Raw genomic sequence first — 72,089 nt, 5'->3', positions numbered from 1 at the left:
ATTAAAAGAATAAGTGAAGAGAAATAATGAAGTGAGATAACCTTAGCAATGACTACTGATAAAAGATGTGTGAACTGGATGCAGACTGTACTGGAGCAGTCGAGCCAAAAGAAGTTTCTACTGCAACTAAAAAGGCAAGTTAAAATCCTGTGTTATAATCAAGAATACATGCCCCCAAATTAATGGATCATAACAAAATTTGCAAGATACAGTCAGGTCTAAGATAATGAATTATACATGGTTTTGAGTCCTGTTATGCCAGTTGCTTCAAAGCAGCCCAGAAAGAGGCAGCTGGAGTCTTTTCTCTCTTATGTATCAGTCACAGAACACACCTTCACCCTCTTTAAGGAGTCTCACCACATCATTTTCACAGTAACTTGTGTAGAAAATGCATTTTCACTGGAAAGGAGAGATGTGTAAAAACTGTGACTTTTCTTGAGGATGGATAGACTGACCAAGACTAAAAACGGCATCAAGTGACTTTAGTTAATAACAATATTCGACACTCGGCTTCCCAAGATCTGCAGACTCGAGATGCAGACACCAAAGTGCCTAGAACAGAGCAGACTAGCATAAATTCACACACCAAGAACATGACAGGCTGATGAACAGAAATCCAGCCTTCTTGGATGCTGTGATCTTGTTCTGCACACTCGGCAACTGAGCTATGCACTAAAGTAAAAAATGAATAATAATGATTTCTTCCTTAGTTCTCTAACAGGAGTCATCACTGAACAGACCCAATGCTCTGCAGGCCTATGCCGGCTCTGTGCCAGCATTTGCAAAGGCAGCGTATTTTCTCTTCAAAATCTTTTCCTGCAAGGCACAGATCGTGGCTGTCAGCATCTCCATCTATGGCATATCAAATACAAGTTTTCAGTGCATAAGGACTTCATTATGCACCACAGGCTTTGGTTTTCTTCTCCCTCCGCCCTCACCCTCCACAGTGGTAGCAGAGGTTCAGACCAGATCTGTCACTGACAGGATCACCTGGACTGGAAAAGCGCCGGCAGGATTTCAACACACTCACTCCCTTGCTCACCACCCCTCCACGCCTGCTCCCCACTGGTGGGACAGGGCTTCACTACCCACGGCAGTGCCACAGCTCCCTCCTCCAGCTCCACCAAGGTTATGGCCAGTGGGAGTCAAGAGGAAACAAAACAAAGAAGAGACACCCTCCTCTAACAAAAGGGCGTCTAACAACGAACAGATCCTGTTTCAGAGCAGGTGAGAAAAAGTAAGAGGAGCTCCTTTATCAGTCAGCTCAGCCTGGAGAGGTGGAGAATGAAAGCAACTTTTGAAACAACCTCATGAGGCAGGAGGTAGAGCTCGTGGGAACACTTCTAGCACAGCTTGCACCCTCCTCCTCACCATGACATTGCTTAGAGGTGCCCTGGGATACCCGAAGCTAGATGGTCTCTACCTGACTGAGGCTTTGGCTGTCAGAGGCAGCGGGCAGGGGCATGATGAGCTCTCCGGAGAAAGGTGCAGCTCGCCCCACATTGCCTTGCTGAGCTGTACCTCTGATTTCAAGGTCATCTTGTGTGCAGAGCTTGGTCTCCCAGGTCTCCCATGCCTGCGTCTGAGAAGCAGACTGCCTCTTTCTGCTTCTTTTCCCCATTCCCTGTCAAGTGAAGCAAGTCCTCCTGACAGAAATATCCAAACCTGCCTCCAAGCAGCGGACTGGAAGGCTGCATTCCTCTATCTGCTGGGATTTTCTTTTTCTTTCCATGAGCTAACACTGTAAATCCCACAGCAAGGCATGAATAAACAAAAACTAGGAAGGATTAGGACGTACTTTTTAGCAAATCATGACTAACACAGCCCTGTCTTGCTTCCTCTGAAAGCATGCCACAAAAGTTCAACAAATATTATTGTGAAATGAACCACAAAGTCTTTACACACTTCAGAAATGGCATCTTCACCCATTTTCCCTGGCAACAAACAAGTGGATTTAGTTTCTAGTTGATGGGAAAATCTCTAAATTTAAAACACTTGATAATTGACACAAGACTGGAGTTTTTCAATTCTTTTCCTCCCTCCTACACCCTTCCTGTATGGTAAATATAATTTAGCAGAAGATTCCAAAAGTCAGAGGGTTTTAATCAAGACGAGAGGCTACTTGCTTTGTCTTTTGCTAAGAAAACACTCAGCAATGACTCCTTCCGTGAAGTGAAAGATTTAGAAATATTACTGGGACACCCGCCTTTTGTGTGCATAATTGCTATAGATGTCAGAGGGAATGGAGCGTATATAAGAAGGTGTTTTCTAGTGCACAAGAATGGGGAAAGAAGAAATACTTTCTTGTTGTAATATGACCTGTGGTGTTATGAGTGCTTGTGTGCTTATATGTGTATGATGTTCTTCTTAGACATAGACATATCTACGGTTTTAAGACACAGGCCATAAGCAAGTTTGTTTTAAATAGTAATTGTCATAGTCACTAGCCTTGGAATAGATTAAGAGACCCATTTAGAAGATGCTGGAAAGGGAGGACACAATGAGGTTCTAAAATTGCTTATTACAGCATTATTTGTAAGTGTTATAACACCATTTTAAAAACAAAATCCCCTAGACAATACAAATAGATCCTTACCCATGTACCTAAATCTAAATAAAGACAAAAGGAAAGAAAGAGCAAGCACACCTGGTATTGCCACAAATCTAATCCCTTTTAGTAATGCGGGTGCTATAATTCCATTCCCCCGGCAGCTATGGACGCTTTCGAGCTCCATGAAAATTGATCACAGGATTTTAGCATCTTAGAAAATATGTCTGTGAGTGTAATGATCTTTCAATACTGGGGAAACAGGCCTAGGAATTTTGGGTTTGCCCAGATATTGCCTACACTGCAGATGAGTATTTTTCTTTCACACATGGGATCAATTCCTTTGCGCTAACAAGGATCCACCCACTCCCATTCCTTGTTCCCTGGCTTAGCATCTCCCCTCAAATCCTCACATGCGGTTCCCTGTGGCTGCAAGAACCAGATTTTGCAGAAGATAATCCTGAAGGACGGGAAGGGAAATATTAGAAACAAGTGCTAAGAGTAGTGTAGAATAGAAGTTCTGCTTAAAGCACCCATTTTCACTGCAGTTTTAACTATTCCAAACTTCAGACCCTTACTTCAGACTTTTATTTCTTCTCCATTTCAGAAAAGTTGTTGTCCTTTCTTTCCACAAAAGGTATTCAGTAACTGTCTTCAAGCTCCATTTAACAGTAGCGCTTTTGCTGTGCTAAGGAAAGTCATCCCCTGTTCACAGCTCAAGAGATCCTGGGGACATTTTTTATCTTGATGACTCTGTTTTAAGTACAAACACAATGAAAGACTGAAGCAGATGGCAATTTATTTGTCTCTAAAGTTTGCGTGTATGTTCAACGACATTTTTATAAGACTTTAAAGATTCTTCTTTTCCTGACATCAGTAATCTGAAATAGCGTTTTCAAAGAAAATGAATCTGCTTGACTCTCAGTGATGTTGCAGTGTCAGAAGATAGCTGTCTTTTCTTCACCGTTTTGCTGTGCTAACATGACTTCTTTCTCTGTGTATTTTTTAAGACTACTATACACTTTGATATTTAAGGGTTAGACCTGCATGCAGCACTCAACATGGATTCATACAGTGGTTTAATGAAGTTTTCATTTTCCCCTCTATTCCTTGTGCCTGAAACACAGAGCGGACACTTCTGAAAAGCTGTCTGCATGCTCACTAATTACGTTGAAGAAATATTTAATATTTGAGCTGTGACTTCCATCCAGAAAAGCAGTTTTGACTCTTCCTTACTAAAACAAATCTTTCCATGTGGCTACTAATTCTAGATTTTATTAGAGTTTCCATAGTTTCCCCTATATGGAAGTGAACCTTATTGATCTATAGTTCCCCAAATCTTCCCTGACAGCTTAAAAATGGTGTCACATTTGTTGCTTTCTGTTTCTCTAGGAATGAGATTGATTTTAAGAGACAGATTACACATAACATTTTCACATTGGTATGTGCGTTCCTTCAGAAAGCCCGGGTGAACACCATCTGGTCCTTCTGATTTCCTTCTTCTCAGTTTATAAATTTTATTCAAAAATCTCTTCTGACACTGCAATTTGAAACAGCCCATCAGACTTAGCCCTCTGTAAAGAAAGGCTGTGGTGGAAACCTCCCTTACTAAGTAAAGTAAAGATTTAATTTAGTTTTTCTTTAATGGCCTTACCTTTCTGGAAAGCTTCTTTTACAGCTGAGTCTGTTAAGTCTACAGACTCTTTGCCGCGCTTCTTGCTTCTGATACATTTGAAACCTTGTTAAATTTTTTTCACTCCTGACTCTATTTCATAAGAATTCTTCGTGTTTTGAATGCTCCCATGAAACTGTAGAACTTATGCGAAGTATGCAGCGAAACATTGCATTTCTGACTGGAAAAGCTAAAAAAAGGACACACCTTGAAAAAAGAATATGCTAATGCCTTCTCTTTAAACCAATGGACTAACTCCATAGCTTTTTTAAAAATCAGTGTTAATAAGGTACAAGGTATAATATTTCTACTGAGAAACTGCTAAAAATACTGATTCTTCACAAATAAAAAATCACAAGATCTGTTTTCCTCCTGGCTAACAAAACCAAAGCATTATGGGTATCACTGTGTTTCATGCTCCGTAAATGAAACTGTTCCCTTTCCATATGCACTGCACATTACATTAGTGTGCAATCCATAGATGAGCTTTCTTGTTTGGCATTAGATCACATATACACTCAGACACGCAGGCAGAAAGCTAGAATATAAATACAGAGCTTTGCCCCTTTCCAAGTGCAAATGCTCGAGGCTCTTTCAGCATCCATTGCAGTCAGCTCCAAAAGCAAGCGTTCTGGTTCATGGAGCTCAATTTGTCATGAAATAAAATACTGGAGACTGTCATGGGTGAGTGCTGTTATGGGAAGCTAATCTGACTTGGACAGGAGAGAAACTGAATATTAGCTTTTTGGTGAGACGGAAGAAAGAAAACATACAGCTTATGTTATTCCACTGCAAGGTCTTCCCCATTAAATCTGCTTTATCACAGATGTACCTCTAGACCAGAAAGATGGACTGCCAGGAACTCTATTTGGAGGCCACATGCAGGGTCCCAGAAGGAGCTGGATCGTGGCAGCTATACACACACGCAGAGATTTATGAGCCTTCACCTCTGGTTTTATTGATTTAGCAGGTTTAGAGCCACTCTGACAATGTTACTGGCTGGGGTTCACATTTCCATCTTGCCTTGTAGCCTATAACCAGGCCTAGACTTGCTGACAATGGAGATAGATACCAAACAGAAGATTAACTGGTAAACATCAGTTTGAATACCAATCATTGTGGAATGGCTCCCAGAGGATTTTGAGATCAATAACAAAAGTAGATAAAAGCACAGATATGGGGCTGCATATTTTCTTCCTACCTTTCCTCAGATCACGAAGTTAAAAACACATAACCATGCACTGTACCTCTGTGTTCTGCTACAGCAAGGTGGCTCCACTAACAGCAAGCGTTGGTGTTTCTTAGACACGTTCTCTGCTATGTCAGCTGCGGACATCTGGATTCGGTCCTTTTTAGTTGCACAACTAAATTGCACACATAATACACACACAAAAGAAAAGCCTGGTTACCTGAGTCTTTCAATTATGCCTTTACTGAAAAATAGCTCCTGGATTTAATAAGGGCCAATGAGTAAACTACAGAATCGAAATACTCTCTCAGTACTATCTCCAGGTACTGCTAGAAAGTGAGCTGTCCTATGAAATAGGGTTAACAGCTTTTGGCATAGAACTGATTGTTCTGTTAATATCAAGGACTGATGTGGGTCGATCCAGGAAATGTCAAGTACAATAAGGTGTCTCAGCCATAGTGCTTGCATATTTAATTTCAGTTTTCCAAAAGCAGCAATGATGCTTTCTTTATGTGTGAGATGCCTACATCTCACCAATCCCACTCCCTCTGCCCCTGCCATCATTGCCCATTTCCTTCCCTCCCTCCAAACAGCCATAAATGAAACAATCCTTTCCTGTTTCAACACAAACCTTTTTTCTACCCTGGCCTTTCACATCTCATCCACCTAATCCCCCTCTGAGACAGATGTCTGAACAGGGCTTTCCTCCACGAACATTCGCTAGACAGGAGTTAGAACTCCAAAGAAAATCAAGAACTAAAGCAAAATTTTTCATATTATTTTTCATCTCTGGAAAAAATTATTTTTTGCATGACAATGGTCCAGCATTGCTTTTGCTTTCTGAGACTAATCAATTTGTGGAAAAAAAATGTTGGGTTTTTTGTTTGTAAAAGTTAAGAGTTAGAAGGAAGTTGAAAACAAACACAAAATAAGCCAGTTAATATTCAACCAGTTATCTATCTATCATAATCTCCAAACATTTTTAGTAGAATCCTTGTTGAAGATAAAGTGAGTCCTATGTTTTCCCCAATTTTTTTATTTACTTATGCTGAACAACATAACACTGATCTGAACCCTACTTACCAAATGGTCCAGGTCTGTTTCAAAGGTCTTTTCTTTCCAATATTTATATATATTTCCAGTTATTTGTGTTATTTTAGAGATTGTATAAATAATGATTTAAGGTTTTCTCCTGGCTCATTGATAAAAGCTGTTTACATTACAGGGCCATGAACTGATTTCTGTGGCCAGGGATGGCTCTTGTTATTTCCCTGCAGCAAATGAAATAAATTTTGCTGTCCACTTCTGCATGTTCACAGGAATTCAGACCTGGGGAAATTTGTTGGGTTTACCTATGCTGTAATACAGTAATGAAGATGTAAACCTATTAAAAGGTCACTTTTACATTTGGAATTGATCTAAGAAGAGCGATCTTTTCAAAATTAATGACATAATAATAACAACTTCATGCTCTGTAGGAAGAAGAGGCTTAGGGGAAGGCAGTCTAGTGATAAGTAGCCACCAAGCACTTAGAAGTCATGACCAAAACTCAGAAACCTTATTTCTACATTTATTTTAATGGGTAATGAACACGCCTCATTCTTCAAAACAAAGTCACTTGACTGGGGTCTTGGAGAAGAAAGAATTAGATTTAAAAAAAAACCCCTATGTTAACTTTGTCCTACAAATTTCTAGCAACTATTTAAGGGCAGTGTATTCTGCAAAGATGAAACCCCCAGTTGTTTACATTGTCAAAGCAATAGCAACACATAAATGCTGATCAATTATATAATATTTACTTTCCTTTTCTGTCATCCTAGGTAGATATGTAGTCTGTGACACACCAGCTTTTCTTGAAAGACCTCTGGACACTCATCTCCCCTGCATTGCTTTCTGCTTTGAAATTTCACTTGAGGGGCTATTACCCAGTAATCAGTGCATTTAACTTGACCTGTATGTTTCATTTGCTGTAGTGTCTCAATCAAAATGTCCCACAATAGTAAATCAAATATCACACCATGGAAATTATTTTAACCCTATTACCTTTATCAAAAAAACCCATAATCTTATTTTTAAAAGGAGTTTGACATAGGCTCATGGGAAAAGGCTGTATAAATAAGATTTCATTGGACAGCACCTTCTTCTAATCAAGTCCAGTATTGGTCACATCATTTTGCTTAGGACTGAAGGTAGCTTGCCAGGCCTGCAGACTACTTTGTCACCTTGTTTACCCTTTTGAGTAAGCCCATCAGATGGCACTGTTGCACATAGTCTTGTAAGTTCTCTCTCAGTCCATGTTAGCAGATTTGTAGCCCTGTAAGAAAAGGGGTTTGTTGGGTTTTTTCTTCCCCAGACCTATGCCCTCTATGGGATCCATGAGAAGCAGTCACTGCTTTTTTTTCTGGACTTTCTGCCACAAAAAGACTTTCACCAGATAGAGCTATCTGACTTTGAGAATCAGGCATAGGCTTTTGAACAGCGGTCCTTGAAAGTGGAAAGAAATTCCTGGAGTGTTGCGTAGGTGTATTATAAAACCAGTTGCATTAAGATAGGACTGGTATACTGTTGACTACAGTGTCAAGGCTGCAGAGCCATGGTGAGAAGGAAAGTCATTCTCCCTTTCCCCACTTCTTCCTCTCCTGCCTGCCATGCCGGCGGGTCTCTGCCACACCTTTCCCACTGGTCAACCTGTTCTCTCCAGCTTCTGGGGATGCGGCCTCCCTGGGTCAGGGGCGGGGTCAGGTTCTTCATTCAAGACAAATATGGAATATTAAAAGAAAGAAACATGGGAGGAAAAAGCAAAGTGCAGCTCCCGAAAAGGCCTGATTTGTTCTACATGGCTTCAGCACTTCCCTTGTCTGCCTTAAACCAACTGGCGTCACACATACATTCATTTTGCATGTGTTCTTTACACTTGCTTTGTTACTTAAGGAAAGAGGCATTAAAAGTTGATTAAAAAGTGCTGTATTAGCCACTGAGGGACCCATGTACTGCAGCAGAAATGCCCTTAACAAAACATGAAACTTCAAACAAACCAGACAAGTGAACAGCTGTATCCTTGCCTACGCTGTTCAAGAATTTTATGTTGTTGGAAATCCAGCAGAAAGTTAGTAAACATTCAATTTGACCAAGGTAATCCTATTACCTGCTAGCTACAACTCCTGCTTAGGCTAGCTGTTCTTGATTTCTTGGCCACATGAAAGCAAACAGGCTTGAATCATAGCTAACAAAGATTCCAAATGTCCTACAAATTGAGTTCCTTTCCTAATATAGTATCACATTGTTACGGTTATAGTAGAACATTCTCTGTGGCAGATACTCAGCATCTGAAGAAAAAGCCCAATCATGCAAGATCCTAAAACAAAACTGAGGAAATGATGTATGTGTGTATGTATGCGTGTGCACTGGGAGGACATAGACCATCTTTTGCCTGAAAGTTGTATTTTAAAATATCCATTATTTATTAATTCCATCATAAGGTCAGTGATTTACTTCTCTTTCATATTTATTCCTGGGAAAAATGCCATGCTAGTCAGAGAAAGTACAAGAAATAGCCCATACAGAAATGATTTATGCAGTCATTGGAGGCTCCAATATTCTTCAAGTGAAGCCCCCAACTAATTTTGATGATGAATGACAGAGAAATTAAAGTCGCAAATATTGGGCCAGACCTTCACCAAGCAGAGTCAGTGTAATTATATGAATATAAACTGAGAAAGAGCTGATTTGCAAAATATATGACATATAGCCAAAACTGGCTTAATTGAGTGCAGTGGGGCAGACAGTAATATTAGCATGGGCTTAGATAAAACACAAGTCAGACTCCTCCCAGTTCCGCTGACTTTAGCCTGACTTTAACCATCACCTTCATCCATTTGTTTCAACTGAATCAATTCTGTTTTACACCAGTGTGGCAGGAGGAACAGGTCCCTTGCTGTGGCCAGACACTTCAGCAGTGAACTCAGTGATGGATCACAGAGTTATTCTTATGCAAGAAAACATTTATAAACTATTTGTGAGCCATTTGTTTTGTCTGTAGTCTTGAATCTAAATTAATTCCGCTCCTTTATGAAACACTCATTGACCAGGAAGAGAAGTTTGAACTTTAAAATAATCCCATAGCTACCCAGTTCTACACGGGAGTTGCATTACTTGTAGATTGAGGAGAATGACTTGCTGTAGCGAATTCCTTTTTCTTGACCCCTGAGTTTAACAAAGATCTTTTCCACTTTCACAGGCCAGTGTGGATGCTCTTTTTTCATGATGCCTTCTTTGAAATAGAACCAGGTTCTGAAAAGTCCCCTTGGAAATGAGAATGTGTCCTGCCACATGCTCCATGGGGAAGGAGGAACACCAGGGCAACTGATGGAGGTTTTGTGTCTTAATGTAAAGGTACAGGCTTTCTGCAAAAGGGGACAGAGGAAGGGGCTTTCTTTTTCCATATGTGGTCTATTAGAAAAGGTTGGTTATAGCCTCACGGTAAACCTGGATTGCCTTCTTCCCACCACCCTCCTCCCACCCCTGAATCTCAAGACAGTGAATGCAGCAAATGACGCACCGCACACGCGTTAATGTTTTAGCAGTCTCACAGATGGGCCCCCGCAAGGATGTGAGCTCCGCATGGGGCAGGCACAATGTAGCCGTCTCGTAGGGTTCAGCTGAGCACATGGTATCCTGGCCCCAGTACCAATCATTTTAAACTGACTGTGACCTGAAGATACGAGATGCTCATTAGAGGCCTTAGTAGCCTAATATCATCAGTAGATTGAACAAAGCTGTTCCAGTCTTTGCCAGCACAAACATTAATAAAAGGGACCATGTCAATAAAAGTTTCCAAGATGAACCCATAGAATGAGGCACTTATAGACTATTATAAACAATTTGCCCCTTGGTGGTTGTCTGTTATCAGGCCCAGTCAAAGCCTTGATAAGCCTTGCCTCTTTAGGAATCATTAATTTCCTTGGAAATTTAAACAGCTGTCACTTGTGATATTCTTCAGGTGTACATGTGGGAAAGATTAGCTAGTGTTTATAATCCAATCTGTTCATTAAGCGCCTGCCCATGTGGAACCTCCTTTGCAGGCTGAGAGTCCGGCTTGCAAATCTCCCACAGATAATTGGAGGCAGCCATGAATTATGCGAATGAGCTGTCGACAACAGGGATTGTGAGGCCTTACTAATATCAGCTGGTCTCAGTACAACGTTTAATGATTTCTCGCAAATGGGATTCATCCTCTCTGGGCACATGTGCTTAGTCCTTATGAAGAAGGAGAGTCAGGCTGATGGCTTGCGCTTCCTGCTGGGGCTGCTGTCCTTCTGGCTTGCTCTTGCTCTTTGATGTGACATCTTTCTAGAACACAGTGAAATGCCTCATACTGGAATTAGGGCCATGTGAGGTAACTGTCAGTGCCTCGAGGGCACTGATAGGCCTTAATGGCCCCAGCTGGCCTCACCTGGGACACCCACCCACACTTCGTCTGCCCAGGGGCTCTCTGTAAGGTCAGGAATGGGCACCTGGTCCTGTCCTGAGCTATGTTATAGGCGTGCCTGTCTCCAGCCCTGCCTCTCCAATGGACCTACTCTGTAGTTAGCCTGTATCCTGGATGGACCCCTCAGTCATATGTCACAGATTATTTCCATCCCTGTCTCCAGCTCCATCTCATTTTGCTCCTGACTGGAGCCTCTGGGTGGACCCTGGCCCTGGTTATCATTTGTGTTGGGGGCTGTTGATGGTCCCTGCTACAGCCCCTGGCTCTGCCTGCTGTGCTCAGCCCCTGTGGGATAGTGTCTTGTTGGTGAGGGCACAGCCTGTGCTGGGGTCACCCTTGGCTACTGACTTGTCCTCCTTCATGGGGCAATCCTGTTCTTGCTGCTCCCTGACTGTAACCCTCTGATATGTGCAAGCTCCAGGGCCTGGCCTGGACCGCTTCATTGGGAGCACACTTCCTTTGTGTCCCTTTGGTCATGCTCTAGTATTGAAGATGCTTCTGAAGCTCCTGGTTTGATGGCCGTGGTGGCAGTCAAGGGGACAGGTGTCATTGGCTAGCAGTGTTTTCTAAACCAGTGCCATAGCTCAAGGAGTCAGGGGCTTGCACGACCATGTCCTTAAGAGCACAAGTACTTTTAAACACCTACTTTCCATTCTTGCTCATTGTGTAACTCCATTCAGGCAGCAAGATCAGTTATCATCACAATACTTGGCATATGATCATTTAGCATGAGCTAAGTGTTTCGGATGGCTCACAGTTTTGCTAAAGAAGGGGGGGAGCAGCTGACACAGTACAGTCTCTCCCACTGAAGCTACTGGGAGTGGAAGCTGTTAAATGCCTCGCAGAGGATGTTTAGTGTTTAAATAAAAAGTCATTTTCTCAGTTTACTCCTTCTTCATTATTCTAAAAAGGTAATGTTCAGTTTTTCATTCCCCAACCCTTACCCTTTCTTGAAGTTCCTAACAGTCAGCTTGAATACACTTGTCTCTATTTTCCTTCTCTTTCACAGGTTATCTTTAAACCATTGCCTTTACAATGAAAAGAGAGAGACTGTATCTCATTTCAGGGTCCACCCAAGCCTGGTTTAGGCAGACTGCAAGGACTGATGGGCCTTCAGCCAAGATCTCTCATCTAGGTCAGGGTGGAAGGTTTGGGTTTTGAGTGAGAGTTTTTGAAGGGATGGGTGGAGATGCATGTCAATACTTCTAAAAGTCACGCTCTGGCTTTGAAGTACTTTTCTGGAGATAAACAGATTCTGCATATACCACACACCTATTCTGGAATTTGTGCTACTGCCTGACCTCCTTGACTAAGAAAGATTGATCTTTGATTTTCAGATGGGCTCCATTCTTACAGCAGAAATCTGCCCTGACCCATCACATAGACCAGCAGAATAAGTCAGTGCAAACTCTGAAGGTGTGCCAAGTATCATATTGGCTCAGCAATGCTCAGTTTGATTGAACTATTTTATTATTTTCTGTGATGTTAATTTATTGTGGTCAACAGGTTCGCTACTGGAACATGAAACAGTGGACTCTGTGGTATATCTTTAAAGAGCAGCATAGGTTAACTATGTCATTACACTTACTGATTCATTTCAAACAATGGTTAGATATTTATGTTTTACAGCAAGGTCAGGATTTGACTGAAGAACAAATGAATGAATAAGGCAGACTGCGTATTGGACTACATTAAGAGGAGCATGGCTAGTTGATCAAGAGAAGTTTTAACCACCCTTTACTCGGTGCTTAAGAGGCCACACCTGGGATACAGAGTCCAGTTTTGGTCCCAGTTCAAGCGGGAGAAACTGGAGAGACTAGAAGGGCTACCAAGCTAGTTGGGAGCCCAGAACACGTCACATCTGAGGAGAGACTGAGGGAGTTGGGTTTGTTTCTTCCTGGCAAGAAGCAGCCTAAAGGGTGATCCAATAGCAGCAGAAGCACAGTTACAAAGATGACAGAGCCAAACTTATAGCTTTTGTGCCAAAGTGTATAAGAGGGGTCAATGGACACAAAATGTGGCTTGGGAGGACATTAGGAATAAACTCTTTGACTAGGAGGGTAGAGTATGGGAATCAGGTAGTGTGTTATGGGAGCCAGATGCTTCTCATTAGTGCCCAGTGAATGGACAAGAGGCAATGGGTGCAAACTGAAGTACAGGAAGCTCCATTTAAACATAGGAAAAAAACTTTTTTGTGGTAAGGATGATCACACAGTGGAACAGGTTGCCCAGAGAGGCTGTGGAAATATCCATCCTTGGATATTTTAAAATCTGACTAGGGAAGGTCCTGGACAACCTGCTCTAGCTGACCCTGCTTTGAGCAGGGGTGTGGATTAGACTATTGTGAGAAGTTATTTCCAACCTCAGCTATCCTCTGATCCCCTGAAGTTTGTCTGTTGTTGCCAGATTGGTCAGAATTTGGAACCTTGGTTTTTTTGCCCCCGAATATATGATAGATACAGTCAGCTTTTGATTATCCAAAAGTGGATTTTCAGGTTGTGCATTAACTATGAAACTTGTGCAGAGACATCAAACCTAGCTCAGTTTGAGCCAGCTCAGGTCCAGAACAGTCTCTGAGTTTGTGCAGTGCCATACATCACTAACTTGCGTTGGCACTACTTGAATGACTTTTCTTGAATGTACCCTCAAAGTACAATCTGATAGTTTGTATCAGCTGTATTTCGACACTGTCTGGGTAGTATTAGCTCTGTAATAACCTCAAGAAATTAAGATGCACCTTTATTTCAATCTGATATTGAAACAGTGGAAGTTTGGAGTTTGTTTAAAAATCAGGTTCTATTCGTGTCACACCTTATTTTCTCTCCCTACATATATCAGATTATGCTCAGTCTTTAAGAACACAGTTTATGAAGGAAGCCAGTTTTCGTAAGAGGATATAAAATGTAATCTACATGTGTCATCAACGTGGAACTCCTACCTGATTCTTCTCCCAGGTGTACCGGTACAGTCACAGGTATACAACAAGATGCTTCTGCTGAATTTTCCTGTAGCTTCTTAAACATGAAAGAAATAATCTAAGCAGTTTTACCTAGTCTTCAGGAATTATTTTTTTCTAGCTGATTTCAGTTTTAAGATGTCCAGCTCCCTTTAAAATGTACTACTTTAACATTGCACTATGCATCTGCTCAGTTTCTGAAGCTGCAGACTTGGGAAATTGTTCCTGGTGGGAAGACCTCCAGAGCCTGCAGCTAAATAGCTACACTGTTCATAGAACACAAAACACAGATCTTCAGCATACACACTGATGTCAATACATTGATATTCCACTACCTATTGGAAATTATCTGAGTAAAAAAAAAAAATTGAAATGATTGTGCAGGGTAGCCAGGAAATAGTGTGAGGATGGCCATTGCATTTGCACAGAGCAATTAATGCCAAATACGAACACCTAGGAGCTTGAGCCCTATGACTCTTTTTGACTGTGTGCAAGCGGGTGGTGAACTTTTCCTCTGCCACTGAAAACCAGTATCTTGCAGGAAAAGTAGCTTATATCAAATTGCCTTAAAGAAACAGTTGCATCCCAAGACTTTGCCTTTGACAGAAGGGGTTTTAGAAGAAAGCTTATCTTAAAACCTGTTTACTTTAACAATAGTAAACATTTTATAAGAACAAATTGGGCGAAAGAGGACCTAACCGCTTCTTCTCATACACTGATCTATCAGTGCATCCTCGCTTAGTGGCAATGTCTCTTAACACTATGCTGCAGTTACTGATGTCTTTGCTGCTCTGGGAAAAGTCTCCATCCCAGTCAGAACCCAGAGCTATGTAAGCCTCTCCTCTTGGTCTTTCTTGAAGACAAGTAATTAATCTTGTGAACTAAAGGAGGATAAAGACACTACTTGACAACTTTTTTTAATAGTGATTAGTAAGTGGTTCAAAAGGGTACTACACACTGAAGGCTTAAATCAACCCTAATATCATTTCAATGACTCAGCTGCATTACACTGACAGTTAGATGGTGAAAAATGAATGTTATTTCAAAGCCTGCACACACTGGAGGAAAGTAATAGTACAATCACAGCATGCTGTGTGCGCAGGTTCAGTCTTCATAGACCCCTGGTCTCCTTCCCTTCCTCTCACTGGAGGGGCAGTTCTGCCTAATGCCAAACTATCACGGGGTGTGAGGAACCACATCGGCAGAAATGAGTTCCTGGAAACTGGTCTGTCAGCAGAAATGAGGCTCCATGTCCTACCAGCAATGTTAGTTGTTGGACGAGATGCAGCTTCTTCTGGTACTTTTAACAGAAAGCTCACAGAGGAGTGGGGCGCTGACCCATCTTGCCCCTTTCTGGTAAAAATCATGCACATGTCTCCTACCTCACCTGCAGCGTTAGACTCCTCCAGGCCACATTGATCTTGTGCTTTTTTCTGTCCTTTGGCAGGGCCTCTAGAGGAAAGGCTGCTGCCAGCACTGGCCAGGTTTTTGGGAGTAGGTGGCCATGCTGTGCTTGTGCTGACCTCAGCGCTCCACATGTGTTGGAAGCAGGCTGTAATGGACTGCCGCTGTAGATGGACATCCTTATGTCTGGATCATGGTAGAGCATAAGCGAGAACATGCCTCACAGCTAAGGCCCTACTGTGGATGTGCAGGCACTTAGGGAGCTTTAAGACCATGAAAAGGCATAATAGAGGTACCCACTAAATTTTAGATGCCATCATGATGAGGCATGGCTGGATAATAGCTTTCTTCATCACTTTTCTTGAACCTAAGTTTTGTCTACATTGCATCCATCTTGGGTGCTCTCGATCCTTCTCAACAAATTGAAAGCAAATTTTTTTGGTATAACTGAGTTATATTTTGATACATTCAGCATAAGCATTTTAATTAAGTTTTGGAATTCTGTTTCCAGGATGAAGTTTGAAATTTTGATATATTTTCTTTTCAGTTCCTCCCTTTCCTTGGCAATCCCCTGCTAGCATTAGATTAAAGTATTTGCCTTTCTGAATTGTAGCCTAAATGGTTACAGCTGTTGAATCATCCCACGCTAATCAGGATGAATTATGGTATCTGATATTTGAATAGACTTAGCTCTCTCTTCACTTAGCTTTCTAAATCACTTTGCCTATGCCTATACAACCCTTGACACAAAACCATGCTCATGGCATGTTCCCTGACACAGCTGCCTCCCAGGCAGCTCACAGACAGCCTGTCTAGGCAAACCGGGAGGTGACATCAAGGCTGTGGGATGCCACCTGTTGGGATGGTCTCCGAGATCACCTGGGGCCAACCTTGCAGATTGGCTGCCTGTCCGTGGGAACTGCGAAGCTGGTGCGGCGGTCGGCCATAGGGTGGTTCTCCAGGCTGTGCCGGGAGCAATGAGGCCCAGTGACAGCAACCAGGGTCACCCAAGAGTCCAGATCGCCTGAAACATCCGTATCGGGGAGGCAGGTTCAAGGTCAAGCTGGGAAGTCGAGCCAGCTGGCAATGGTCAGGCTCAGACACAGCTGCAAACGTCACTCGGGCAGAAACCAAGGGTGAGGGTCTGAGCTTAAAAGCAGCTCCTGAGGAAAGAAGGGTGCAAACCTGCTTCTCACAGCTCCTTCCCCACAGCTCTCTGGCTCAGGACCATACAGTTGTCTCAAAAGCTGGCCCGAAGACCAGGCAGCCAGGCCCTGGCCAAGAGGCAGGGTGGAAAGAGGTTGAATGCAGGGCCTTGACAAGCAGTGTAGCCTTGCCCTTGGAGACAGCTGGATATAAGCTGTTGTGTAACGTGGCTCTCCCATTCTGAAAACAGCTTTGCCAATGTTTGCACTGCACTTGGAAAATTCAGCACAGCACGTATATGCTAAAGTTTCTTATCTTGCATCACGCTGTCTTTCAAAGCACAACTGGGCCTGGCCTAAGACCATGTGGCTTTGTGGGTTATAAATCTGTGTAACACAGACCATACCCAAAGACTAACAAATAACTTTAAACAAGCTTTCAATATTTGCACGTAACAAGTCATTGATACTTTCTATATGCAGCTGGATTCCTCTGAGAGCGATTCATAATTCTTACACCCTAAAAACGTCCAGAAGTCCAAGTTTTCTCAGATGGATTGCACAAGTGCTGTGTTTTTCTTCCTTACCACGTTTAACTGTGGTAATGGTATGGAAGAACTTGCATTTGAGGTAAAGGATAAAAGCATTGGCTATTTGGAGGGCACTGTTTGGACTCAGCTCAATTATCTGCTGTGCAATTATTCTGTCTACCTTGTCTAAATGTTGAGTTTTGAACTCCGAGGTGCTGGAATCGCATTGCTACATTTTTCTTTTTATTTATAGGCTACATTGATATTGCTGGGATATTCACACCAAAGAGTGCCTCCTGACCAAATGAGGTGGATTGGCCTGTTTCTGCACTGCTTAAGTCTCAGCCATTTAGAAGGATAGGTCTCGTCCTTGCTGCACATCAACAGCGTGCACTGTGCTACAACTATAACCTCTTCCTGCCTTGCACACAGACACCATTGGCCATGCTAATGAGTACCACAATCTTCACTCCTCTCAGAAGGTGTGAGCCCTGCCTCGTGCGAGATGTGGAGAGAGAAATGTGCCAAGAGAACCAGAACCTGGATGGATGATGGGCAGCCTGTCCATAAAGTCCATACCCCAGCATAGACTGGCCTCATTCGGTGCTTAGATTTTTCAGCAAAAAGAACTGTTGTTAAATACTAAAGCAGAGAATGAATGCAGACTATGCTGTATTCAGGGAGAATATGGATCTGGCATAGGGATGTTGATGAGCATTGCTCAAAGTGGTTCATAAGGTTTGCAGTGAGAGAGCATTTTTTGGTTCTGTTGCTTATAAGCAATTTATGTTTTCGCTGGATAATTAATCTTTCATGGATGTAGAGCCATCACTATTAAAGGTCATCTCCTTGTGCTGACTCTACTTACACAGAAAAATATCTATAGCATTATCACTTCAGAGGTAATTGTTTATGATATCCTTTTAACTGTCTGGTAAACAGGGGTAATCTTTTACCCCTATACCACAAAGACATTCCTATTTCTATAAACTTGGAGGCTTCCTGTAATACAATACAATAATTTCACCATTTAATAGAGCATTCTCTTGTGTCTAGTTTTCAGTTTAATTGAAGCAACATACTAGGAAAAAAGAGCATGTTTAAAAATTCTTGGAAGGTACAACTTGAGCTACAGCAAGCATAGGCCAAGTGCCTGCAAATGTTTGCTTCTGTTGTTTCTCTTGCAGCAATTGCAATAACCATATAATGTGCATGTGAGCCTTCAAGGAGGCTTGTCCTGCAGGCTTCAGAAATGGTGGTTCAAGTGCTGCTGCCAATAAATAACATTACCTCCCATGACTCAAGTTTGCTGGCCTTGAGCCTTCTGTTCTGATATTTGCTCATTTGTAAATGTAAAGCCCACACTGTCAAAGATAATCTATTAGGATGATCTAAGAGATTTTCTTAACCACATTAGGCTAAAGGATCCATTTTGTATGATCAGACTGTATTTTTTTGTAAATGGTCTTTCTTTTTATTGGCATGTGAAGCTCCTTCGCTTGTGTCTCTTTAACTATATGATATGTAAATCATCGTGCTGATGCCAGCATCCTAAGAACCAGGTATGTGAAAGTGCTTTTGCAAATAATACTTCTTGCCCTTTGACCATTTAAAAACCAAACCAACCAAACAAAAAAATCCTCCTGTAGCTAAGCTGAGATCTATTTAACTCAACAGGGGGTCTTCAGGACTTGGGTGAATTTTAACCATCCTTTTTGACATAAGTCAAGCTGTGCAAAGCAATGAAATTCTGATTGCCGTGTGGTGAGGCAACTGGATAGTGTTACAGTTCCCTCATTAAGAGGTACTGGAGTTAAGCAGGGGGAGTTGAACTTTCCTCTGTATTAAAACAACAAGTGTGGGAGACAAGGAGAGCAAGCTGGAGTAAGGGAGTTCACCTTATAACAACAAAGACTTAACATGCAGTATATCAAGTCTCCTGAACTTTGTCCTGCTTGGTAGTTTATCAGACAACTAAGATGAATAAAATAGCAAAGAATGATTTAAATCTGTCCTGATTTCAATCTTCTGGCCTAATTTTCAGCTTCATTCTTTTTCTGTTCTATCATTTCATTGCTGCGTGTTCCCCCTCCTCAAGAGATGTTCACAGTTTACACTAGTCTTAGAGTTCAAAATACATACAGATCCCATTAGTGGAATAAAACATAGTGAAGGTGGGTGAGATATAAGGCAGGAGTTTTGCTAACCTAATGATGATTTCCCCTTTTACAACATTGTATCCCATTTACACTAAAAAAGAAACATGGCTCAAATAGTCTCCACTAATTATTTTTGTCGATGTTAACAGTACCTAACCACTGTTAAAAACCATGACAATATATCTGTGGCTTTTTGCAAACAGCAAAGAATTTTCATAACACCAAGATGCAAATAAACCTTATAATAGGAACTGACACTCTCAATCAAATTTTACAGAAAGTCTGAATGAAAATCAGAAGAGTGACATTTCAGTTCACAAAGTTACCATCAGCATATTATGATTGTGGGGTGTTGGTTCCAGAAAAAGAAAATGACACCGCAACAACTCACAAGACCAACGTTCAACCCTGCTGAATTACTTAGAAGCAATCAGTCCCAAAATAGTTTGCCCTGGAAAAACCCAAATGATCGAAGTCTTGATGTTGAGGCAAAATCAAGACACTGAGAAACACTTCTGTCAATTACAGCTGAATGAAAGCAAGTCAAGGAAGATAATTATATAATAAGTGTGCAATGGAATGGGTGAAACTTGGTTTCACAGGGAGTTGTGTCCCAGGTTCTGTCCTACTTTCTTTGGGAATTGCAACTCCCTCTTGTATCTCCCAGTCTTTCTTTCCCATGTGCTCAGGCTCTGCTATAGCCACGCATGCACTGATTGGCTCCTCTATATACATAGATTGATTAGATGGGTACATCTTCTTGGTTGAGCTGTTAACAGTCTTTTATTCAGAGACACCACTAATTCAAGGTTTTGTAAAAATTTTTGCCAGGATAGTAAAGTGCAGAGTGGGATACTGCAGTTTATGCAGAGAAAATGCATGCAGTGATAGAGAAGGGAAAAGAACCTAGTTCACTTGCAGTGAGTATGAGTTTCAAACACTGTCAAAGCTTGCGCAAGGAGCCAGTTTTCCCAGCCAGACTACGCCTTGCTAACGGGGCCTGCAACAGCTAGCAGCTGCAAGGGTCATCTTCTCTTCTGCCACAGGATCTTTGAACAACACATGGGGATTTCATATCTTTGTGTCTAAAATGTGCCATGGAGTTAGAAGTCAGTAACAGACGGCTGATGAGCAGTCTAGAGCACAAGCTTAATCACATCTTCTCTTCCAAGAAAATAGAAAAATTTTGCTCAGTGATACTCCCTCAATGCTTGGAATCATCGTGTCTCTTAAACAACTTATTCACTTGTGGGTTAAACAACTTATTCACTCACTAGAGGCTAATGTCTGGGCTAATAGCCAGAGTTTGAAGAGGAAAAAAGCAGTCATGCACTTAATTTTTCCTTCCTAAATTATCTGCTTTTTGATTTATCTTGGTAAATGTTTCATTGTGGCAAATGTATGGCTCTCCAATTACTTAGCGCTGGCGTGCAATGCTTCTTAAGAACGTAAATTACTTGGAGCAAGGACCTTATGCTTCTCTATGGTGCACAATACAATAGGGCATAAGACTGGCTTCAACTGCTGGATACTGCAGCAGCATAAATATTTAAATAAAATGTTACTCTACTATCCTGCATGTTTGAAGTTTGGCCCATGCAGATCCTCTCAGCAGTCTGCAGGGTCTGTAACGAGGAGGCAAATTAATATGTTTCTCCAACAGAACGATAGTATATTCTCCATTGCCTTGGGTAACATCACCTGAAATGAATTGCAGGTGCTTCCAAATGTATTGTGTGACTGGACCTATCTGCAGTATGACTAGGAAAAACAGAGAAATTTTTAGCCTAGATGCTTGACCTAGTAAATACTTATGACCTAACATAAGCCCCAATTCAGCAAGGTACTTAAGAACATACCTAAACACCCACATGAATAAAGTCAGCCACACTTTTAAGTGTCTTGTTGAATCTGAGCCATACAGAAGCTGAACACATCAAGCAACTACCCACATCGAGTTCCCGTAAAAGAAAATTGATTTCCAGAGTGTATTCCCTCTGGCTGTTAACACTGAAGAAGAGTGAGTGTTAGAATTTCTGCTCCTTCTTCTTTTTGGATAGAGGCTGTGCATGTACTTGCTGTCACTGAAATATTTTCTCTCTGGTATTAAAAATGATTTGCGAATTTTGGGAACTAGACCAGGTAATGGTATTATTTAGTCTCTGAACCTTGCATAATATCAGGAATAGTCAAATAGGAAGATCCTAATACATACATTAAATAATGAAATAGATGAAAATTAGTAAAAGAAAAGCCTGTTGGATCTGGTTGAACTTTGTGGCATGCCTGTTCTTTAAGTGGTTTTACAGTCTGTGGACTAGTCCTACTTTTTATGTGTGGAGTCTACAGCGTCAAGAGTGAGGAAACACTGCTCTGGAATATGATGGTCAGTTAGCCAGTGACTGGTCAGTATTTTGATGTGTGTTTTGTTGCCATTGTGAAAAACATCAGTGCACTACAGTTGCCTAAGTTATCACTTACAGATGCTTCATGGATGCAATACAGAAGACTATTCTCTATCTGTGGATCAACAATTTATCATACATTCATAGATAAGTGGAACTTTGGACCACAGCCTTTTAAATTTTTTTAAGGTGACTAAAGTTCTCTCTTAAAGTACATTGAGTGCTATCTTGGGATTTATACTAGCACTATTGTTCCAGGGCATGAACACAGCAAAATCACTGCCTTTACTGAAATGATTATTCACAGTGTGTTATAAAATAGTCTGGTTATGTGAAATTGTTAATTCAGCATGGTCTCTGGCTGGAATCTATGATCAAATGCTATTGCAGTGTATATGATCAGAAGGATCATAACTTTACTATTACTAGACCCAGATACAAAAAAAAATATTTTGACTACTAGCCACAAAGGAGTCAGAATGAATCCTCAGAACATTAAGTCTTCTGGAGATCGATGCTGAGAGTAAACATCAGGCTTTTAAAATTATATTTTTTCCGACTCAGTTTAGTCTGATCTGCATTCATCTGCCCATCTTTAAAAGTGTCTCCAGTTAAACCTGCTGCTAGATCAGGTGATAGAGCTATTCTAACTTGCTGTAGGGAGCTCAGGGCAATCTTGCTATACAGCAGTGTAGACAAACTCATGATTACCAGGAATGCAACAGCACTATCATTGCTGTTTTAGCTGCATTGTGATAGTGCCTGTGGACTGGGGAATCATTATACTCTGTTCTAGCCAAACACAGTAACATGGCAGTCCCTTCTCAAAAGGGTTTAATCATCCAGTTAAAGCAATGATTTAATCAGTGTGTTGAAAGCAGTGAGATAGTAAAAGAAAAATAGGCTTGCATGGTTTCTTATTATATGCAATTTTTTATATATAACCCAGATATAAAAAGCTAAGAGATATTAATGACTCTTTGGATGGAACAGTATCTTGGTACCTTCAGGGCTTTGATAATAAGGTGACCTTGTGGATTATGTATAGCTGTAAATGACTGCCTGAGACAGAGGGTGAAATGATTTGGACTTCAAAAATTGTACGAAACATTCCTTTTCCACACTTCTTCAGTGGAAGTTCTGTTGCTTGGATCTCCTCAGCTATCTCTAGAATGGCCCAAGCTATATCTATGCCTTCATACTCATGTCTGTGAACAAAGTCACTCTTAAGTTACTCTTTTATCAAAATTTTCAGTATAACAGCTTTTTATGTAGAACATAGTCAATCTCTTCAGACACCTAAGGAACCAGAAGTATTTCCTCACTGGCAGCAAAGACAGACCTCATGCCTTACTTCTGTGGTCTTAAATCATAGAATCATAGAATCGTTTAGGTTGGAAAAGACCTTTAAGATCATCACGTCCAACGGCTAATCTAGCACTGCCAAGTCCACCGCTAAACCATGTCCCTAAGCACCACATCTACACATCTTTTAAAAACCTCCAGGGATGGTGACTCAACCACTTCCCTGGGCAGCCTGTTCCAATGCTTGACAACCCTTCTGGTGAAGAAATTTTTCCTAATATCCAATGTAAACTTCCCCTGGCGCAACTTGAGGCCATTTCTTCTTGTCCTATCGCTTGTTATTTGGGAGAAGAGACCAACACCCACCTTGCTACAACCTCCTTTGACGTAGTTGTAGAGAGCGAGAAGGTCTCCCCTCAGCCTCCTCTTCTGCAGGCTGAACAACCCCAGTTCCCTCAACCGCCCTTCATAAGACTTGTGCTCCAGACCCCTCACCAGCTTCGTTGCTCTTCTTTGGACATGCTCCAGCACCTCAATGTCTTTCTTGTAGTGAGGGGCCCAAAACTGAACACAGTATTTGAGGTGCGGCCTCACCAGCGCCCAGTAGAGCGGGATGATCACTTCCCTACCCCTGCTGGCCACACTATTTCTGATACAGGCCAGGATGCTGTTGGCCTTCTTGCTGGCTATTGCTGCTATTGGCCACTGCTGGCTCATATTCAACTGGGTGTTGACTAACACTCCCAGGTCCTTTTCCGCTGGGCAGCTTTCCAGCCACTCTTCTCCAAGCCTGTACCGTTGCATGAGGTTGTTGTGACCTAAGCGCAGAACTCGGCACTCGGCCTTGTTGAACTGCATACAATCGGCCTCGGCCCATGGATCCAGCCTGTCCAGATCCCTCTGCAGAGCCTTCCTACCCTCGAGCAGATCAACACTCCCACCCAACTTGCTGTTGTCTGCAAACTTACTGAGGGTGCACTCGACCCCCTCGTCCAGATCACTGATAAAGATATTAAACACAACTGGCCCCAATACTGAGCCCTCGGGAACACCACTTGTGACCGGCCGCCAACTGTATTTAACTCCATTCACCATGAGTCAAACCTGAAGGGCTTCATTTTGTATCTCCTTATTGACTTACTGCTCTAGGGAGACCAGTCCTCTGAGGGACTTTGTTTCTGTCTTGAGCACCAGTAGCTATCATCGACTTTGAGAAACAGCAGCTTGGAAAAATGGACTACTGTGAAGCTGAGCAAGGACTTTGATCTCGGCTTGTCAAATTATGTTAATCTTTCTTACTATGAAACCTGAGCACATTACTTAGTTTCCCATTTTACAGTTATGCAATGTTTTCTTAAGACCATTATTTGACTCTTCCTCTGAGTTGTGAATTAAAAGGTAATGCAAAGGTAAGATCCATTTCACAATTCCCAATGAACGGGAAGATTTCTGGACATGAAAGGAACTGGCCTCATATTTTTTGGCTGGGGACTCCTGAAACCAGATGGTATAGATTTTGTACCTAAGCTTATTCAGCGTTTACTGCTGGCTGCTATATTAGTCCTGGCAGCTGCTTGGAAACCTCCTATCCCCCTGAAAATTAACACCTGGTTTCAGAAATACTGAAGTACAAGTGATGGAAAAACTATCTAGCTTCATAAGAGGAAAATGCATTATTAAAAGGAAATTTGTTAGCCCAGAAGTAACTCCTCGTCTAGAAGAAGCAAATGGCAAATCTACTGAAAAAGGTAACTTTGTCTCATGGAAAAAATTTCTAAAAAATTAACAAATTTAAAGTGTCTGTAAACACATTCATATAAATAAAAATTACTATGCATAGTTTAAATGTTTGGAAACTAAACATGAACTTAAACTGTATTTTCAGACTTGGGTATCTATGTCCACAGGCCTCTAAGTAGTACTTTGATGTTTTCAGTCCTGATAACTCTTACATCACCTGTTTGTTATTAAGTATGTCTGCAGGTGTTCAGATTTAGGGTAACAGTTTGGCCTTCATATCTTTGAGTCAGTTACCTTGTCCGCAAAGTGAGGATCATGATTTCTGTATCAATTTACTGTAGTTTTGTGATGCCTAGATACTTGTTTGTAAAGGTCTGATAGTGCTAAAGCCATCAATGCATGTGTGTGGGGAAAAAAAGGACTAGATTTTACAAAAGGATTGAAGCACCTTCTATTTTGCTTATTTCAGAAGGAATTAAGAACCATTCTGATTTTTTATATTTTTTAAAAATATAAACTTAGAAAAGAATTAATCCCCCTCAATTTTAGAAAATAAGTAGGTTTTATGTATGTGAATGCCTAAGGTCTCTTTTTGAAATCCCTTTTCCCTAAAATCTGAGTATGCTCCCATGCCTGCTCAAGCAGTGCCTCACACACCTCAAGGCAGCCGTGACAAACAGTCAAGTGCAATGAATGCCAAGCCCTTGGAGCTCGTGCCTCAGAGACTGCAAAGATTTACAGGCTCCTGCCTATGGGATGTTGTCCCTGTTACATAGTCCAGCATTTTTTCAGCTGAATCTGCAGTTAGGGGGAATATGAGATGAGGTAAGGTGTCATTGGTGCCTTGAGGGTGGGGGAACTTCTCCTTTTGTCCTTCTCCTTTCCCCTTTTTGCCTCCTGCCCATGATCAACTCTATGCACCTCAGATGGTCCCTACATAGAGATTTTTGACAGTGCAGTATGCACTCCTGCCACCTTTTTAGGCAGGTAATAGAGGATTGTTACATTGTTTGGCTCCCCACACTCCTTTTTCTGAGTGCGTGGGCACCCACGTGTCAGGCAGTGACTTAAATTTACAGAACTTTGCAGAACTTGATTTTGAACTAATCACCTATTTTTGACCGCTAATGTATGTCATTCAGTTAAGACCCCAGAGAGCTTAAACGCCACCATTAAATTTACATTGTCTTTAGTTTGCAAAACTTAATGTGGTCAAAATCACACTACAAATCAAGCTTTTAGATAGCCCAGTAGGAAAAACATGTGCTTTTTCTTAATAGCTGCAGTTGCTCTTCCAGCTGTGCAATATGTCCACACACTGAGACAGGGGTTGGTGTTTGGCTCTGCATCTGCCCACAGGAGAGGACATATATATTCCTGAGTTGCATTCGGGCACGCTGTTTTACCGAAATGTAGTTGACCTGCACATGAAAGCAACAAAGAAGGTGGAGAGTGGTACAGTTTTGCAGCATGTATTTGCAAGATGCCTTTCTGGCCCCATACTAGCTACTATGAAGAAAATTAACTCTACCCCAGCCAAAACCAGCACAACTCCACTATGAACTATGTTTTCTATTTTGGCTTTGACATATGAATGAGTGCTAGTGCTCAGTCCATATTTTCCTTGCCAAACATTTTCCTGATCTCTGGATTAAGTGGACAACTACTCATGCAGCTATTGAGGATTCTTTTTTAAACATTTTTGTTGTGCTTCATTTGGCAGTCAATGGGAGAAGACATCTTGTAAAAGACAAGCTGTATTTATTTAACATATTACATAGTCAAGATACTGGTTTACAAAGATAATAGATGCTGAGGTTGCAACTAACCCTACAGAATTCGGAAAAGATTCTGATTCTTTTGCACATTGTAGCCTTTATTTAAGTTGAGTAACAAGAAAGATTGGTTGTATTTCAAACATGAACTTTATTAACAAGAAATGCAAGACATGAGTGTGTATTGAACTTAAACCTCACTAACTTCTGAGCATGTTGCTTTATAGAACTGTATCACCTGAAAAGGTCCAAGTCTCTGAGACACCAAATTAGATGCCGTGAGCATTTTGTCTTAAGTTAGATTTGTAGCTTTCATTGCTTGCTTCTAAGAGGAAATTCAAGTATATGAAAAAATTACTGCAAGTGATTAGAAACTACCCGATAAAATCTATTAATGTATTTCCTAATGGGAGGAAGAGTTAACTAGGGAGTGGAAAAGTTAGCCAACAGCAAAGTATCCTCAGTGTCCTCATTGTCTTTTATATAGGTATCGGGTGAGAATTTCACTAATAATTTTCAGACGCTTACTAAACTTTAAAGATTAGAGGAATATTTGGGATCACATGACACTCTTCATGTATTGAAAAATGTATTAAAGTATTAAAATTTTATTTAAATTTGGAAAAGGTTCTATATGTTCTATCTGCTTAGAGCAATGGCTTTCAGGAGGCATCCTAAGGAGAGGCTTTTCCGTTCATGTGTACGTAGATTTGTTGACCTGAGCAGATAATAGACAAATCAGGGCTGATACTGGAAAAACAGTATTTCTGATATTAATGCATGTTCTTGATTCCACTGATTTATGATATGCCAGAATACAGGTAATGCTGTATAAAACTGCATTAATCATCTAGTTATATATACAGCAATTCGTATCCCTGATAGGGTCAGTCAGACTTTTTTCTATTTATAATACAGCACACTCACATATTGCAGACTTCAAGCTATCAGAGAAATGCTAGAACTGGAATCTGGAGTCAAATCTTCCCAAAGACAGAACTTCCAAACTCAATCTTTTACTTTGTTATGAGCAGGTATTCATGGACCCAGAATGCAGAAGTTCCCATTTAATTGCTAAATTCAGTTTTATATACGTATGGAACAGCATCTCCAGCGGAACACAATCTAAATCAAAGCTCTGGATCCAGACACTGCTGCTAGGAGAATTCAAATCTTTCGCATGTACAGCTATACAAATACATAGAACACATTATCCCACAAATTGATGCTCAGACCTGTAGCCATTTACTTGCAGGTTTAATTTTGTTTCTGTGCTATTGCACTATTGTTTCCTGTTGGAGTAAGGTAGAGTCAAATTTTGAAATGAAACTGTTTCATGGTAGATTTAAGAAATTTCTTATCCTGTGCTTGCCCCCAACACCAAGCAACTCTCTTAGTGTCAGACAGCATAATTCTGAGCTCTGCTTAAAAACTGAGAACAGCAGCTGATACTGTCTAAATGAAACCATGGCAAAACAATGAATGAACAAAAACAATTGTCACGAAGGATGAGGAAAAGGCTGAGGTACTTAATGCCTTCTTTGCCTCAGTCTTTAACAGCCACACCGGGTATCCTCAGGGTATCCGTCCCCCTGAGCTGGATGACAGGGATGGAGGGCAAAATAGGCTCCCCATGATCCAGGAGGAAGCAGTTAACGACCTGCTATGCCACCTGGACACTCATAAGTCTATGGGGCCTGATGGCATCCACCCAAGGGTGCTGAGGGAGCTGGCGGAGGAGCTTGCCAAGCCGCTCTCCATCATTTATCAACAGTCCTGGTCAACGGGGGAGGTCCCGGATGACTGGAGGCTTGCCAACGTGACGCCCATCTACAAGAAGGGTCGGAAGGAGGATCCGGGGAACTACAGGCCTGTCAGCCTGACCTCGGTGCCGGGGAAGGTTATGGAGAGGCTCATCTTGAGGGCGCTCACGGGACACGTGCAGGTTACCCAAGGGATCAGGCCAAGCCAGCACGGGTTCATGAAAGGCAGGTCCTGCTTGACCAACCTGATCTCCTTCTATGACCAGGTGACCCGCCTAGTGGATGAGGGGAAGGCTGTTGATGTTGTCTACCTGGACTTCAGCAAAGCCTTTGACACTGTTCCCCACAGTATTCTCCTAGAGAAGCTGGCGGCCTGTGGTTTAGACAGGTACACTCTTCGCTGGGTAAAAAACTGGCTGGATGGCCGAGCCCAGAGGGTTGTGGTGAATGGGGTGAAATCCAGCTGGCGGCCGGTCACAAGCGGAGTCCCCCAGGGCTCAGTTTTGGGACCGGTCTTGTTTAATGTCTTCATTGATGATCTGGATGAGGGGATAGAGTGCTCCCTCAGCAAGTTTGCAGACGACACCAAGTTGGGAGGGAGTGTTGATCTGCTTGAGGGTAGGAAGGCTCTGCAGAGGGATCTGGACAGGCTGGATCGATGGGCTGAGGCCAACCGGATGAAGTTCAATAAGGCCAAATGCCGGGTTCTACACTTCGGCCACAACAACCCCAGGCAACGCTACAGGCTTGGGGATGAGTGGCTGGAAAGTTCCCCTGCAGAAAAGGACCTGGGGGTGTTGATCGACACCCGGCTGAATATGAGCCAGCAGTGTGCCCAGGTGGCCAAGAAGGCCAACGGCATCCTGGCTTGTATCAGAAATGGTGTGGCCAGCAGGAGCAGGGAGGTGATCATGCCTCTGTACTCGGCTCTGGTGAGGCCGCACCTCGAATACTGTGTTCAGTTTTGGGCCCCTCACTACAAGAAGGACATTGAGGTGCTGGAGCGTGTCCAGAGAAGGGCGACGAAGCTGGTGAGGGGTCTGGAGCACAAGTCTTATGAGGAGCGGCTGAGGGAGCTGGGGTTGTTTAGCCTGGAGAAGAGGAGGCTGAGGGGAGACCTTATCGCTCTCTACAACTACCTGAAAGGGGGTTGCAGAGAGGTGGGTGTTGGTCTCTTCTCCCAAGTGACTAGTGACAGGACTAGAGGAAATGGCCTCAAGTTGCAACAGGGGAGGTTCAGGCTAGACATTAGGAAAAAGTTCTTCACTGAGAGAGTGGTGAAACACTGGAATAGGCTGCCCAGGGAGGTGGTAGAGTCACCCTCCCTGGAGGTATTCAAGGAGCGTGTGGATGTGGCATTGTGGGATGTAGCTTGATGGACATGGTGCTGTGTGGTGTTGGGTGGGTTGTGGCTTGTTATTGTTGTTGTGTGGCGTGGGTTTTGTGTTTTTTTTTTTTTTTTTTTTTTTGTGGGTTTTTTGATGTTGTGTGTTTTTTTTCTCTTTTTTTTTTTTTTTTTTTTTTTTTTTCCCCAGGTTGGACTCGATGATCTTACAGGTCTTTTCCAACCGTACTGATTCTGTGATTCTGTGATTCTGTAATTGTTTATAATGGCTGAAGCACAGGGCAGTGCCTGTGGACCAGACTCTGTACCCCCCATTGCCAACTGGTACTTTCTACTTACTCTTCTGTATGATAACTTTGTGGTCAGTACATTTGTCCTGGGAGAAAGATCCTCAGTCCATTTCCTCCTTAAATTTTGGGGCTGAAGACTCGCCTCCCAGAAGCATGCCCGAGCCACCAGGCTGTGGACATGCAGAGACCTCTACTTTCCATTCTGCCTGTTGAAATACCGTTGCTGTAGTGAACAGAGCATGATTCGGGACTAGAAAGAAAAAGCACAAGCAGCTGATCTTGTGGCAAGGACAGTCTCTAAGCACAGAGGAGAAGATCCATGTTCTGGACCCTGGTCCTGGCTAGTTGGAGCACAAAACAAAACCCAGAAACAATCCTAACATGGATCAGCCTCCTTGTTGAGTCTGACCGTTGAGTGTTTCTAATTTTGACATGCAACTTCTTGTTTGGGACTCTAACTTTCAGCCCCACTGACAAATGTTCTGCAATCATTACTGCATTACGCCACTGCTACAGGTACAGTATGCTAAACTGGACAACGGACAGGCACAAAGTCTGGCGTGCAGTAGTAGTAACTACTCTGTTTATAGCACAAGACTAGCAGGCACAGCTCTGGCCTGAGCCTACAAGCACTCTCCCAGCCAACTCCTAGACACTGCCCAGAGGATGGTGCATGGCCGGGTTTGTCCCCCAGAGTGGGAATTGACTAGATCACCCTATATTTAGGGAGAAGAGAATTTAGCCATAGGTACCTCAGGTGTAGCATGTCTCTTGCTCTCAGAGCCAAGACTAGGCCTAACATTATACTAGGAAGTACAGATCTAGCCTACGAGATCAAAAAGGGGAGTCTTATTCTCAATGAACAACCAGAGTCTGCTGTTTAGGTCTACTAAATGCAACTGACTCACAAATAAAGAACAGATGCAAAAAAAAAAAAAAAAAGATAACTATTTCAAATCGTCCTCTGTGCTGGGAATCACAAAGAAAAGCAGTAAGGCTGCGAACTGTACATCAAGATACTGATGCCTGTGGCTTCTTTATACAAACATACGTATTTCAGGACCATATTTCAGGACCCTTATAGCTAAGGGCAAATGAAGATTTGTCATCCACACATAGAATTCACAAGTGTAAGAACTGTGGCAGAAGGCAATTGTTAAATTTATTTTGGAAATAAAAATCAATTTACTTCTTTGTAAAAAAAAAAAGGTAATAGGCAAAACTAATTAAAGTGCAATGCTGGTAATTATTGGAATCAGTGAGAGTTCTGAGTTCACAAGGCACCCAAATTGGATTAATCTGCTCAAAATATAGTCTTACAAAGAAACATTTAAAGTCTATGCATTTATGAACATGTGTTCTATGGTATAATTTTGTTTAATCATCAGAGGCCTCTCAAAGGCCTCTAAATTTAATCTTAGACAAACTGGCAAACTTTTGCCTGACTAAAGAATGCCAAATAAAGCCTAAAAAGGGATTGTTAGGATCAGACTTACTCGTTGTCTCCAGCTGCTTTGTTCTGCACTGGTATTGTAAAGATGTCATAAATTCAGCTTAATTGTAGAATTAAGCTAGGTTTACAGCTGTTTCGCTTACTTGTAGCACTGCAAAACAGCTGAGCATACCGATGAGTACGGGCCTTCAACTGAATGACATTTACACTAGAAACCCCCTGCAGAAGAACTGTGTCTAGGCCCAGCTTTCCACATTCTTGTACGCGCTTATTTTTTTTTTTTCTCTTTCTCCTGATGGCTCTCTTCCCGGACACTCTGCACATAAGAGTAGACCTAGTGATATCACTACATCATCAGACTAAAGTGGGAAGAATGCTAGAGAGATGCAAACATGTCTTTCAAAACAGCAAATACCTTAGACCAGTTTGAAAAACATGCTGGGAAAAAAAAAATCCTGTTGTCAAATATAAGCATAGTTTTATTCATTCTACAAGGCAGAGCAGCATTCAGTATCAATGTATTACCATTAAAAGAAATTCTGAAAAAGCACACACCTGCCACCTTTTTAGGCAAAGAGCTGCCTCTAAACAGCAATTTTATGTTTCCCTCTGCATTGTTCAATGGCAGCATTGAGTAGTTGGTTTGTATAGGGGCGAAGTGCCATCAGTCAGGATGGTAACAAACAGCAGTTTGGGGCTATTGACCTGCTCCAAGGAAGCTGTTCCATAGTACGTATGGAAGCTGGTGCATCACTGGTGATATTAAGGAGCCACAGCCCATACACAGGTGAAGGTACTTAAAAAACATCATAGCAACCTTATTTACTATGAAGAACGTCACTGTACACTGAAAAACCAAGCTTAACCTTTGCTAATATTCAGGCTAGGGAGTCTAAATACAAAATGCCTATCTGCAATACTGCGATAAAGGTGAGAGACCTTAGAGCTGACTTCTGTCCTCCAAGTGTGCCAGCTAACATCATAGTACGCTCTTTCAAAAAAATCTTGCATTGGTGTTATATGATTCACTCTGTGGTTTTATGGGGTTAGTTTTGTTATAATTGTATTTGTGCTGATGCAAGAGGTGTGACTTTCAGCTTAATATAAACCTTTTTCTTAGCTTTGTGGTAGTTAAGTTACACTATGTAGGCTCAGGTAGGTAGCCTCATTGTGTCTAGAAAAACACTATGGCACCTACTTTTATTAAACCAGTTCTATTAGCTACTGTGCTTCCACGTCCATTTCCATCCATTTCAGTTTTAAGAATAGGCTTACACAGCAGTTTGGGGTAGATGAAGAAAACTCAATATGGCTTCTCTTCTCCACAGACATTAAGGCTCCAATGCAGTTTCTTACAGCAGAGAGCAGCATCTTGCCTCTGTGCAAGGCTGCAGCTACAGCTGCTATCTTTTAGTTTTATTAACCTGAAGCGTTAACACCCTCGCTATTTTTCTTTGTGTCAAGCACTGTTTGAAGAAATTGTGTTTCTTCTGTAGGAAAAGAAAAAGATTGTATCAGCAGTTGTTTATTTACAAAATTGTGGTCAAAGTTACATTTATTTAAGCAATACTTACTGGTGTTGGTTTACATTCAAACAAGTATATACAGTATCTTTCACTTTGTAAACTACCACTTCCATTTAATCACATTTGAAACTGCAAATGTTATCGTCCCCAGAAGGCAAAATGATTCTAAGCTAATAAAAGAATTTTTAGTTCAATGGATAAGTAATGTTTGAAGCGCTTTTTTATACACTCTATAGCAAGATATTAAAAAAACCCCCAAACCTACATTCCTAAGAATAAGATTCTCAGTTAACTAGCTGAAAGGAAAAGGATTTAGTAATTCCTATATTTCACCATGTTCTCCAAAGAAGTATTTTTCCTTCATCTATGCTACAGCAACAGCAATTTTTAAAAAATTATCTTTTTCATTTAGGTACCTTCAGAAAACTACTGATTCTTAATACAATCTGGAAGGGTTTCAGAGGGTTTTATATTTTGCTTATTATTATTGTTTAAAAAAGGTGTTTGCAAATTTGAAAAAAGCATGACATAGAGTCATATTCAGGAAGATTTCTGTGCACTCAAAAGGAATGCAAGCGTTTCCATAATGACGGAAACTAAAGAGTAGTTCTGTCGTTCTCCAGAGTGTTTATTCTTTACTCATACAGAACTGACATAAAAATTTTCAATCACTTTTTTCCCCAGAAAAATAGATAGTTGAATTCTATGCATCCCACTCTTGATAGCTTGTATTAGATCATTAATTTCTTAACGTGATTTTGAAGACCAATGATTTTATGTCTGCATGCTAAAGAAGGTGGAAGAAAGAAACCATTTGTGGTAAACTGTTTGGCATAAATTATATTACTTCATTCTCAGGTGACTGTATGTTCCTTTTGGCAGTTAACAAAACCTCTTCACTTCTGAAAATCTGCATGGAGAAAAAAATATTTTGATTACAGCCTATTCTGAATGATTCATATTTTATCTGAAATGTTCTTTTTTAACTTTTAACTTTTTTAACCATTGGCTATGATGGTAAAAGAAATTAATAAAAATTACTTAATTTTTCCCTCTCCTGTCTTCTTGATTGCAGAGTACATGCCAACTTTGTGCACTAAAGACCACTCCTATTATGTTATAGGTGTAGTCTATGCACCTGAAAGTCAATATTTAAATTCTTGCTCCACTACAGCTGCTATTCTTCTTTTTCCTACCATGTTCACGTATAACAATAATGTTATGGCTTGGCTTTTGTCACATGAAGTGAGATTTAATTAATCAGCAATCAATTCACCTAATCTGAAACCTAACCTATCTGCCACTTTATTGGTTCTCTTTGAATTCAATTTGCTGTAATCTGTCATCAGGGGCATTGGGGCAAATCAGCTGGCAGACAGGCATCCCACTGGTTATCACCTACTGTTTAAAAAAAAATAATTATTTATGTTTTTGGCCTGAGATATACATGTGACCAGTTGTCTAACTGGCTTTAATGTTAACAAATATGCATGTATGTCCCTTTGTTTTAGTACATTCACAGGGCATGCAGGCAGTACCAGGCAAGAAGTGGGCATTTTTCATTTACAGTGGCCTCATGACTGCTTTCTCCACTACTTTAGGAGAGCTGAAGGTTAGTGACAATCAGAAACACCAGCAAGAGGCTATTTTTTTTGCTATAGGGGTTGATATCTCAAATAGGGATCATTCATTTTCCTCTACAGCCATGGCCAGAAAACTGGTGGAAAGATGCACAGCTAAGCAGGTCATTCTGTAGCACAACATTTCGTATTTCAGAGCTGACATAACCTGAAGGAAATCAGCAAAGAGGTAGGAAAAGTACTGCTGCATATCAGACTTCCAGGGGTTTCTTTCTGACTGAAGAAAAAGTCAATGGGGAAAAAACATGGTCCTTGTGGGAGGTGAAAGCTAATGTCTCTTCTAGTGTGGCTAGAAGGTGTTGCTACCCTTCATGTAAAAAACCAAGTGAAGAAAAACCATTAGGCTCAGGCCTTCTTGTGGTCAACACCTCTGATCTACTCTCCCTGCTAAATATAATTAAAAAGTTGGCAGTTGAGTAATATGTATCCATCTATTAATCTTTGTTTGAGTTCTCTATTGATGGCCATTACTATTAAAAATTTTATGCTAATTAGACCAGTTTTCAGTAAAATAAGATCCCAGGGAATGTCATTAAGTTTTACGCTCTCCTTTCTTCTCTGTTTGCAATACATTTGCATAAAATATATTTTTTGGAAGGCAGACAACAGGTATTTTTCAGAACATTTTTTAGGTTTGTGAAAGTTTCTCAGAGAGGGTAGTCTTTTTGGCAGGTCTGGATTAGCTGATCAGAGTAGAGGTGCCGGAAGATCCTTCTGGCTTGTACGTAGTCATGGAAAGTATGACATCTGCAGAGGATAACATTGTTGCTTCTGGAATTTGGGAGAAGAAATATGACTGGCATTAAATGGGTGTAGTAGATCTGGGAGCAAAATGCAAATAATGTAAAAATTTAAAAAAGTAATGAGAAAAGGTACATGAACGCAGACAAAGTGGGTATCTGAAGTAACTATTTTTGGTGTTATCTATTCATCTTTATGATTTCATTGGAAACAACTAAAATAAACAAAATTAAATAAAGTATTAGACATATTTATATATCTCAACGTGATCCTGCATTAAATTACTTTGAAAGCAGTGAAACTGATATACTTTTAGTTCATGGCATGTCAAGTGTATGAGGAATATCTCTGAAGGTAAGAGTGACTGCTGAGGTGTGATTTATATGCCTTTACTTTTTTATTAATGCAATCCCAACAGTTACAACAGGCAGGCAGGCTCTTCACAGCCTGATATACAGAGAGCTGATATACAGAATGTCCTGAAAAATGAAACTGAAGCTTAAGTTGTAAACCCTAAAATCAGCAAATAGTCTGAATTTCAAATATAATTTATGGTGTTTTGCCTTTCTTATTTTTCACTGTTCAACACTGGGCCTGAAACCAGATAGAAATAGGGCTAAATTAAAAAAAAAAAGTAATTTTAAAAAAGGTAATTTTAAAAATAATTGATCCTAGAGACTTCTTTCTTTTCTTCATGAAAATAAAAGGTGAATGCCAAACACATCTTTGAGTTTCTAGTATTTACTCTTGCAATTAAATTATTGCCATTATGTTAATAGTGACAGCCACAAGAGAAAAGTTTCTTGTTAAAATTGCCATTTACACCTTCTTTTTCAAACAAGAGATTTGCTTAAGTTCCATGGAGGAGAGGAAAACATACAATTTGCTCCTTTGTATCCTCCCTTTTCCTGTTTCTCTACAAAAGTATTCAATCACACCTGAATTATCCTATATACAACAGAAAGAACATACAGATGTAACAGGAGAGTCGGTCTGTGTACTTCAACCACTATGATCAAGCCTATCAACTACATTATAGAAGAGTTTACTTTTGCTGAACTGTTATGTTCTGTTTTAGAGATATCTTTTCATCACTGAAGAAAACATCAAAAGATTTTAGGCTTTGACATTCATATCCAGGATAAGTTTCAAGTCTTTCATCAACCACTGAAACTGGATTAGCACCAGAAAGTATTTAACAGTCTTCACCTGACTAGAGAAGAAACCGAGGGACCTTTGGCTTAGCAAGAATCTATAAAATGCGATTATTAATTTCAAGATATCACACATTTAAAATTGAATTCTTCAGCATTCTTTGGGGAGGTTGACTCTAAAATTATGAATTGATGAAGAGTCTGACTGAAGATAATGTCAAAATCCAGAAACAAAATAATTAAACTAATAGTTACAAAGGACAGGCTGGGAGAGCCAATTTAACAAGTTAAGATGGGCTTATAAAAGTTTCAGGTCAGAAGGGAAACACTGCTTTTTAATTTAATTTCCAAATATTACCCTTGTTTCAACTTATGGTGTATTAGAGGAGTGGATAAAATTAGTCTTTAAATTCATCTCTTTCCTTACAGGAACAGAGAACAAAATGTTTACTGGTTTGCGGTTCAGCAGTGATGGCCCCAAGCTTGGCCTCTTTTTCGTCACTGAAATGTATGGAACTGTTTTCTTGAGGAAGTCAGACCCGGATGGTGGCATTTTAATTACTGAATTTTCCTAGCTCTTATCATCGCTACCAGATGATGTATTTAGTTCTAAAACACAGTTTAGTATTGCTGGAAAACTGGGAAGATGCTGTGCTGCAGCTGAAGTCATGAAACACACCCAGTTCATAAAATGAACTAATGTATGCTTAAAAACTGCAATAGTTAAAACATAAAGAATATAAAATTCTTGAAATACTGTTTGAAAATAAGGTAACTGCTTGTAGAAAATGGATGCAAAACTCCTGCAGCTTTTGAAGAGGCAAAATGTGAAAATATGCCTACGAGGCACAGAATTGCCTTTTTTATAAAGCTGCATGAGCATGACAAAATTAACAATTTCAACTTTTCAAGAATTCATTTAAAATACATTTTGCAGTATCCTTTCAGCTATTTAAATGATATTTCATAATAGCATTATAACAGAACATTACAGATTCTATCAGAAAGACAGAAAAGGAAAACACTCATGTTCAAAATCAGAAACATAATGTGAGTTTGCAGTTTTCTATGGATCAATGTAATGTAATCATTAATCCATATGTTAATACAAATCAAATAATTTAAATAGTTCCGATTTTTATGAAATGTAGTAATTTAGTTAACTTATAAAATAATTTTTGTCCATTGCAATGCATAATGTACAGCAATATAATTTTTTCTTGTTCCAAAATATTCCTGTATTAAAATTAAACTATTCAAAAATCGTATTTACAGAAATATTTACTGATAAAGACATTAAAATATAAATTCAAGGAGAAATTTTAGCTATTGAATTTCATGTTTGTTCAGTAAATCAGAACCTATAATTTAATATTTTTACACTGGACCTCTGTTATCAATTGATTGCAGTAAATAATGTCATAAATTTTTCAAAACTTAAGGAAATCTAGTAAATAAGTAGATTTGAGACAGCACTTTAAATTATTATTATTTTCTGTGGATAAAAACAAAGAATAGTCCACTAGAAATATAAAACTATCAGAACCAACAAAAGTCTAATAGTATTAGACTTAATAGTAGATTTTATTATTCAGTCATTGTCTATATAGCAAGCACATGACTAAAGATATAGTTACTAGTCTTGAGTCTCAGTATCTGTCATTTTATGCAGATCGCTGCACAGTTTCAAATTTGTGTGACATATTTTAATAGTTTTAGACCTATAGTGGAGGTATTTTTGCAACTCGTACAGTTTGTAAAATGCATGCCCGTACCAATTTCCCACAGTCTGAGAATGCAAGGCCCAATTCTCAGCCCAAGTAAGGTCCAGGGGAGCTACTGATTTATCCCAGCTGTCGATCTGAATCTGTTGACATGGTGAATTATTGTTGATCCCAATGGAAGTTTGTATGTGTATATTATGAGCGTTATAGTATATGACCCTATGTAGCTCCTGAGTCATAGCCATTAACTGAAAAAACAAATGTTTACTTCTAGCAGTGCTGCTGAGCCATTAACTGTGATTATTATTAAGATCTGCATTGCTGTTGACGATTAATGGCAAGTGACAGTCAAAGCTGAAAGAACCAAGCATGATTTTCAAATATCTGACAGAGTATGAAGAACTGGCAAATTTTAAATTCTCTCCTGCTGTCAGGTATCATACTTCTATTTGGACTACATTTTGTGCATATCGCAAAATTAACTAAAATACCAAACCATACAGATTTAAGAACATACTTTCAATAGAACTGATTCATATCTGGGTGCTGATAATTTTGAATATATTAAGACAATGTATTCATCTTATTGATTTAACATTTAAATTTGCAAACATCCCGTAGGCCAAAGAAAACAAAAAACTAATAAATGTGCTGAAAAACTCCATACCTCAGTATGAAATCCTGACCCCTTCTCCAACTAAGTACACACAGTCCAAATACACCGAGAATGCCAAGCTACAGGGGCCCCTCTGTGGGGAAACCTGTATTTCAGTCAGCAGCATCCGTCAGCCAAAATAGAAGTGTAGGGACAGATGCTAGAGAAAGGATGACACTTTAAAGTGGTGGCCGATTTCAGAACGAGTGTGTGTTTCTGTGTACAATTAAGCTGATGCCATACTTGTACTAATGCAGTATTTTATCCGGATTTATGTGCAGAACATTAACTATCACTCTAGGCTCATTTTAGTGTAGGTTTACGGTGCTAATTAGGCTCCTGGTCCTGCAGTCCACCCAGACTAGGCCATTTGGTGTCACATCTCCCAGCAGGGTCACACGAGGCAATGAAGAAGAGAACAAGTGTGTTGTCCAACTCCCCGGACTTCTGCAGCAAATGAATTCTATCACACTTGGGAGACGACCGCCAACTTAAAACCCACAGGTCTTGGCCTGAGGCTTGTTTAGGCAGCACCGTGCAGGTGCCTCTGACCGGTGCCATGTTCCCTCTGTTCTGGGAAATCCCTGCACATGGCAGCGGCCAGGTTTGAAGGCTAGGTAAAGGCAGTCAGGGAACTGCCACGTCCATTTTCTTTCGTGTCGATTGAAAAGAAATCAAGGTGGAGGTTTGGGTAACTTGTTAAGGTCAGAGCTAAATCAAAGTTGCAGTTAGCTTACAAGGGAAGCGGTTTGACACGTAGCTGCTTGCGAGGGGAACGGCTGTCGCTGTGTCCGTCTGGGACCCGTGTGTAAATCTAGCACCAGCTCGGGGAGCTCTTCTGGCCCCACGTACGCAACCCCGCGACGGGACTCTGGCTTTTGAGCCGGCAACCGCTGTAGTTGGGACTTGACAGCCTCCGCCGGCCGGCAGCGGCCGGGGCGAGGGCCAGGCCCAGCGCGCCCGAGGGGCTCGGGAGAGCCGCGGGCGGGGGCCGCTGCTGGCGGTGCCCGGGGAAGGGCGCGGAGCTGCAGAGCCGCCAGCGCAGGTGGAAGGGCGCCTCTTTCCCTCTCCGCTTTCTCCGCAGCGGCTCGGCCGCTCGGGGCAGAGGCGCCGTACGGCTCTCCCGTAATTACCACGATTTCATGCGGTTTCCAGGGAAACGCTTCAGCGCCGCTTCCGCTTCGGCGGGAGGGGCGCGGAGAGCTCCTGTCACCTCCGCGCTCCTCGGGGGCGGCGCCGCGCGCGGCCGTTGGGAAGTGCGTCACGGCGGGCGCGCGCCTGCGCCAAGGCGGCGGATTCGAACGGCGGAGGGCGGGAGTCGCTGGGCCCGTTCTCGGCGGCAGGGCCCTCAGCGGGAGGACGGAGGAGGAGGAGGAGGAGGAGGAGGAGGATGAAGATGAAGCGCACGGCGCCGCGCAGCACTTTGCGGAAAATCATAAAGAAGCACAAGCCGCAGTTACGCCTGGCGGCTAACGCCGACCTGCTGGTGAGGAAGGAGGGGGGCGGGCGCCGAGTGTGAGGCCTGGAGTTGGGTGCGGGCCGCTCCGCCCCTCAGCGCTGCCCCCGGCAGCCTTCGGCCTGCCTTCTCCAGGCACAGGCGGGGGGCAGCGCCTGCTCCAAGCAGCCGGCTGCGATCCCCAGGCGCACGGGCAGCGCGCCGAGCTCAAGGGCTGAATCCTCCAGCTCCATGAGTACTCCCCCGGGGAGCCTGGGGTCGTAGCGCAGGGCTGGGAGCAGTTGTGCTGTTGGCCATGGCGGGCAGCTGCAGCTCTTCTGGCTGCTTAGGGGCAGGTGTCCCTAAATGGGGACATCTAGTCTCGAAATGGTTTATTGCTTGAAAGACATGGACCGATGGATTGTGTGCACTGGAGCACTTTGGAGTTGCTGGGTGTAATGGGATGTCAAGTTACTACTAATGGTGTTTCTGCAGTGACCTACAGGCAGAGGGGAGGCAAAGTTTGTGGGGAGACAGGCGATTGGTTAGTCTAATAAAATACTAATAAGTAGTGATTGCACCTTTCTGCTTTGCTGGTGGCTGCTGTATTGTAGGTTTCTGACAGTGAGTTTGGGGATTCGGGGACAAGCTGATGCATAAATGTGTCACTACATGTACACACTGCTGTTCAAAGAGTTTGATGTAGATGGGCTGAGAAATAGGAATTTGGATTGTGTGGCTGTAATGTGCAGATGTTTGTTGTTTATGTAGAGCAATTCGGGTGTACAGATACCAGTCAAATGAATTGTGATTAATGAGTTGCTAAGCTGTTAAGGCATCTTGAATGATGATATTTTTATAGAAGGCCATCCAAGTAATCTCTGTTCAAAACTAAGGAGTTATTAGTCTTGTTAGTAATCTAATGAGGAGAATAAGATGTTGGGTTCCTGTTCATTGTTTAAAAACACCTGCTATAAAGGTGTAGGGATAACAGAGCCATATCGAACAAGTTTCAGAAAACTAAGGTCAACAAAGCTGGATTCCTTCTGACCTGCAAATAAGGGATTTGTGGCACAGGAAGGGTTTGTTTCACCAAGAGATGACACAACTCCAGCAAGGAAACCTGACCTCAAGCGAGCTGCCATATTGGGGAAAAAAATATTTGTGCATAAAAAAAATATTCTTTGAAGTGACTTAATAAGCTTAACTTGCTTAACTGTCATGCCGTTTTGTTTTCAATTTCATGTGATTCTCAAGCATTAATCCATACTGTATACCAGTATGGTCCCTGACTTATAATTTAAGTCCATGTTCCATATGTGTGTAAAAGTTGTGTCTTGCAGCATCTTGAAGGTTGGTATCTTGGATATATGAAGCTAAATGTAAATATACAAAATTTAAAAAAAGTGATATTAACATGAATGAATATGGTAATTACATGACAGGATTTACATTTGCATGTAAACAGTACATATTTTTCTAATTGGCCTAATAAAAATATGATCTTTTCCTACTGCTTTTGCTATCTTTGGAGTATTTTGTGGACTAAGGACCTGGCCCTTTGCTACTCATGCTCAGACCCACTCAAATCTTTCTCAGTGGAATGCAGTAGTCAACTAATCAAACTTATACAATCACTAATAAGATTTTTTTGTAGTCGTTAGTAACGGTCTGTGTTTCCATGGTCATGCTAATTTGGCTTCAAGGTAGTGTAGCTGTCTGAAAAGGGGTAAGTGGGACATCCCTCCAAATCTTGGCCATTGGTTCCCATCTCTTCCTCGTGCTGGCACTAGTGTTCTATGGGCTGCAGAGACAATCAGTGAATTGAATTGACTGAAACTAATGAACAACAACAATCTGATCTAGCTTAAAATATGGCTATGCAAATATTCATTCCAACACAAAGGATGAGGTGAGAATGAATTTTAATAATGTGATGGAAGCTTAGATTATCCCTTCTGGTGATGTCAAATTAAATGGCCTTTAATGTTAGGAGGCTTGGCTTTTTTATTTTACCTTTAAACAGGAACGTCCAGGGGTGGTGATTGTCCATGATGTTCTTCAACTAGGCACGTGGCTAACAGCTCTTCAGCTTTTATTTCTGTGAATAAATAATCAACAGAGCTGGAGTTTTGCTTTATTAAAAAAAAAAATGGGGGGGGGGGGGTGTTTAGTCCTGTAGTTAGACAAGTAACAAGTTTGGAGAGTATATTTTTTAGTGTCTCTGTTATTTCCTACAAACCTTGTAAGAGGGATGAGTTTGCATACTTTGGAAATTTATATAGTAGCTGTCTTAATAAGACAAAACCATATACATTTTGAGCAGAGTGCTTGTGTCTTCTGCAGGGAAATACGAAAACTGGTTATCTTCCAGAATGGTCCATGCTTTGTATTTGAATCTACTATGGTATTTAGCCAGTCCAGTGAGGAGGTCTGCCCACCTGGCTTATGACATAATCAGATTGTTTTCCTTTTCCTGTCCTTCAGTGATTATTTTTCCTCGGTTAAACCAGTGTTTTCTTACGTGATCGTTACTAACAAGTTTGAAAAACATAAGAATTCAGACAATTTTGTTAAAGTTGTGAATGGAGTTTCTTCAGTTTTCGGATTCTTCTGATCAAGCCTCTTTTTCAAATTGGAAACTTTGTCAGAACCTATTTCCTAAGTGTTAACGTCTTTCTGTGTGCACACTATACCTAACAAATTTCATCAAACTTTCTCAAGAAGCTATTTTTTTGAAGCAGTGTGATAATATCTTTGAGTGAAGAGATAGGAATACTGTTTAAGGTTTTTCAAATGCTCTTAGAACTCAATTATTTACCTTAGTACTGAAGTTCAGATATTCCCCCCCTCAATGGTATGAGAAGAAAAAGCTGCAAACCTTGTTCTAGCTTGAAATTATAGAAGAAAAGCAGGAACTCAGCTGCTTGTTTTATGCTAGAAGGGCAGGTTTGTATTTACATTGCAGAAAAAGGTTAAAGTATTGCATTGAATGACCCCTTTTTTTCTTTGTTATTGGCATACAATGATGAATAAGTATACACTGAAGGCAAAATGTCAGTCTAAAGAATTGTTCTGAAGTTACGGCAGCAAAACAAAATTACGGAGCTTGTCCCTACTATTCATTAGTTCTGTTGAACAGGTGTGTGGAAGTTGCTTTGCAAGGAGTGTTGTGAGTTTTTACATACGTTCTTAAAACTTTACTACCTTTCTTTTATGGGAAATAAGCGTTCTGTTGTGTAAGGTGGTTTTCATGAGGAGTTCAAAACTGTTTTTAAATTTTATGCAGAAGGATTATAATCTAATATGTAGTAAAACAATGTCTTTAAACAAATGTGGTATCACTTAGGTACTTGTCAGTAACTGTCCCATTCATGGTATTCAGACATTCTGCCTTTCATTAGCCTTTCTCAATTGCCTTGAATAATCTGGAATATTTATTAACATGTGTGCTCTATCGTGGAATGTTCTGATTTTAGTTATGTGACTATGTTTAAATCTATAGGAGTTCAGGGGAAGCTTCTCCACATGCAGCAATTCACTTTGGAAATAGGAAAATAAAGGAACAGTGATTCTGAGAGAAGATGCAGTTTTAAAATTAACACTTCTGCCTTTAGGAATCTCAGCAGGAGGACTTGGAAGTATGGAAGCTTTTGTTCCGTCTCCCTCTTCTCCCCCAGGTTGTTTCCAGAAATCTAACCTCCATGTTGATAAGTCTAATAATGAGAGTTCTAATGTTGAACACTATTTTAGTGCCACTGCTTGATTCTGTCGGAGATTATTTCTGTGTGAGTAACTAAAGACTAGTTTAAAAATGGCTTTGATATTTTGCTAAATAAATCTGCAAGAACATCTGCTTTTTGTGTTTTGCTTCCAAATGATGCCAAATATTATGTAAATTTATCTATTGCATGCTGGCTTCATTTACTTCAGGAGATTAAAAAAAAAAACAAACCCTAAATTGCTTGTCATATGAACACTGAAATGCCTGTCCTCTTAACACATTCTTTGTGCTGCAAAGCCACTGCCAAATTATTTCCTCTAAACTCTAACTTGTAACTTTCCTTATTATATCTTTCTAGGCTTTGCAGATAAGGTATGGCAGAATAAGTATATCACCTAATTCATATAAATTTTCACGTATTTCAGTAGTATTTTTCTGAGCTCTTGATTGAAAAAGTATTTTTGTACACTTCACATAGCAAAGTTAATATTGTTTGAAAGTTTAATTTACAAAAGGTGCAATTACCAGTTTTCAGGTTGGACTATAAGAATAGTTCACGTAATGTCTGTATAATGCTAGACGTTTGTAGTATAGGTCCCTTATTACACAGGGGTGCTTTTGGCTTGCAGTTTTTAGTCCAAGTTGGAGCAGTTCCTTGCCTGCTGAAATTTTTGCTGCTTCTGTACTAGCAGAGAAGCATTCTATATTGAACGGAATACTGCCCTACCAGTTTTTTTCATGTAAAAAGGTTTTAAGTAAGTGATGAGCTGGGAAAAAATGCATGGAACCTCCTGACAGTGGAGAATTTCTGGTTCTGGAGAAATTAATGTCAATGCTCCTTTGCACTGGAAAGGGGCAGAAGTCCTTGAACTTGTCTATGGTCCATTTGGTGATAAGGCGGGGATGAATTTGCTGTTCATTAAAAGTCTGGTTGTTGTAGTCACTGAAAGCTGACTATATTTACTAGTAAGCAAAAAGACTCCGTCTTATTCTCTGATATTTATGTTTACATTTTATTACAAAAGTCAGCTAATAAAAATCAGATTTGATTTCTGTTAGATCAGTTGTTTGGATGATCATTTCTAGAGCACTTTTACGATTTAAGTATACTAAATTTAAACTGTATTTACAAGAGTCTTGCAGTAAGGAATATCTTGGGAATTTATTAAGACTTGAACTGAGTGGTGCTTTGGTTTCTTGAGAACGCCTTTCAGGGATTTGGAAGCAGTCTAATATACAAATCCTCTGTCTCAAATGAGAAACCTCTAAAAAAAACAAACTATGCTTAAAAAGTTTGAATCCTTCTAGATTAATTTTTTTCTTCTTTCTTTTAAAGGTGCATTTGAACTTCTTGCTGTTTCTCCATCGGCTAGCAGAAGAAGCCAGGACAAATGCTTTTGACAACAAAAGTAAAATAATTAAACCTGAGCACACCATAGCTGCAGCAAAGGTAATAAAGCATTTTTAACATTTTTCTTTTATGTTTAGTGTAAAATGTATTGTGACAGCATATACAAAAGTTTTCTGTGTTAGTGCTGATACATTTTTATTTATAATCCAAAACCTGCAGAAACATAATGTTCTTTAATCCATCATTGGCATAATTCACTGTTACCAAGACATCAAATTAACTCTCCTTGCCCTATTAAATATAGCCCTATTTTTCTTGATTATTCCATGTTTAAATTTGTAGTTTCAATATGTGGGTAAGTCTACACAGCAGTCTACCAGCAAGCATCCCTGAGCTGAAAGCTCAGGGAGCAGGAGCAAATTCCAAAGTTGGAGGATCTGTATTTCAGATGGTACTATATCAAGGAAGCATACTGTCTTAACTTCAGTAATATAAATGAAGCTTTATGGAACAAATGAGAAATAGTTCAGAGAGGTTCAAATACCTTACTTACTCCTTTAGTTCTTACCTGCTTAGTCTGAAAGGTGTTTGAAGTGGATTCTTGCAGCATTGTGCAGATACTACTTGAACAAACAGATCCTTTGTGTGATGTTGAGTTCAGCAAGTGAAGAACTAAGGGAGGATTAAATTGTGGATTGCTATACGGGTAGTTCAGCATAACAAAAATTGCGGTATGAATATCTGTGAAGGAGGAATCCTCTGCATTACAGAGCATGGTAAGTTTTGCGTACATGCAAAAGAAGGGAAAGAGGAAGGTGTTATGCAGCTTTCCCTCTATGGAAAGAATTAGAGTGGTGTCAAAGTATGACTGAAATCCTTTTGTATTCTGTAGCTCATTTCACTCACTAGGATATGTCTGCTTTACCTAGGTTTCATGAAGGAACTCGGTCTTTTTAATTTGTTATCTGTTCAACCACCTACTACTGCTGGGCAAATTGGAATAACAAAACTCAGTGTTATCTGATATTTGGGTCCTGTGGCTTCTGTTTATCTTCAGTATTTTTTTTTTTTTTCCTCTGGTGAAGTGTTTAGTTTGATACTTTCTATTACTATAGTAACAGAAATATATACAGGATGTGTAGGGTAGCCAAGTGAATGTTACAGTTGGAATCTTACGCATTTGTAATTTCTTCTTAACTGCAATTTTAACATCATTTGAACATTTTTGTGCTCCATTTATTTTTTTTTTTTTTTTAAAGAGCAGAAGAAAGGAAAAACTGCCTGTATTTTAATAATGTTAACACTTCAAATGGTCCCACTTGGGCTTTGAAGTTCATTTTTCAACTTAAACTCCAAACCAAGAAATGTCCTTCCAAGGGTCTGGGCACTCTTGATATAGAAAGAAGTAAGGCATTACAAACAAAAATTGAGCATAGTAGCTCTATAACTGCAAATTTTTTTTTTTTTTTTTTTGTCTAGGCCTAACGGGGTAAGAGCTTCAAGGAATCTGTGAGGGCTTGAGAGTGCTATTGCCGTTTCTCAGCATTCATTTTTAAAATAAGCCTTTTATTTTGCAGAATCCTTGGTTATGAATGTTCTTATTTAAAAAAAATACTTTCTGATATGGCATTTTTCTGTATGCTTTTGCTTTATTTCTAACCTTTTCCCTAGACTCTGCTCTTGGAAACAAATTGTTTGGCTAGATGAACCTTTGGTTTGAGTAGCCTAGCATTTTGGATCTCTTACTGCTGCCTGGATGGTAGTGATAAAAGCGGTGATAAATATACTTTTTTTTCTTCTTGCAGGTTATTTTAAAGAAAAGCAGAGGCTAGAGAACAGACCATTGGAAGTTCAAAACATGTTTTTCTGCGTTTTCTTACTAACGTGAGATCCTGTGAGCCAGCTTTTGCACTTGTGGAAGTACTTAGTTTTATTTATGTCTGTCTCCTGACTCTGACTATCTTGCTGTTTCTGTAAAAAAAATAAATTTAAGAATCTTACAATGTATATTTTCATACACTTCATGCATAATTTTAAAATGTGTGTCACTTACCATTTAAGACTTCTGATGTACCTTATTTCTTTCATAATAATGGAGGAATGCCTATACCATAGTCACTCTTCAGGTACAATGTGTCATTTATTATTAGAAGTGTGAAACTTTTAAAGGAGAACAGTAATAAAAATGCAGGTTTCAATAAATCCATTATAGATTATGCAATTCAAAGCAGATTTACTAGCTAAACAAAATCTGGGCTTTCAAAACAATCACTGTAGAAACTAGTGTATTAAATATCTTGGCTTCAATTTATTTATAAATGTCTTAATATTTTTTAAATGACTTTGAAAAGTAGGCTGAAACTTCTGTGTTCTGGGGAAAGAATACATATTTTGTATTTCTAAATCATGCTCTGAAATGTTAAGCTGGCCTATTGTTTGATGTGGTATATGAGACAAGTTGGTGGTCTCTCATTTGGTTGGTGTGGACAGATGCACATTATGGAAAAGAAAAGATCTGGCACAGCTGATGTTTTTGAAGTTAGATCCTGTACAAATAGTGAAGATAAGTTGGCATGAGTACCAAGCTACTTTTTCCCCCACTTCTGAGTCTCAGAAGTCTGGAAATATACATTATATAAAAAAATATTTTTAAATTAAAATCATATTCTACTCCTAATCTGATATTTTTAAACAGTTGGTGAACACTTTGCTTAATAAATCTTTAAATAAAGATGTAGTTGAATCTCAGTGTGAGCTGATATTACAGTTTTGTGGAATATGTGGTAGCTGATCCTTCATATGCACAGTGAGCTATTCTAAAAATAAAGAATTTTTAAAAACATTATGTATTGAGTAATCTAATTATTATTGTTTAACACGTTACTGAGTATATTCTAGAAACTCAGCAAAAAAAGAATGGCATTTTATAAATATTTTTGTAGTCTAAGGAACCTGGAGCAATGCCAGAACTTCAAATTTCATATCATGTCCATGTACTTCTTAAAATCCTGTATGACCTGTAAAAAGTCATCCTTTTACAGTATGCAGAAAGGAAGGATGAATCTGCTGCTTTACTTAAGTCTCACAGGGCTTAGTTCAGTCTGCTTCTTGTAAGGTTGACTAGATTCCTTATTCTGCATTTTCTTCTCTTACTCCCTTGGAATTCACAAAGAAAGCTGAGAACATATATGAGTAGAGGATATTTGGACTTAATAATTTGAAATACGTTCTCAGGAATAAGGGATATCTGACTAGGCATTTATATTTTTCTTTGTGTAATTACTGTCTGTGATTTAACAGTATTATTGCAATACTAGATTTTCCTTTGTTAGAAATGTTTTCTCTTAATTTTTTTTCCCTGAAATATTTTATAGTCTTGTATAACCACATACCTTTCCTCATTGTACAGTTGTTTGAGTGCTGTAGCTTCTTTTGGAACTTGTTTTGGTGTCCACTGTAACTTTTTGTTTTTTGATTTGCCTAGGAGCAAGATCCACTTTGAGCTTAGTGGAATGTTCTCATTCTCATGTAGTAGATGGATGATCAGCTACCATTGGGGAAGGGAGGCAAGGAAGGGTTAAAACCAGCCACCAGTGTACTTTTAAAAATATTTTATACTGTGTTTTTGGCCTGTATTCATGCTTAAGAAGGTGCCTTTTTTTTAATAGGAGAGGGACTTTTTTCTATAAGCCCTGAGAAGTTTGAGTCAGAATGTGTCCTGTCATTAGACTGCCAGTGCTTCGTGAACATTTCATAATAGCTGAAGCAGGCAGGTATTCAGAAGACCTGAATAGCTTGGCAGGTATTCAGGTTTCTCTCTTAAACTTTAAATAAATCCTTACTGAAAAATTAATGTGGTTGATGTAATGTGGTTAAGCATTCAGGAATATACGATGCTATTATGTTTTTCTAGTATCTTCTTGAATGTTCACCATAAGGTTAATTATATTCATATTTAGCAGCTCTTCTGTACTCCTTCATGTATAAACATAGGGTCTGTTCTCTACCCAGTACTCCTTATGGGATTTTTTTAAAATAAAAGCTCCCTACAGAAGTATTGTGTAAATACCCCTGAATACTTCCAGTTAATATAACCTTGGAGGATATACCAATAATCTGTTTTCTGTTATTGAATCTAATGACAAAACATCAAAGCACGTAGTTCTAGAAAACGTCTTTTTAAACTAGATCTGTGGTACAAGGCCTAATGAAGCCGGGTTCTCTTATTTGAATTCCTGTGTTGATTCTCTGCCATTAGGAGGAAAAAGGCAAGGATTATTGAGGGAAGAGTCATGCTGATGTATTAATAAGATGTCTCTTCTACTCAACTTTTTTCATGAAACCTTGAGAAATTTAGTGTTCAGAAACTATTGAGACTATTGACTCACTATTGAATTTCCTCTGGTTTTAAAGGTAAGATTCGAGAGACTTTGGGAAGGAGAAGTGCTCAGACAATACAATTATGACTCTTCATTTCCTCAGGAAAGCATGACAGAAGGCCTAAAAATTTAAAGGCACACTAAGACATCATCCAGTTTTTCCGTTCTCTTTCTTCTCTTAGCAGCTTTCCCAGGGTTCTTCTGTTTCACGTCTTACCCCACCCTTTCACTATGACCATCAATGAAAGAGGGAAAAGTCAAAATGAAGAAATAGAAGAATTGGGCAGAAGTACCTCTGGTGGTCATTGTCTTGTTTTTCAGCTTTTCATGTAGCTAATGTTAGTCCCTGGGCAAGTGAGTGGTATCACAAGTGATTAAGACGCAATAAGAAGAAAAATGTTTATTGATAAGCAGGAGACTATGAGGGAAGAAAGTGTTTTCACTTGTGGGGTGCTGCTGCTGCTGGTTTTTTTTCATCTCATGTATGGAGTGGCTGATGAAAGAGGATCTGCTGTTTGCCAACTTGAGTAAATCTTCTCGTGAGGGGTATGCACTATTCTAGCTCTCAGGGTCACATTTTGCTTGCAAGATAAGTGAAGAGAGAAGATAGTTGTGAAAGCTTTTAAAACAAAAGTATGCATGAATATATTTTTATTTATAGGGCATGCAAGTTTAATATTTTCTGAGTGGTATAAGTCACCTGATTATTAGGTTTAAAACTAACTAAAGAAATGTGAGTATTAATGGTATATCAGTGAAGGTTAGCTCTACGGGAGAGATCTAGCTGTTTAACTCCTAATGGAGTCAACAGCAATAGATGAACTTGTATACTTTTGTGGGTTAGGGCCCAAATAATCACTGTTCTATTTGAATCTAAATGTATGTTGGATCACCTCATTACAAGAAGGACATTGAGGTGCTGGAGCGTGTCCAGAGAAGGGGGATGAAGCTGGTGAGGGGTCTGGAGCACAAGTCTTACAAGGAGCGGCTGAGGGAACTGGGGTTGTTCAGTCTGGAGAAGAGGAGGCTGAGGGGAGACCTCATCGCTCTCTACAACCACCTGAAAGGGGGTTGCAGAGAGGTGGGTGTTGGTCTTTTCTCCCAAGTGACTAGCAACAGGACAAGAGGAAATAGCCTCAAGTTGCGCCAGGGGAGGTTCAGGCTGGATTTTAGGAAAAATTTCTTTACTGAGAGAGTGGTGAAGCACTGGAACAGGCTGCCCAGGGAAGTGGTGGAGTCGCCATCACTGGAGGTGTTCAAGGAACATGTGGATGAGGCATTGTGGGACATGGTTTAATGGGCATGGTGGTGTTGGTTGATGGTTGGACTTGATGACCTTACAGATCTTTTCCAACCATAGTGATTCTGTGATTAAATCTGCTGTTTTGATTCAGAAAATCAACGCAGGTGCTAGGGAGGACATTTATGCTTTGGAGTTTCTTTGTGCTTGTATGTGGAGGAGTGCATCGTTGCTAAAAAAGAATCTTAAGTTGCATAATACATGTAGTAAATATTTTCTGGCTATAGTGACACAGTAAAGGAAAAAAATTCAGAAATATATATACTGTTATAGGAAAATTCTTTTTCTAGCCATAAGGTGGTGATAGAGTAAAAACTGTCTTATGCTTCTGTGCAGTAACTTCCCGTAAGAGAAAATATTCTGTTTTTTCCTATTAAAAAGTATACTATAGGTTGTGACGCTTCCAGATATTTTCTTGAAGACTACCAAGCCTGCACCGCTGACATATGTAGGGCAGTTAGTGTTTAAAAAAAAGTTTCATTCACATAAAAAAAAGGGTGTTCTGCTGATCTGTGCTGAGAGGGTAAAAGTTAGACATGCGAGGCTTTGGTGGATCTTGATTTTTCTTTCTTCGAAGCTTGATGTTTCAGCATCAGATAGTTTTCTTAGTTACAGGTCTATAGTTATTTGTACAACGTAGCCTCATTTTTAGAAACTGGTATGTTCTATGGGCAGTTTTATGCAGGAGGTTTTTGTACAGGACATTGCTCATATAGCAACCTTAACTATAAAAAATATAGCTCGTATTGGTTGAATTGCTGACTCGGCATTCCATTAGTCTTTTATCAGGTTAGAACAACTAATAATAGGGCATTGTAACTCCTAAATACGTAGCGTTTTGGGGTGACTTGTGATCATGAGTATATATTTAGGAGGTGTGACTTATATTTCAAATAAAAGTGCTGATTACAGTAAAACAAAATTCCTTTTTCCAGATATGCAAACTATATGTCAAATTTAAGTTCTTCAGACTGTTTGAAAGCGCTGTGTGTAGTTGTTTTTCAGTTCAATATACTGTATATATGTATTGGAATATAGATTTCTTGATATGTTTTAGTGGTACTGTACTTCTAGCTGCTGTGGTAGCCTGCTTGGATATGATAAAAGGGCATAAGAGAACAAATTTCTTACATGTTTGAGTAGTTTCAGTTCTAGGGTGAGAAGATGCTGACACCATTTTTGTTGTGTTAAATACAGAATTGCAACTTTTTGAGGAAGTTGGTGAAGAATCATCCCACCTGACAGCTCATGGTTCTGCAGATGTAGTCAGTTGGAATTAATTCATTTACTGTTTGGTGAACAATGTTGGGGGTATGTCAGCTTCTTTGCAGTCCATGTTCATCAAATTCACATGGGTTTTGGTACATAATATTCTCCTGTGGGCTGGGTTATTAATGTTATCCTGACCAAACTGCTGAAAGATCTTTTCAGGTCATTTGATACCTGTAAGTTCAAGTTCTTACTGAGAAGGTCACTTTCCTTGGCAAATTATTTCAGTGTGTGGAGAACTTGGTAGAGTGTAGAAAAATACCTGAACAGCCCTAAAATTACTTTTGGTTTACAAAAGAAATGTAGACACAGCCTTACTACTGGACAATACTGTGATTGCAGCAGTTAAATAAAACCAAGACCACTTCCTACAGGAATGGCTTGCTCTTAACCTCCTAGCACTAGGTCAGGCTTTACAGAAAGAGAGACTCCTCGTTTGTTTCCTAAGTGTGTAGAATGCACAGAAAGATACATATTTTGGCAACTGAACAGATCCTGAATCAAAAATTATAAAGGGCAAACACTTCCAAATAAATGTAATAAGGAATAGGTTTGGATTGGCTGGAGATTCTAATCCCTTATATCAGGTTTAAATTGGTCTAATTCTATTTGTGCTAACCTCTAAAATTGATAGCCTAATGTGAATTTTTTCATTTGTTTAACTTCAGCAGGTAAGTGCACACACAGATTAGATTATAGAACTGAAATCAGTTGTAATGAGATTTGCACAAGTTTTATAAATAAACCAGATAAAGGAAAACGTTTAAGTAACATGTAAGCCTGTTTTTAACATTTTATTGCATAGCTGAAATCTTAGTACAAGCATGCCTCTAGTCCTAGCTGTTGAGGGGTACTCACAGGGTAAAAGCTAAAGTTAACATACTGATGGTGGGTTACATTTAAACACGTTTAAATTCTTCAGTTTGTTTTCACACTTCAGAGAAAATTATGTGTGTACAATGTTGTTTCCAAAATTGGTCAGCTGTTTAAATATTACTGATTTCTGAAGGTTGGTTAGCAATTAAAAATGAGTTGAAGACAGACCCTAATTTTTAAAAAAAAAGAGGGGGGAGATGTAAGGAAAAGGGAAAGGTAAGCACATGGCATAGTAAATGATTGTCTGGCCAACCTTAACTGTGTTTCTGTAGTTTCACAGTTTGTTTTTCATGTTGAAGTTTAATTGTGGGTTCCTGCACTTTGCAAATTTAAAGTTGGGTTTTAGGGGAAGGGGGCAGTAATTTTCATATAGTCTAAGTAACAATGCTCTTCTAAAACTTTTTCCAGTGAAGTTAGTCCTGTGTCTGTTCAACCTTAATTAAGATTTTCTGGGATATGGGATATCTTCCTAAATTGTCATCAGAGTTCCACACGGTAATTAATTTTGACGGTACTTTTCCTGTTGCCTATTTTAGAATTTTTTTCCACAAATTCATATGAACAAACCTTACCTTGAAAATTCAGATCAGAAGTGGACAAAAGAAGTTCATCTTGCTTAGTCTAAGAGCTTTACAGGAGACTTTTCCATAATTACTAAAATTTTGCAAAATACATAACAGTATATGTAAATTAACTTACCTGCTTTTCAGTCATTCATCTTGATTTTGTTTTCCTTATTGTTCCCCCTTCCGTTTCTGGATAAGACTGGAGAGAATAGTGAAGTTTTATTTTAGGGCAGCAACAACATTTAAAAATCCACTACTGCCAAAAGAGTGGATTAGCTACCAATTTCCTTTGAAGGCACATTAGTATTCTTTATGTGAATTTGGTCAATAACGCATTTTTCATTTAAATGTTTAAATGACCAACAGGTTGTTCACCTATAGATGTTTGTCATAGATTAGTAAGTGTGTGTGTGTATATATATATATTTTTAAAAAAGTGGCTGCAGAATTAAGGATGAGAATCTGTCTTCACCACTACTTGTGGGTTTTTTTGGGTTGGTTTGTGGTTTTTTGTGGGGGGTGGGGTGGTGTTTGTGTTTTAGTGGAAAGAAGGGAAAGTTACCAAAGATGGTTAATTTGATGAATAGGCACTGTAGTTAGTACAAGAGTCCTTCAGCAGTCTGTTGGCTTTGAAATGTATACTGACTTCAAGAGAATTTAAGGAAAAAGCTTCAAAGGAGACATCAACAGCTAGGTGAAGCTTTCTTTTCCTCTCTTTGACTGAAGTTTATGAAATGGGAAGGAGAGAAGGAACAGTTGGCTAAGAATGGTTCCAAGTAGGAAAAACCCAGACTCTAGCCCCATTATTGGTATTATTTCAGATTTATACAATGTCTTGCAAACAAATTATCTGAAATATGTTTGTATCTACTGTCTCAGAAGATGCCTGTGCAGAAGAAAGCTTCAGTCTCACAGTCAAAGCAGAATATGACACTCCCCCTGGTCTCAGCTATTGTGGCTCTGTGGCGTGTGCTCTCCTGTTAGCCATGGGGGTGTGAAGTAAGGATTTGCTGTGGGCAAATATCCAGGTCTTGGGAGATATACTGCTGTTTCCATAACATCCTGGGGGAACTTCTTTGGATGTCAGTACTGGAATGGCCTTGGTGTCTTTCCACGTGATTCTGTAGCAGGTCTGCCCTGGAGAATTTTCTAGCTTTTTCTAACCTTTCCTGTAGGTTTTTTCTGTGCTTTTATGGACATTAATACAGAATATTTTAATTAATTTGCTTTAGTTTATCCTAAATTGTGAGTAAAATTCAAATATTAAATGTTCCCAAAAAACGTTAGTCTTCAGAGAGAAACCAAACATAGGAGCTAGTAGCTCTCACACAAGCTTTCTGAAATACCATTGTTTACTTTTCCCTGTTCACTTTGATATTTCTGTATATATGTACCATAAACACAAACATTGTGAGGTTGTGAAAATAGGACCTAGGGTTTATTGCTACTTTTTGTTGACTGCAATTTTTGAAGTTAAGTCTCAACAAGGTATGGAATAACTGGCTTGAGAAGGTGTTAATTGTACTATAGTTTTGTACCTACAAACACAAAGACGTTTTATTGTTCATGCTACCATGCCTTCCATGGAACTTTTTTATTTGCTAAACAGCTAGCTGGCAGTGCAGCTATAGCCAAGAGTTGGAAGAATAGGCAATATTAAAAACACAGGATGAGTGCAAGCACAGCAGTTTTACTTTGGCATATTATTTTCATGAACCTAGCATCTTTTGCAAGGTTTTCCTGGAAGTAAAAAGAAAACACCTTTCCAAATCATCTTTACTTGGGTAGAATGAATGCTTAATTACACTGAACTTCTCCAAAACAAACATTCCTGTATTGACCTGAATTGTACCTTGGATATTTTTGCTAACATGTTCTTTTCCTACTTCCTGCTTGCCCACTTTCACTCACAAGGGAAGAGGATGGGGTAAGCTGGATACTCCTTTCTTCTAAGGAAGACTCTTCTAATGGCTCTTTTCTTGTACAGTTCCTGGTGTCCCAGAAGACCATGTATTTCTAAAATGATGTCTTAGAAATTTGGTGATTTACCAAGAAGGTATTATTTTGTCTCTGCTACACGTACTGGATTTTATGTATACAACTTCTAAGAAATTTATATAATTTTTTTTTCCAGTTCATAAACTCTAGATATCACAGAATCACTAAGGCTGGAAAAGACCTGTAAGATCATCAAGTCCAACCATCAACTAACACCACCATGCCCATTAAACCATGTCCCACAATGCCACGTCCACACGTTCCTTGAACACCTCCAGTGATGGTGACTCCACCACTTCCCTGGGCAGCCTGTTCCAGTGTCTCACCACTCTCTCAGTAAAGAGATTTTTTCTAATACCCAGCTTGAACCTCCCCTGGTGCAACTTGAGGCTATTTCCTCTTGTCCTGTCACTTGGGAGAAGAGACCAACTGACCCACCTCTCTGCAACCTCCTTTCAGGTGGTTGTAGAGAGCGATGAGGTCTCCCCTCAGCCTCCTCTTCTCCAGACTGAACAACCCCAGCTCCCTCAGCCGCTCCTTGTAAGACTTGTGCTCCAGACCCCTCACCAGCTTCGTCGCCCTACTCTGGACACTCTCCAGCACCTCAATGTCCTTCTGTAGTGAGGGGCCCAAAACTGAACACAGTATTCGAGGTGCGGCCTCACCAGAGCTGAGTACAGAGGCACGATCACCTCCCTACTCCTGCTGGCCACACTATTTCTGATACAAGCCAGGATGCCGTTGGCCTTCTTGGCCACCTGGGCACACTGCTGGCTCATATTCAGCCGGCTGTTGACCAACACCCCCAGGTCCTTTTCTGCAGGGCAGCTTTCCAGCCACTCGCCCCCAAGCCTGTAGCGTTGCATGGGGTTGTTGTGACCCAAGTGCAGGACCCGGCACTTGGCCTTGTTGAACCTCATCCAATTGGCCTGGGCCCATGGATCCACCCTGTGCAGATCCCTCTGCAGAGCCTTCCGACCCTCGAGCAGATCAACACTCCCTCCCAACTTGGTGTCATCTGCAAACTTGCTGAGGGTGCACTCGATCCCCTCATCCAGATCATCGATAAATATATTAAACAAGACCGGCCCCAAAACTGAGCCCTGGGGGACTCCGCTTGTGACCGGGCGCCAACTGGATTTGACTCCATTCACCACAACTTTCTGGGCTCGGCCATCCAGCCAGTTTTTAATCCAGCGAAGAGTGCACCTGTCTGAGCCACGAGTCGCCAGCTTCTCCAGGAGAATACTGTGGGAGACAGTGTCAAAGGCTTTACTAAAGTCCAGGCAGACAACATCCACAGCCTTCCCCTCACCCACTAGGCGGGTCACCTGGTCATAGAAGGAGATCAGGTTGGTCAAGCAGGACCTGCCTCTCATGAACCCGTGCTGGCTGGGCCTGATCCCTTGGTTATCCTGCATGTGCCCTGTGAGCGCCCTCAGGATGAACCTCTCCATAATCTTCCCCAGCACTGAGGTCAGGCTGACAGGCCTGTAGTTCCCCGGATCCTCCTTCCGGCCCTTCTTGTAGATGGGCGTCACGTTGGCAAGCCTCCAGTCGTCCGGGACCTCTCCTGTTGACCAGGACTGTTGATAAATGATGGAGAGTGGCTTGGCAAGCTCCTCCGCCAGCTCCCTCAGTACCCTTGGGTGGATGCCATCAGGCCCCATAGACTTGTGAGTGTCCAGGTGGCATAGCAGGTCGTTAACTGCTTCCTCCTGGATCATGGGGAGTTTATTTTGCTCTCCATCCCTGTCTTCCAGCTCAGGGAGATGGATACCCTGAGGATACCTGGTCTGGCTGTTAAAGACTGAGGCAAAGAAGGCATTAAGTACCTCAGCCTTTTCCTCATCCTTGGTGGCAATGTTCCCTCCCGCATCCAGTAAAGGTTGAAGATTCTCCTTGTCTCTCTTTTTGTTGCTAATGTATTTATAGAAGCATTTTTTGTTATCCCTTACGACCGTGGCCAGATTGAGCTCTAGGTGGGCTTTTGCCTTTCTAATTCCCTCTCTGCATGACCTAACGAGATCCTTGTACTCTTCTTGCCTGCCCCTTCTTCCAAAGGTGATAAACTCTCTTTTTTTTCCTGAGTCTCAGCAAAAGCTCCTTTTTCAGCCAGCCATATTTTCTGATGTATGAAACTCCAGATGGAACTTAGACTACCTGGGGTTATGTTTTATTTTCTGAAGAACCCATTAATTTAAAATATCAGGCTACTCTCCAGTTGAGAATGGAGAGGATTTTTGTTAGATTATTTTTAATTTTTATTCAGTTGTGTTGTTTACAGGGGCTAATAGATATTTTAAAGGGGTGTTTTTGCTAAATATTTGATATCATATTCTATTATTTAAGCATGAAAATCCAATTATGACTCATGTCCCAGAGAAGTCTTCCAATTTCCAGAACATTCCTGATATTCTTAATTTTGAAGCCTAATCAGGGTTTATTCCCAGTATTTTCTGTTCCTCTTTTTCCAACCCCTAACTTCCATGCTAAAGGGAAGAGAGGGAGAGGAGAGGATGGTCGCAGAATACTTACACTGGAACCTAAGCAGTAATACCAACAGGTACCAGGCTTTAAATAGTGAAACGAGTAGGTGAAGCAAATGCTCTGTGTTCCTTATCAAACTCAGATGGTCCTTTAGGGAGACAATTCAGAAAACGAACCTTTGTTAGCAATGCTATTGCTTTGGCTTAAAAATTGTAGAAATGCTTTCTCACCCCCCGAGACCCTGCCCAATAAAAGTGATTTTTTTTTCTCCTTATTAGAAAAAAAGAAAGCATCAGATCCAATGTAAACGGGAACACAAACAATTTAATTTCTGCTTTAGTGTGTTAATTATTGATTGAAAAACATTTTGTTTAATTTTCTTTCTATTTTTTTCTCTTAGGAATACCTATTCTTTTCAGAAAACTTCTAAAAATTAGAAGCTGAATGTTTAAAGCTGTACCGCAACTGGGACTTTATAAATTGTATTAATATCAGTTTGTTAAAAAAACTAGTGTGATGTTATTGCACAAACAAGCAAAATACTCCTAATAGTAAAGAAACACTTTTGAAATAGCAACTTTTTTCAAGTTTTCTCTTGCAAATTCCATTTAAAATTATGTTTGTGAAAAAGCTTGTGTATACTATTTTTATAGCTTAGTAAATTTAACTCCTGTCTGCATCCCTCTTGAAAAGAAATGTGGACCATGTTTGAAACATAATTTGTGTAACAAAATATCTTTATTTCTGAGTTAATTCAATTTTTACATGCCTCTGTTACAGAGGAAGTATACTTTTAATAAAAGTCATGTGTTTAGAGCAGTAATTTTTGCATTCAACATAAATTATTTTTATGTTGTAACTGTTTGATGTGAAGTCTACATTTTCTGAGAGTAAACTTAGCAGTTACAGTATGGATCTCATCTTACTATATCAGTAGCACTGTGTTACCAATCACTATATTGGAAATAAATCTTTGGAGGTTAATATCAAATTTTGAGCAGAACTATGATTGTACTTTCAATACAAGATGCACTCACAATCCTTTTTTACTTAGGTTTCTTGTGCTATCCTTGGAAACCCACAGAAAAATAAATTTCAGTCTGTTCTTGTAATTTCCCATTTAAATAGGGTCTAGCACCACATGAAACACTTTACTGACCTTTAGCGATGTCAGAACATGAAACAGGAGGAGGATATCCTATGGTGTATAGTACATTAAGGGGATTACCTCATCAGCATGAAAGGTCCATAACTAATCTACACCAGAGACATGTGAACTGTTGGAGGAGGGCATTCTTGAGGATATAAAGAAACACATCAAAACATTTTCTTTGAGAGTTGTTCAGCATGTAAGTGGAACAGCCGGCATGGGAATGTTTCTGAATTCTAGTGTCAAATTTGTTCTGTTTCCAGTGTTTTTCATTCATATACCTTCCCCCCCCGCCCCCAATTTCAAGGCTAAATTGGGGTTGATAAGACACAATCAAATCCTGCTTCTTATGGAAAATTAAATTGGGGGGTGGGGGGGATGTTGTTCCTGGTATTTTCTTTAAATTAGGTAGCAAGGTTCTTCCTGCCTTATTCTGCCTTATTAACTGTGGAGATCTAGTAACAGAAACACTGTAAGAGGGAACTGATTAAGATGGAAGCAAATTTTTTTCATTTCAAACTTCCTAAACTGTACCTTTACACTAGTTTAATGTATTCTTTCTCCAGTTTTGCTTGAGCTTGTGTGCAGGCAGTAGAGAAACTAATCATGAAGATTCAAGCTCTAGCCCTAGGCAAATAAGATGCAGCTCTACCCATCCAACATACACAACCCTGTAACTGCTGCTATGATAGTCTTGCCGTAACTTACAGCAATTGTATTATCTTAATACATGTTTTTTCTATGTATAATCTTTTTTCTAACACAATACTTGATGATATATTTGAGAAATTGACCAAAAACTGTAAATACAGTTTTCCAGCAATAAAGAGCTCATGTAAATGGAGTCAACCCAGATTTTTATTAGCCATGTTTAAATCTTGCAAATAACATGGTTTTTAAATCTTTGGGATTGAAAACCCTGTTGTAATTTTGTGTGTGAATCCTTGTTTGAAAGTATTCCTCAGTATTAAGAGGGAAAAAAAATCCAGCACTGAATCTATGGAGACTTGCCAAAAATTGTTTAAATTACCCTTATTAGGTCAAAGTAATCTATTATTCAAACCTGTGCTAGAATTGTTGACTCATATACATTACAATACAATTCTTGAGTAGAAGAGCAAGATAGTAGAGGAAAGCATCATAAGTAACTAAAGAAATAATTTTTATCCTGTTCTCATATTTTTCAGTTTCGGGTATCTTTTTTGGTTTCTCTAATAAGAAATCAGATTTTCCTACCCTATAAGACTGTCTCATGTGCTGATTGATCAAATTTTGTAATATCTCCGAAATTCTTATCGTTATCAATCCATTTTAATTATATTTCTTTTCAACAGCAAACGTATCTTATTTAAATGTTTTCTTGTAGCTTGCAGTACTCCAAAACATTTTTAGGCAGATAATTTGCAAAATTTTCCTTCTTTACTATGAATTGTTGATGAATTATTCAGTTTCTTCAACTGTATTCACCATTCAGAATTGTTTGTTGCATATTCTTAGCGAGTGTTGGTTTTTAGACCGGGTTTTGGATCAGCTGTCTGTTTTCACTGATTGCCGTTTGAAAGTCTGTAATCAGGCAGTTAGTTTGCATGTTATGTTTCTTTGTCCTGATTGAACATATGTAATAATTCTTAGCTGAAAGAGTGTTTTCAGTAAATGCTTTCTGAAGTGTGCTTAAATTGCTTAAATCCATATTCCTGATGATAAACTTCATTTCATTAACTTTCGAAAAGCTAAGCTGAAATATATATTTATATATATATGTTTTTTAAAGGTCTGAATTAATACATGTGGAGAGTATTTCACAGTAGTTGATCAGTTCTAGCTGGAGAATTATTTAAGTGTAACAAATAATACAGCCATACTGAAGTTCAGGGTTTTTTTTGTTGGAGAGAAATACCATATTTGTACAGAACGTAAGTGGTAGATGAAAGATTTGAGCAAGTGCATTGGGTAAAACCTTTCCCCTTAGGAAAAGTCCAGGAAGAGCAGATGTAATCTCTAATATAAGTGGTTCTAAGAACTGAAGTCCTTTGATCTGAAAGGAAGCCAACTATTAAAAATTTGCAGACAATAACTACTTTACGATAATATGCCCTCAGTTACTATTTAGACAGGCAAGCTATTTTCTCTGTCTGTTATCTATTCTGCAGTAGGTTCCAAATCTTAGTTCAACTGAGGTAAATAATAGAAGTTATTAACGTTTAAGAGATCAGTTCTAAAGAATGCAGAATTGTGTATCTGGTCTCCAGTAATAAGAGCCATTCTTGTCACTGTCTTTAAGCATAGGATTTTCTTAGGGGCTCAGCTGACTGGGCATTGCAGTTGTCGAAGGGAAAACACTTTTTAGGTGAACTTTTTGTAATGCCCATCATTTTTACTTTTTAGGATTGTTAACATTTATTGTTTTGTCTGTAGGTACATTCTGGGCCAAAATTTCCCCATTTAGACTGGTGTAAACCCAAAGTCATCAAAGTGATGTATACTGCTGAAAATGGGAGCAAGATTTTGCCCCAATAGTTTTGACTACTGCATCTTGCTCTGAAGCATAGTCTCCAGACTGCACTTAATTTTTCTATGTTACTCAATGTTAACTAAGTAACAGCATCCATACTACTGCTAAATTGAGGGTTTTGAATACTAGCCTTCCACACTAGCAGATATTTTTGGCAAGTATGTACCTTTACCACAAAGTTGTTGCTATTATGGGATTGTTTTAGTCATATGCTGAAACTCATTTTCTTAAATGCACTTTTAATTCTTTCTTTGTTTTGTTTTTATTGTTTGCATAAGAACACCACATGCTAATTCACCACATGATGTGTGTGCGCAGTCCAAATATCACAAAGTCAGTTCCAAAGTCCAGACATTTACCAGTCTCCCTCTCATAAAGCATATAATGGCAAAATCCTTATTCCAAATTCAAGTCAACCAGAACTTTGGAGTATCTTCAGAGTAAAATACTTCTCAGAACAGCTGCAGGAATCTTGATATATAACCCACAGTGGGGTGGACATAACCCTCTAATACTGAAAATATACTACATAATTTACACATGATGACAAGATAAACGTTTTTATAAGAATTTCTTCAAAAGAAGAAGGAGTAAGAAAACAACTAAAAATAAATAGGAACACTTTCCTGTTCTAAGCCCACACTGGGTACAGCCATGATGGCAGCCAACACCTTTTTGGCACAGGGCCCTGCCAGTTGCTTCATCCCAAATCCGGAGAGACACAAAACTCAACTCCTCTTCTGGAACTTTTCCAACCATTTTGGGAGTTTGCCTTCCTGAAAGAGGCTGGGGGAAGGAGTACATATAATCCTTCTTCTCTTGCTTCCTGCTTTTTAATAAATTGAAATTGACATAGTCTACAAAGATATGCTTGGGTCCCCTCCTTATTTTGCTGGATTCCTCAAAAAGCGTAAATCATCAGAAACTGAAGTGTTATTAAGTATTTGTATACCAATTATTTTGTCCAGAATCACACAGTTCTCTTATGTAGGGCAAAATTAATGCATTTCAAAAGTGCTCACTCTATTTTATTAGAGCATATCATAAGCCATATAAAATAAGCTACCTAAGTTAATGTCAAGGGGAAAAAACTGTTTTGGCATTTGCTAGGATTTTACATAGCCAATTTTGCAGCAGCATACATCCATGATTTGATAAGGGTTTAGTGCATGACCTTTTTAACCAATTCAATCTCAGTGTGTAGTAGAATGACAATCCTTAATTCAATAAGTTTTAAAGAGCAAAATATTTAGAGAACTGTTTCTACCAAGAAACAGTGCTGAGGAGTTTTTCTAGAACATTATTTTTAAATCCATAAATATTGTAACCTATACAGAAGAGAAAGTGAAATTTACACACACACACACACATATATGCGAACACATATACATATGGGTACTCTTCCACATGCACGCATAAGCAGACGTGTCTAGCCAGCCCATTTAATGTCAGTCCTGGCAAGATAAAGCCTCAGATCACAGTCCTGTGTTTTCATTCTCATAGTTAAGAACTGTAAATGTCTTCTGAACTGAAAGAAGAGCAAGAGTGGAGTTCAAATGCAGATTCTCGAGTCCCAAAGGCCAGGCTCTGCTATACCCAGCAGAGTGAAAGATATTCGATCTGTTTCTCTAATTTACTCAGGTCCTTGTATGTCACTCCATCAACAAAAAGAGTTAAATTCTGGTCATGGGGGACAACCAGATATGTGCCATCTCATCTTACTTTCCCACATCAAAGGTCCTAGCACAGGATGAGGTATGAGCTGCTGTTGCTGTAGTTACTCTCATCTGCTGAATGGTGTTTTGAGTCCAATTGACATCCAGAATATGGTAGAACAGTTTCAAAACTTCCTTCATCTACCCCCAAAACATTAGGCTGTACAGTCTTTGTAGTTTGCCTTTCCTTCCTCATCTTTTCAAGTGAAGCAGCAGAGATTATGTCTGCTCCCCCTCCAAAAAGTCTTGATCAGGTTTGTTTGGTTTTTCTAAATTTTGAACTGTGATGACTGGTCATTTATGAGGGGAAGAGTGCTATTCCATGTTATTGTTTCATATTATTAAGGAAATCTGGAATGTGTCCAAGTCAGAATCATTGCAAACTCAGTGGAAAGGATGACTGACTTTACCCTGACTCCCACACTTCCAACCTTTCATCTCCTGATACGAGTGAATTTTTTGAGTGCCAAAAGGTTTGACAGTCCTTCCTAGTGAGTAAAACATCTTCATTTTGCCAAGATATGTTACTTGGATATGCTTTTGGATTGGATCATAATTAAAGCAATATACAGTCTAGAAGAGAGGTGAGTCCCGTTGGAATCTGTTTCTCATCCTTCCTCTGAGGAATATGACTTAATTGTGCTAGCTACAGGGAAGCACAGTTGCTCTTCTGAAGCCAAGAGAGGAAAAACTGATTTGGTTTTGGTAAGAGGTGCTGGAAGCTGTCTCATGTTCAGTTACATACAGCTGAAATTTATTTTAAGGCCCCTCTACTAAATATAGTTCCATGCTGTCCTGGTTCTGCTTCATTATATATCCAGAATATTTGGAGGAGTCTTATGACTCTGTAAAGATGAACTGATTAAAGCGTTGTTTGTAATTTCCTGTCAGACCCATTTTTACCAGATTCTTATACTGAACACACTAGCTTTCAATGATATGTTAAATTTTAGGTTAATTAGATTATCCGGCATTGTATTTTCTGATTCATTTGGAGGATCTTGCTGTTAAATATTTCATGTTAACACCTGGTTATCTAAATGTTTATGTTAAAAAGAATTTAGTCACATTTTTTTCACTTTCTAGATACCACGAGTGCTAAGAACATTGTCTGTTGTGAGAAGAAGTATGAAGACCTTGTGCTACACGTATTGACAGACTGGGTTAAAAGTCCAGTGCTTTCAAGCCTTAGCTCCTAGAACAGAGAAGTGCCTAAGTCAGCTTTTGGATATGTTAAGTGGGACTTTCCCAAACACAGCATTTTAAAGATGGGTCTAGACTACATTCGTTTAAGTAAAATATGCATGGCATATAGAAAAAAAATGGTGGAAGGATGGTCTAGACATAGCAAAACATTAATTACAATAGAGTAAGCTATGTTACGATGTTTTTTCATCTTACTGTAAATCTGAGGCATTTACCTTTCTGCTCTTTTGGTTGATCTCACATTCACACTGTAGCTTGTAGCATGAAGCGAGTTTCAAAACTTTCAAGAATTCTGTCTTTATTAAAATATTTTCCTGCTCTAATTTGCTTTGGTAAGTTTAAATCTTTCTTTAAAAAGACCACGTAATCCTATACTTCCAAACATCAGTTTTATTGTGTTAGATTGTTCCAAAGCAAAAGGATGTTTTTTGTGTCGACCTGAATTTCTCTCATTTGATTTTCATTTCATTCCAGGTGGACTAATAGGTTTGTTGATCCAGAGTTTTTCAAATTTTAACTAACAGGTCATTGGGAATTAGGAAAATATTCTTGTTTTTAAAGCAAGTGCTACAGAGCCACAACATAATTGGATTTCCTTGTTGTATTCTTTTCATTTTATGACTTCTTTCTCTATAAAGATAGAAGAAGGAGATAATCACAAACCAAAATGTTTTGCAAAAGTTTTTTAATGAAATTAAGCTTAAAAAGCATACATTTTCAGTAAATCTCAGTGCATGAAGGTTCTTTCCCTTTCTCTCTCTCCCTTTCCCTTAAGCTATGCAAAGGATTGGTAACTGGATGTTCTTAGTGCTGGGACTGAGCTCTGGATCTTGCTTTATTAAAAAATCTCAATTCTAAGGCTCTGCTAGAATTCCTGAAAGCTTTTAATCAGAGCTTGATACTGAGATGGATATCAAGTCAGAAGAGGCTGGTTTAGTTGATAATCCCGTGTAAAAAGTTTTCTTTTTGTGCCTCACTTAAGCTTATATATCTGCCTTGACTTCTGTGGGGTGCTGGAAAGTGCAAGAAAGAAATATTAATTCTGAATCTGATCTGGCTTACTCAGGCAAAAGCCCCATTGGGAAACACAGTTTTTAATCATAGGTATTTAAGTAAAGCAAAATGTTCCACCATCTACCATTCTTAAAACAGTATCAAAATTGTGATATACTATTCAATTTCTTTGGACTTAAAAATATTAATAAAAGAAGTAATGTTTGGCCCAGCAAAAGAATTTTCTGATGTTAGACTCTGGCACTTTGTGTACTATCATAAAGATTAAGTAGATGGCTCATCATTCTCAGAGACTGGTAAACTTGTAATATGCTGAAGCTGCAAAACCTTATACCCATTTTGAGGTTTTCATGGCTACTGTAACTAAACATATTAGATATAGCAAGAGCAGCTGCATTAAAAGCATTGCTGGAAGCAAGTAGAAAATACTGTAGTGTCCTTTTCCAAAGAAGTTACATCTGCATTACTTTTCAGTGGGCTTATAGAAGCAATGGGTTATAAAATATTGGGAAATGACAATCATGATAGATTTTTTATTCAGATAATTATTTTTGTCCTTTTAGAATTATTTAAACATATGAAGCAGGAACTCTGGTCCTATAAATGCAGACTGGAACAATTCTTTTAACTTTCCCACCTCTTAAAAGCTTCCATAATCAAATTATGGCAATTTTCCTGAAGGAAGAAGGTCAAGCTATATCTTTCCAATGTACTGAGCGTATTTTTTTCAGAGAAGGGAAAGCTTTGGGTTATACACTAGTCATTACCTTTCAAATACACTGCAAACCCTTTCTTCCAAACAGGTGTAAGAAAATAATTGGGCCACTCACACACAATGGATTCTTTATGATATATAAATCTGCTCTTTGCAGAAGTATTCAGATATTCTGTACCGGAAGAATGATCAAGGAAATAGTAAAAGTCTGAAAATGTATTTCAGGAATTGATGGTATGGGCACCAGTAAAGAAAGATGAGAATTATTGTTTGGTTCCAGAGGCAGTACTATTAATATAAAGGAAAGAGACATGCAGTAGAAGAAACTAGCACTGAGTCTTTCCTAAGGGGGTTTAGGAGCAGGAAAGCACAAAAAAGAGGAAGCTGGTGTGAGTTAATGTCATAGGTTTTATGTAAGTTCAGGGCAGGGAGGAACAAGTGTGGAGAAGGGAGTAGGTGATGGGAGTAACTCTGCTTCAATTTTTGTGCAAAATTTAAAAATATTTTTGACTCATTATAAGAATAGTAAGTCAGATAAGAGGGTTATTTTCCCCTTGAACATTATTTTTCATTTGTTTGAAATTATCAGTTCTGCTTCACGACAAATGCAAGCACATCATAATACCATTATGATGGGGTTACTTTGGTGTTTTTGAACAGAAGTTATGAGGAGATTCTTTCTCTTGTTATTTTCAGTCACGTATTCCAGACTTTAGTTGGTCTGATAGATATGGTAGGAGTCAACACCAAGATTTGCAGGGGCTTGTTTGGGTGAGGGATCTCCAAGCATTTCAGCTCTAATTTTCAGTCTACCTTTCTGGAATTTGTGGGTACAGTTCACAAATAAAGACATATTTTTCAGCTGAATGTAACTCTTCCAATCAGACTGTGCAGACTGCAGGATTAGGCCCTGTTTTAAAAAGGGTAAGTATCTTATCTCCTGTTATACTTAGCTGAAAGTAAATCAGAAAAAAAGTCAACTTTAACCATTTTAAACCAGATGATCCTTTTCATCTGGAGTAAGTTTATCCTTAGGGGGACTACACAGTACAGCCCTTATACTAATACCTCATTAAAACCCATGTATTGAATAACCACATTTTCAAAAGAAGCATTTCAACTGATTGCAGAAATACAGCTGTCCTTGCAAAGTCAGCATGCAAGGGAGGATCATGCAGATTAGCACAGACATAACAATTTGAGCCTTTTGGGTCAATTTAAGGAAATGGCAAGAGTCATAGTGGCTGGGTGCGCACCTATTCAATGAGACCACATAATCATTTCATCCTGATGATATCATTTCATCAGCATGCTAGTACTCAAGCTGCTTTTTCCTCCACACAGTTTACTCATCTAGTTATAGCTTTCTTTAGACAAGTAAAATGATAGCCTTTTCCCTCCACAACAGAAAACAAACTGGTCCAAATAGGATTCAATTTTCTGTGCAGTAAAGATTAGTTGATGAATTATTTTTCACTTGAAGAATAAAATGTGGGAATTCTTCTACATGAGGACTTTTATGGGCTTCGGGGGGTGGGGGGGGAAGACACACCCCCCACCCTCCCCGCTTTTTAAAAGCTGCATTGTACATCATTTGAAATAGTCAAGGTTTCTCTGCTTGGCATTCCACTGAAAATTTCAAAGCACCTGGTCACTTCAATGGAATTACTAATCTTCAGGGTATAGGCATGGCAAAAAAAAAAAAAAAAAATCAGTATAGTTTCTTGTTGCCACAGCTACTAGTTTGATTATATCAGAGGCCAAAACAGCCCCTGCCATCCCACAAACGAGAAAGCCTGGTAGTATATCCTGGCGGGATAGTGCAATGCCATGGAGAGGTGCACTGGACAGTGTATTAGCTCTGCTAAACCATAGTTTTCATGCCTATTTGGGAAGTTCCCTCTTTTTAATTTATTTTGAATCTGACCAGGTATCTGATCTGCCTTGGTCTGTGCAGTGCAAGGATCAGAAGGACTTGTACGGTTGGGAAAGAAACTGGAGAAGAGCTACTTCAACTAGCACTGCTGGTGAAACTCATGAATCTACAGTGGCAAAACCACAGTAAATTAATCATAGTGAAGCCCTGTGCTAATTTTATGTTGTTATCTTTTGGACAGATAGTCTGGGTGTTGTACTGTGCATCGTTGTGTAGTAGCTGAAAAGTCTCTAGCCTTTGTGGTGATACACTGTTCACCATACACACCCAGGCATAAGGACAAATAAAGAAATTCCTATCTTTGAACTGCCTGATCTGGGTAGTGCTAAGAGTTGTCAGGTTTTTGCAAGAGAGGCTGAGTCCTTTTTAGTACTCAGGTTTATGACTTTCTATCCTATCCAGTTCTCCAGCTATGGAAAAGCGTGGGGAGAATACATATACTCTGTGCAAATGAGCTAAACCCATGTCACAGCATTATAACTCATGATAAAAAAGCTTCTTGGAGTGATAACTCTTTAAACATTTTGTATCAAAAATAGTGAATGTAAATAGTTACTGAACTAATTTTTGTGGTGACACAAGTGATGACTGGGCCACACAAGGAACACATAAGGTTCTCTGTACATAGAACAATACTTTCTATAATAATGGAACTGATTTCGCTACCACCAATTTCTGAGTAACACTCTTGGGGGGGAACAGTCTCACAGCTACCATCAAGCAGAATATGATTAATGGGAATCCAGAAAGTTTGGGAACCAAGCCCCTGAATGACTTCAGTTAATTTTATGGTATGTTTATAAAGGTTGTAGTCATGGTGAGACCAAGGAAAGAGTTACAGATTGCTTAGAAAAAAGAAGTAGGAAATTCTTTTTTTTTTCCAGTCTCTGAAAGCAAGGCTCCACCCTTCTGCTCTGATAAAGGTAGTATAGGAGCAGGACTGAAACTAAGTTATCTTTCCTGTAGAAAGAAATCACCTTGTAAAGAAGGAAGAAAAGAAAGACAGAGGAGATGATTTGTCTAACTAAGAAGTAGATAGTCCATATCAAATATTAATTTATACTTTCTTCTAAATTATCTTTGTGATAATCTTATAGTTTCCTTTCTAAGAGTTTGACTCCTAAAGTAATGTGTGAAGTCATTCAGTTTTGTCTTCTCACTCAAAATGCTCTTTTGTCTGCTAACTTCCATTGTTTAAAAATAGGGCATACTCTGCTGAAAGTTGAACTTACATGTTATTACTGTATATGTGAACCTTTTGAGCTGGTAGAATTATTTGGAAGTGTTTAGATCCTACTTCTAGGAGAGTAAACAGAGTTGAGTAATACCCACAGAGAGAGAGAACTTCTTGTAACAAAGTCTTTCTTTTGCTAATACTAAAGAAGGAACTGAACATTAGTGACTTACAAACTCTGAAGAATTAAACAGAGTAAAATTAGATGAAATGGCAATAATAGAGGCAGGGAAGGTGTATAGCGAACTTTTGTGTAATAGCATTACTGACATGTCTCCAGATACCCAAATTAGTATTTACAGTGCAATGCTATAAGCACCCATTTATGAAGATACCAAACTGTCTATTTTGGAAAGCAAATAACTATTTTGCTTGAGAATTCTGGCTAATCGTTTGTTTAAATGCTTACAGGCTATAGATTTCAAGAGAAGAATAGGTCCCAACAGCCTCTCACAGAAATGAGGTGGACATAGCATGTCAACACATGACTTCAGCACAAACCTGAAATTTGATTCCTTTTTTTCTTTTAACTTGGATGGATAAACCAAGATAAACATTATAAAATTTAATGGAGTTACAACATTATATGTTCAGACACAAAATCTGGTCTATTTTTTCCGTAAAAGATGGGGGAGCAAAAAGCAACCAGTGATGTACCTGTTGTCCTCATTTCTGGTCATGTGCAGGGGCTTGCTCAAATACTACCAGAAACATCCCTTTGGGATGTTGGGAAAGTCTACCTTTTAGTCTCAAAGGAGCAATGGTCCCTTGTTTGTGTTTCCAGCCAGTTTAGGTGCTCTGCAAGCTTCTTACAGCTGTAAGAAACAAAAAAATGTTTAAAACCTATGGCTATTGCTTTTATGGCCTGGATTTAGAGGGAAAGGAAAGCATGACATTGCTTGTGCCAGCGTGCTATTCAGTGCTGCTGACCCTGAGCCAGCGAAGTTCTTGTCCACTGCTCTGGAGCTGTAAGAGTTCAGCCTGTAAATTCAATAGGATCACAGTATGCCCTTGACAATAAGGGATTTGACGAAAGGACTCTGCCAAAAGCAGAAAACAGCGAAAGATGCAGTCACTACCACTCCTTTTACCAAAGGAATTTGCGAATGTGTGTCTGATGGTAAATGCCAGGCAGTGTTGTGATCTGCATGGTGACCCACGACAGGTTTCTTCACTGATCTTTCTTGAATGTATTTTCAGAGACTGCTTTTAAAACCAAGTGACATGCTGCTTGTCTTTCTCTCACAGTTACTGGAGCTTTCAAAGATATTGAAAGGGTTTTGTCTTTGAATTTAATGGGTTTAGGAGTTTATGACAAGTCTGTAATGTACCTAGGTGACACAGTGCTTAGTGAAACATCACCTACCTCTTAAATACATTGCACGTTGTGGAAGTTTCAGTCCCAGGTTAGGTGTCCAGGCTTTTTAATCATTGCTGTGGTACAGCTAGGCACCCAAGGAATTGATCTTGAGAAACAAGCAGGGAGTTTCCTGAGTTGCCAAGAGAAGGATGGAGAGGACAGAAGTGGGAATCTTGCTCCAGGGAATTTTTATCCTTGTGTATAGCTGGACATGCGGAAAGGTAATTTTCCTGTCTGTGAAAAATGAGGAAAACTGTCTTTTGATCTTAGTAGTGTGGAACCACAATTCAATGTCTCTCCCCAAGGAAAGTATTTCTACAAATAGAACCAGTCAGGAGAGACTGAGAAAGATCTGCTTTTTGGTGGCCACTACCGAATCAGTTAGGGTTCTCAGCTGGTTCCAGGCAGCCTGGGATCAAGTTCCTGTTCCACTTGGAGCATGTCAGGGGCTTCAAGCAGCTCACCAGCTGTGGCTCATCTTCACATATACAGATCAGTAGAAATTTCGAACCTCCTGCATTAAGTGGCAGTTGAGTAGCTGAAGAACATCAAAGAGGCCAAAACATAGGTTAAGCATGTAAGTAGGAATGCAGACACTCATGTATCGTGGAAGATCTAAACCTAAACACTTAAACTTGCTGAGTATTTAATCTCCTCAGCAGAAATGCATTGCAAACTCTGCAGCTGCCCCTGGATAAATTTATAAACTATGAATGTTTGCTATCCTAGCAAAAAAGCATGTAGCCAAGTAGTTGATTAACCGAGTGAAACTTTATGTCCATTATTACCTCCAGTTTATACTGCTATTTTATAATCCCAGAGACCTGCTGGTTTTAAAACCATACAGTAAGCCAAATGTTTAATAGAATCATAATCTGCAGTCTTTGCCACAGTGCACTGTAGACAAGTGGTGTTATTGGAAGGCACAGCACATTGAGGAATTGTTTCCAGATTGTTATAGTACTTTCTTGCTCAGTTTTTCCATACAAATGCTGTATGTATACAGTCATCATCTTCACTTGAGGATTTTGAGATTTATAGGAAAAGCACCATGATAAGTGTTGGGTAGAGTCCCAGTTATATGAATATGCAATAATGTTCTATGGAGTGTTATCGCAAGACTTTCCCCATAATTATGCTTGTAGGTGGCATATTTATCTCACTTGCTCTAACAGCATTTGTGAGACAAAAAGAGCTGGTATCACCATTCATCTTGGAGGTGTTTTTTTCAAGCTCAAGAAGATAGGAAAAA

The 72,089-nt window shown here is 39.6% G+C and overlaps 1 protein-coding gene across 1 annotated transcript; it reads left to right on the top strand.

Annotated features, from left to right (window-relative positions):
* Positions 1-40,000: 40,000 nt before the first annotated feature.
* Positions 40,001-47,959, top strand: CENPW (centromere protein W). Its single transcript, XM_059835616.1, has 3 exons — positions 40,001-40,093; positions 45,103-45,216; positions 46,923-47,959. The coding sequence occupies exons 1-3, from the start codon at positions 40,004-40,006 to the stop codon at positions 46,947-46,949; spliced, it is 231 nt and encodes a 76-aa protein (XP_059691599.1). The 5' UTR covers positions 40,001-40,003; the 3' UTR covers positions 46,950-47,959.
* The last annotated feature ends 24,130 nt before the right edge of the window (positions 47,960-72,089 follow it).

The sequence above is a fragment of the Gavia stellata genome, chromosome 2, assembly GCF_030936135.1.
Source record: "Gavia stellata isolate bGavSte3 chromosome 2, bGavSte3.hap2, whole genome shotgun sequence".
Classification (NCBI taxonomy): Eukaryota; Metazoa; Chordata; class Aves; order Gaviiformes; family Gaviidae; genus Gavia; species Gavia stellata.
Note: the sequence above shows the minus strand (reverse complement) of the source record. Positions and strands in the feature narration are given on the sequence as shown.

Coding starts and splice junctions, on each gene's coding strand:
- CENPW (XM_059835616.1), top strand. CDS start 40,004: ATGAAGCGCACGGCGCCGCGCAGCACTTTGCGGAAAATCATAAAGAAG. Junction 40,094..45,102: donor CGGCTAACGCCGACCTGCTG/GTGAGGAAGGAG, acceptor TTTCTTTTAAAG/GTGCATTTGAACTTCTTGCT. Junction 45,217..46,922: donor ACACCATAGCTGCAGCAAAG/GTAATAAAGCAT, acceptor TTCTTCTTGCAG/GTTATTTTAAAGAAAAGCAG.